This window comes from Chiloscyllium plagiosum, chromosome 35 (genome assembly GCF_004010195.1).
Source record: "Chiloscyllium plagiosum isolate BGI_BamShark_2017 chromosome 35, ASM401019v2, whole genome shotgun sequence".
NCBI classification, from domain to species: Eukaryota; Metazoa; Chordata; class Chondrichthyes; order Orectolobiformes; family Hemiscylliidae; genus Chiloscyllium; species Chiloscyllium plagiosum.
Genome location: NC_057744.1, coordinates 4,484,435 through 4,556,523, shown reverse-complemented (window position 1 = coordinate 4,556,523; position 72,089 = coordinate 4,484,435). Strand labels below are relative to the sequence as shown.

The 72,089-nt window shown below is 40.1% G+C and overlaps 2 protein-coding genes across 3 annotated transcripts in view; both read right to left on the bottom strand.

Moving 5' to 3' along the window:
- Positions 1-12,551, bottom strand: part of LOC122540597 (interleukin-20 receptor subunit alpha-like) — an 18,598-nt gene extending 6,047 nt beyond the window's left edge. Inside the window, exons 1-3 of one of the 2 annotated variants that reach the window (XM_043676512.1) lie at positions 11,710-12,551; positions 6,258-6,384; positions 414-595 (exon numbers count right to left, since the gene is read on the bottom strand). In XM_043676512.1, coding sequence (XP_043532447.1) covers positions 414-595; positions 6,258-6,384; positions 11,710-11,713 — 313 coding nt within the window. In that variant the 5' untranslated portion in view covers positions 11,714-12,551. Of the gene's footprint in view, positions 1-413; positions 596-6,257; positions 6,385-10,913; positions 11,376-11,709 lie in introns of those variants that run through there. The other variant, XM_043676511.1, reaches the window with a different exon arrangement.
- A 14,977-nt stretch (positions 12,552-27,528) lies between these two features.
- On the bottom strand, positions 27,529-52,146 carry LOC122540541 (marginal zone B- and B1-cell-specific protein-like). Its single transcript, XM_043676406.1, has 6 exons — positions 52,056-52,146; positions 51,872-51,947; positions 34,729-34,906; positions 32,912-33,033; positions 30,790-30,894; positions 27,529-29,283 (listed from the first exon to the last, which is right to left on the bottom strand). The coding sequence occupies exons 1-6, from the start codon at positions 52,144-52,146 to the stop codon at positions 29,118-29,120; spliced, it is 738 nt and encodes a 245-aa protein (XP_043532341.1). The 3' UTR covers positions 27,529-29,117.
- Positions 52,147-72,089: the final 19,943 nt, after the last annotated feature.

Here is a 72,089-nt window from a genome sequence, read left to right as displayed (position 1 = left end):
GGTGGAACAAGCATGAGGGGCTGAATGGCCTACTCCTGTTCCTATAATCTGCATTGATAACTTGGGCTAAAACTACCTCATGTACAAGTCAAGAAAAAAATGGGAGACAAGGTTCTTGCTTTGATCTCAAGTTTCAGGTGAGAAAACATTTGTCCTCAGCATCATCAGCCCAACACAAGCACCTTAAAAGGTCAAATATAACCAAAATGCTTTTGTTTTGGCAGGGGCTGTGCTCAGCTCAGTGGTGAACACATTCAGTTTTTGAAAACAATGTTTAGAAAATAAATCATACATATATATATAATATCCCCAAAGATCAAGCATTGCCATTGTGAATAGAAATCTGTTCCTTAACCATCCAGAACAATGGAACAAGTTGGCTTTATATTGTATCTTGTGCAAGCACTACTTACTGGAATCCCGGGGTTTAAAATTGTCTGACCGCTCCCATTCCGAAGTTATGTTGCCAATGAAGCTCCGAACCCAGGCGACAATCTGCACGTTAAAATCCCAGGTCTCCTGTGTGAGATCACAATGATGGTGGGGGATTCCTGAGCAGTGTTTCACTGGGATATATGTCTCATTCCAACCGTATCTGTGAGTTAATGAGGAGACAGTTCAGCTTTTGCATGTTATTAACAAGAGGCCAACATTCTCAGAAATGCCCAATTCCTTATTTCGGCTTTGTCACGCTGGTTGAACCATGTTCCAGGAGTTTTCATCAATGGTGACTCCCATAATGATGATAGTAGTGGGGCAATGGATTCTTACTGGAGTTGGTCAACCTCTGGCATCTGTGTGGCATGAACGGCACTTGCCACCTTTCAGCCCAAACTCGAATATTGTCCAGCTCCTACGGCATGTGGGCAGGGACTGCTTCACTGTGTGAAGAGTTTGAGATGGAACATATCTCCATATCTTCCTGGTAATACCTCATTGATCAGACAATATCATCAGCATGGACCATAAGAGGAGCTGCTTGTGGAAGGGGGTTTGCTGACCTGGATGAGGTGAGTCAGTATTGAACAAGAGCACTTTTCAAGTAGGATTAAACTGAGGCCCCATTGTCCCTCTCAAGTGGATATAAAAGACTCAACAATATTGAGGGGTCCAGTCACTAATGTATAACAAACAAAGTGTGGAATCAGATCCTTCAGTCCAACTCATCCATGCCCACCAGACATCCCAATCTGACCTATCCCATTTGCCTGCACTTTGCCCATATCTTTCTAAACCTTTCCTATTCATGGGCCTATCCAAATATCTTTTAAATATGGTAATTGTATGTGCATCTTCTGGTAGCACATTCCATACCCACACCACCCTGTGTGAAAAAGTTGCCCCTGAGGTCCCTTTTAAATCTTTCTCCTCTCATCTTAAACCTATGCTCTTTACTTTTGAACTCCCCTACTTTGGGGAAAAGACCTTTGCTATTCACCTTTTCTATGTCACTCATGACTATCAGCTTCAATATGGTTACTCTTCAACCCCCTACTCTCCAGTAAAGAAGTCCCAGCCTCTCCAGCTTCTCCCTATAACTCAAACCCTCCAACCTTGGTAATATCCTCTTAAATCTTCTCTGTACCCAGTCCAGTTTAATAATGGCTGCTGCCTGACCTGCTGTGCTTTTCCAGCACTACACTCTCGACTCCAATCTCCAGGATCTGCAGTCCTCATCTTTGCCCAGTTTAATAACATCCTTCCTATAGCAGGGTGATCAGATCTGTACAATGTACTCCCAAAGGTTGCCTCGCCAACATCCTGTACACAGTCAACACGACACTCCATGGGTGTTGGGTATCACTGGCTATTTATTGCCCATCCCTAACTGTCCAGGGAAAGGTGATTTTGGGGCACCCTCTTGAGATTATTGTGATGTGGATGCACATACAGTGCTTTGATAGTTAGGTAGACAATCCATAATGTGTATGTTAAATTCAAAGACAGACTCAGTGAGCATGTGAACATTTGGGTGAACATGAGTCGCTTTAAATAGGGACTAACCAATAACTCCCAGTCAAACCAACAGTAGTAAATTAAAACAGTGTGTTTTCCTGATGGACAGTCTACGTAAGAACTTTCTTCCCCAACATAGCACAGGCACAGCCCAGTATGTTGCAAATGAACAGGTGGTCATAGACTGGGTGGCACGGTGGCTCAGTGGTTAGCACTGCTGCCTCACAACGCCAGGGTCCCAGGTTTGATTCCACCCTCAGGCGTTTGCACTTTCTCCCTGTGTCTGTGTGGGTTTCCTCCAGGTGCTCTGGCTTCCTCCCACATTCCAAAGATGTGCAGGCCAGGTGAATTGGCCATGCTGAATTGCCCATAGTGTTAGGTGCATTAGTCAGAGGGGAGTGGGTTACTCTTCAGAGGGTCGTTGTGGACTTGCTGGGCCGAAGGGCCTGTTTCCACGCTGTAGGGAATCTAATCTAAACTATTTCCTGATATGAACAATCAATGAATGAAGCTATGAGTTTACAGAAAAAAATGAGATAGCTTAACTAATACTTCACATAGACATAATATTTCACTAATATTTCCAGTGGGTTGAACAGGTTTGCTCTTCTGGTTCAGGAATACCAACAGCCCCTTTGAACTTTCCTGATGTGGTTTTTGGTGCTGTGTAGGTTTAGGTGCCCTGTTGAAATCGTTTTCTACTAGCTACCTCCTTTTAGCTTTGCTAAGTCAATTGTTGGACAGTTGACACCGGAGCTGGTCATCACTATGGGCAGGCCTTAAAAGTTTCTACAGTTTGGGTTCACGTAACAGTCCCAAAATTGCAACATCTCTAATATGGAGCACAGTACCATTGAAAGCTGATATAAACAGAAAATAGTCATTCAGGAAGTGATATCTAACATACTGATATGGGAGAGTGACATTAAAACTATCACTTCTCTGATCTCACTTGGGACTGATCATTTTGTGATCTATATTATTAGTCCTGAGATAAAGAAATTGATGTTTCTCTCAGTTCAACAAAAGTTACACATCAATCTAATAGGGAGGTTGCAGATTGTCTATGTATCATCTATAGCTCCCACAATCCCCAGCATTCTGTTTGATGTATTAATTTATACAGGGTATAATTCCAATTTTTACAGATGACACAAAACATGGAAATCCTAGAATAATGCAGAACTGAAGGCCATCCATCTCATTGTGGCTCTACTGAAGTGCAGTAAACAGTGAAGTTGACAAGAACAAACTTCAGGTGGTCATTAACATGCTGGAAAATGGAAAACCATGTGGCAATGAAATTTAATGCTGTGAAATGATATATTTTGCTAGAAAGGATGAGAGGCAAAATAAACCAAATTCACAAGGGAGTACAAAAACAGAGAAATCTGGGGATGGACAAATATAAATGTTTGAATCTGTCAGGGCAAGAGTAACAGCTTGCATGTCTTCAATGTAGGAAAACATTCCAAAGTGTTCTAACACAACATTTGACACTGAATCACGTAAGGAAGTGCGAGGACAGCTGAGCAAATGGTTGGTCAATGAGGCCAATTTCAAACTGTGCTTTAACTGAGCAGGTTGTCTGTGCTATACCAACCATTCCAGTTCATAGCTAAGGTGAAGAGCTCCCACCAATCCTCTTTCCCTTACTGGATCTAAGGGCTTGTTAGGCTAATAGTGGTAGAGGATGAGAGCCATGAATCTTAACAAGAAAAATCAATTGTCCTAACTAGATATAATTTATTGCAATAGTTACAGGCTGCATTGCCTCATGAGGCATAACACCTAAGGCTATCAGGAAACAATGGTGGTCCATCTGGCTCCATTGGTAACTCAGCTCTTGATACCATTCTTTCCCAACCCAGACTGTTTGACATCTTCTGATTAGTTAGACCAAAATGCAGTTTCCAACATTAACCCTTTCAGAACCATCCACAACAGAGGAGACAAGTGTGAATAGGTGATGAATTTTGGAATTCCTGAGCTTATGATCTAGGAAGCTGATGGTATAGGCATAAAGATGGAATTATTTGAATTGGAAGGTCATTCAAGAGGCCAATAATGGAAAAGCACAGATAGCAAAGAGTGGAGAAGATCAGAGATAGTGAGTAATAAGGCCATAGAGGCAAAGATCAGAATGTTATAATCAAGGTGTTGCTTCAAGTAAGTACAGGGGTTGGGTAAACAGGATGTTATTTGTGTAAGGCAACGGGAAGCAAAGTTTTGGATGAATTCGAGGTTAGAGGTTGTTCAACATTTGAGGCCACTCAGGAGTGTGCTGACGTAGTCAAAAGGTAACTAAAGTATGGATGAGGCCTTCAGCAGCAGAAGAGCTGAGAGGGGGTGAAATAGAGTGAGATTACAGTGTGGAGATAGGTGGAAATGGTGATGGCATTCTAATGTGGTTACTAGTTCTACTTGGGGGACCTAATATAACAGTAGACAAGCATTCTAATTCAGTGCCATAAGTTCCCAGCGAAATGATTGAGTTGGTGATGAGGAAACATTCAGTTGAGGAGGTTGACAGCAGAGCAGATGAAGTCCTTGGCTTTATATATCCAAGAAGTAATACATAATCCAAGAATGTAATGCTAAAATATAAACAGAAAAACACTGGAAAAGCTCATCAGATAATGTCTTCTACATATTTCCAATAGTTTCTGTTTATCTTTTGGATTTACAGCATTCACTGTTGTATGCCTTTTGAAGTTCTGCTAGATCTTCTTACAACATTGGTTAGGCTCTAGTTGGAATATCATGATCAGGCTTTGCACCGTGCCTTTGGATAGATGTCAGGACCTTAGAGGGAATGCAAAGGAAATTCACTAGAATGGTGCCAGGGATGACCGACTTCAATTATATGGAGAAAGGCCAGAGTTATTCTTGGAGCAGAGAAGATTTGATAGGAAATGTTGAAAATTATGAAGTACTTTGAAACCTCAATCATCTAGAAGGAAGGGTGTTGTGAACCACATCAGTGCAGTTTGTTAAGAGTTTGCTGCACACAAATTAGCTGCTGTGCTTCCTACTTTACAACAGGGACTACCTTTCAAAAACATCATCTAGAAAGCAATTTTAGGCATTCTGAGGTGTGACAGGTGCTATATAAATTCAAGTTATTTTCTACTTTTAATTGGCACCCATCTCAAAAAAGAAACAACTGCTTCTGAATTCAAATTCAAATTCAGGATCTAGTTACAGTGGTTTTTGTTTTCAAATTACGGAACATGCAAAGCATATGACCAGAAATCTCTCAGTTTCTGTTTCTTCCTAAAAAAAATCCACATACTTTCCAGTTCTTAAACTAAGAAGGTCACATCAAGTACAGACAAGGAAATTGTTACAAGAGAGAGAAACAGATACTTTTAGGCAAAATCTCCAATAAAACCTTTTGTTCATTATGTCTCCTTTACTGGTGAAGTATTGTCTTGTGTAAAAGACACTGAATTCTCACGAGATGAACAGGTTCCATGGACGCCAGATAACCTCCAATACATGGCCACAATTAATTATTCTCCATCAATTAATCAATGAAGTAAATGGTTGCAGAACAAAGTTGAGAAATTCATCACGGACATTAAAATACTTTGAAGCCTGATTGCCATTTTAGTGCAGGAAACACCATACCTCCCACAAACAGAAAGGGCATAAGGATCATTGATTTTCCAGTGACATTGGTTGTAGGTAAACATTACTCAGGATATTGAGATGGACTTTGCTCCAAATATTCATGTGGAATGTTCTGTGCTCTCAGTTATCTGAAAGACAGCAGCTCCAACAGTGCAGCACCCCTTCTGCACTGAGTTGGAGAGTGAGGATAATGTTGCTTGGATATGTTTTTCTAATCAACCCATCCAGCAATGTTATTACACATGTCTGGAGCAGGTGCGACTTGAACCCAAGTACTCCCCTCCCACCCTGGTTTAGAGGTAGGGACACTACCACTGTGCCACAACAGCCCAATAAATGCTGTTTGGACCCAATTTCCTTGAGCTGTGTACGAACTCAGGACCTTCAGTTCAGGTGTGAGCCCACTTGCTTTCAAAGCTCACCTCCAAGTTGAATCGGATTTGCTTTGACCCACGCAGCCACAATCTAGTGGGGGTCAGGAGGATTCACTGAACATGGATCAAGAGGAAAATCTTCAGCTAATTTCAAACAATTCACCCCCCCTCCTCGAATAAACGCACAACACCAACCCCCCCACCACCACCCCCATCCTCCTCTGACAATGTCTACCTTAAATCTTCCGATTTACTCCTAAATTGTGACAAGGTAAACGGAAGCTTCCTTACCTACGGTACTGCACATCATAGCGAACAGCTTGTGAATAATTCACTGCTGGATTCCAATGCAAAATGTTTTCAGTATTCACAGATGTGAAACGAAGTTTTCGAGGAGGATGTAGGACAGCATCAGTTCCTGTAAAGAATATTTTAAAAAGTTGGATCACACAAGTTTCTAACAACATCTGCTCATTCGGAAAATAAAACACAGTTTAATCAGGGTATCTCAGATATCTACATATCGCTTAGAGTTATTTTCTATTGAAGACTGGAAGGAGAGCGCAACATCAATTGCATCTAAGACAAATGAACTAGGTTCCAAGTATCAGATTCCGATCGACTGACTCACGTCAGCTCTCAGAAAAACATGTTCTTCTGTGTATGACAAAACCATTCAGTGTAAGAACCACACCAAAATTCAAACCAGGATTAAATTTAAAACAATTTGACCCCAAATCGCACAGCGGAAGTTTATACACTACATGGCTACACTGACCAGAAAACAAAAGGTTTGACCCCTCTTTCTTGATCAAGTGGGAGTTGTGCTTAGTAAGAGAATTGCTATACACAAATGAAAGTTAATTCTATTATGGCTTAACTAGCAAGCTCAATATTTAAAACCTTGCATCGATCCCTGGTTAAAGGTGGCCTGACTTCAAGACAGGATGGTTCGTTTGGCATTGGATGCAAAGGGGATTGATTTCTCTCTATTCCAGTTTGTACCACTGAATCCAATGGGGGTTGCAGGATGAAGGGTGGTCCTTGTGTGGTAAAGTAGAACGTGAGACCCTACTGCTTAATGTGTCAGATTTGAAATTGAATAATTCAGAACTTATAGCCCAGAAACTGATTATTCTACAAAAACATCTCTGCCTGTGTTAATCCTCTTCTCAAGCCTCCTCCCACCTTACTTCATCGGACTCCATCACAATACCCTTCTATTCCTTTCTCCTTCACATACTGATCCTGTTTCCCATCAAATAGTTCGCTTCAACTACTCATGTGATTTCCACTGAATAAGTTTCATATTCTCACCAAACTCCGAGTAGACATGCCCTCCTGAATTCCTACTGGATTTATCAGTAACTATCATTTGTTAATGGCCCCTAGGTTTGGTCTGCCTCAAGTGGAAACATCCGCTCTGTATCTATCCTATCAAATCTGTTCAGAATGTTATAGATTTCAACCAAGTAACCTCTTAGCTTTATGGCTTTGAGAGTTCAAAACCCACTGTGGGCGTAAATAAATCTGAATTTAATAAATTTGCAAATTAGTGACTAATTAGTTGTAATAACCAAGTTCAACATGTTCACGGATATCCTGCCATCCTTTTTGGACCTGACTATGTTTGCATTAAAAGTGGCAACTAAGGGTGGGTGGTATCACCCTCATCCCAGGAACAATTAAGATAAAAAATCCATCCCCTACTGCAAACGTTTAATTAAGTGACTACTGTCCTCTCACTGGCTATGAATTGTATGGTCATCAAAAGTCCCAGGATCATGGGTAGAGAGTCCCAAACGATTTGAGAGTTATTGAGGTTTACTTTAGCTGACCTCTGTCCAAACAGCAACTGGGGAACGTCAATCCTTTTGAGGTGAAATTTGGGGTGAAGGGAGTCGGAGTTGGAGAGTGTTCCTCCTCCTCATTGCTATTCAGTAACATGTGTTAGAGATGTACATGGTTACCTGATGAGGATTACATTTGATCATGACATTTCCACAGTCTCATAAGTTGCTCCCCTCATTTATAAGAGTCACATAATGACCACTAGCATTAGGTGCTAGATGGAGTCCACATCAAATTATGAGTCAGAACAAACAAGAAAATGAACAACAATGATATGAACCATGTGAGTTATTAGGAATTGAATTAAAAGGAAAATACTCTGGATGCTGGAGATCTTGAAATAAAACAGAAAGTGCTGGAAAAATTCCACAGGTCTGGCAGCTTCTGTGGGAAAAAAAGGTTAAGTGTGAGTCCGATGTGATGCTTCTTCTGAACTCAGTTGTGAAGAGTCATATCAGACTTAAAGCATCAACTTTGTTCCTCTTTCTACAAGTAATATTGATCTGCTGAGTTTCACCAGCACTTTCTGTTTTTATATTGGGAATTGAAAATTGACAAAGCTAGGGGATGTACATCACCTCATTGGCAACTTCAGCTGAGTACCCAGATAAATTATTAAATATTTCAGTCATGGGCTTTAAAACAAACAAAAACAGGAATTGCTGACAAAGCTCAGCAGGTCTAGCTGAGAGGGAATGTTTCAAATCCAGCGACCCTTCTTCAGAACAGGACATGAGCTTTTACTGGTCAAGTGTTTACCAGTTTCATATCTAACCCGCTTGAATCCAGCTGAGGAGTAGCAGATGGAGTTTAATTCAGATAAACTGCATTTTGGGAAAGTAAATCTTAGCAGGACTTATACACTTAATGGTAAGGTCATAGAGAGTGTTGCTGAACAAAGAGACCTTGGAGTGCAGATTCAGAGCTCCTTAGAAGTGGAGTCGCAGGTAGATAGGATAGTGAAGAAGGCTTTTGGTATGCTTTCCTTTATTGGTCAGAGTATTGAGTACAGGAGTTGGGAGGTCATGTTGCGGCTGTACAGGACATTGGTTAGGCCACTGTTGGAATACTGCATTCAATTCTGGTCTCCTTCCTATCGGAAAGATGTTGTGAAACTTGAAAGGGTTCAGAAAAGATTTACCAGGATGTTGCCAGGGTTGGAGGATTTGAGCTATAGGGGAAGTTTGAATATGCTAACGCTGTTTTCCCTGGAGCATCAGAGGCGGAGGGGTGACCTAATAGAGGTCTATAAAATCATGAGGAGCATGGATAGGGTAAATAGACAAAGTCTCTTCCTTGGCATGGGGGAGTCCAGAATTAGAGGGCATAGGTTAAGGGTGAGGGGGAAAGATATAAAAGAGACCCAAGGGGCAACCTTTTGCACACAGAGGGTGGTATGGGTATGGAATGAGCTGCCAGAGGAAGTGGTTAGTTCGATGGCAACATTTAAAAGGCATTTGGATGGGTATATGAATAGAAGGGTTTGGAGGAATATGGGCCGGGTGCTGGCAGGTGGGACTAGATTGGGTTGGGATATCTGGTCAGCATGAACGAGTTGGACTGAAGGGTCTGTTTCCGTGCTGTACATCTCTAGGACTCTAAGTGGCTGAGAAATTGCTTGGTTCATGGGATACCATCAGGTACCAGGATGAACCCAGCATAACTGTAGGGGTCACTGAACTCAAAACATTAACTCTGCTTTCTCTCTACAGATGTTGCCAGACCTGCTGAGTTTCTCCAGTGCTTTCTGCTTTTGTTTCAGATCTTCAGCATCCGCAGTTTTGTTTTGTTTCATTATAAGCGGATCAAGTTGATAATAATGAAATCCAATCTTAAGTAACCAAGTCTAATACAACAAAACCAAATTTAACTATCATAACCAGATTCAAACCATCACAGGAAAGTTCAACTCAACACCAGAGTGCAAACAAAACAATAGCAATCAAAACATCTTGAAAATTATTCCTTATTTAACCCCAAGGGTCAACTGTGATCCCAGTTGAAATCAAATAACATTTCATCGAATGGTTGAAATCTGCAAGACTCTTTAGCACACTGAACACCTGGGGAAGTGAGGACTGCAGATGCTGGAGATAAGAGCTGAAAATGTGTTGCTGGAAAAGCGCAGCAGGTCAGGCAGCATCCAAGGAGCAGGAGAATGAGCCCTGAAGAAGGGCTCATGCCCAAAACGTTGATTCTCCTGCTCCTTGAATGCTGCCTGACCTGCTGCGCTTTTCCAGCAACACATTTTCAGCTCTGAACACCTGGGCAATCAGGAACATAGAATCAATAATCCGAGTTTCTAAATAGTCGATAACAGTAGATAACTCAATGCATTGTCTTTTATCCATTTGCTTCTAACAATGCAAGTGAATAGGTGCCATGAGAATAAACAGTTAGAATTACATTCAGAATGCCTTCACCTCAAATCCTCTCCCATCCGTTAACTGGAGCAGGCTTGAATTGAATTCATCGCAGTCACATAAACAGGAAAGTTGTTGCACAATTTTGTTCGGACTCGTTAATGTTGGACCTTATTGTCAATTATTCCTTTTTTTGGGGGAGGGGGGTGTGGAAGGGAGGTGGTGTGCCAAAAACACCAGACCATCAGCCTTGGTGGGGAGGGGGATCTTGTGGTGGTACTGCTGAAGTCCCATCTTTCCTGGAGGCCAGACAAACACATGTCACAATGGTGACGAGATAAAAATATCTCGACTAAAGTAACTGAAAAAAATACTAAATCAGTGACCATTGCCACTTTACAGTTTGTAGATGTGCGCAGACTATCTGCTATTCTTTCTGCACTACAACAGTGACTACACTTGAAAAGTCCCATTGTGTAAAGAAGCTTGGGACAGCCTGTAGCCACGAAAGGTGCTATACAAACGCAACTCTTTCCATTACAGGCCGAAACTCTAAAACCAATGCACCCAGAGAAACAGAGTTTCTGTCTACTGGACACATTCTATCTCAACATGCTTAACAAACACTGATCGCCAGGACTACACGGCTGTAACTATAAACAGAAAATGAAGAGATTAACTGTGTTTTGTTCACAGACCGTGCAGTAAATAAGGATCTGTTGTCCAGACCTACCGTACAGGCTGAGCATTAGCAACAAGAAATGTGTAGCACCCATTGCAGTTCACAGTGAGCAGTTACTCCACACTGTCTCCAGTTGCACTGTCAGTACTCAGCGCTCATTTGCAGCAGGTATAGGCGTAGGAGGGAATCGACAAACGTCAGCTTCCGCCTGTGAATTTCCTGCCTGAGACACAGCTCACGAGGGGGGAATTTCCTTCCAACTCTCCCTAGAACGAGCCCACGGCCAAAACATACGTGGAAACAGTGGGAGAAAATGTTCGCTTCTGCTTAATGACTGAAACTAAATATTTGACACCTCGTACAACAGAACCAAATTTTGAAAATGATCTTGCCTTTTCCCCATTGCTCATAGCTCACTGACCCTTTGATTGTAAGATATTTGTATCAGAACAGCAGAAATGTCAGCGTCCCTATTTTAACTGAGCTCCCGTTCCCCACTGTTAAACTGGCTTGTTGTGTTTAAGGATTCCTTTAGACTTACAGCAATATCGATCGTCCCCTTTTCTGCCGTCAGTCCATTATAGTCATTTCAAAAAGGCATGACAATTCAAATTTCAGATCCTTGCTCCTTTGCTAAACTGGCGAAGGAATTTAAAGATAAGCTGCGTCCCTTTAACGCCGGGGCTCCCCAGGGCAATTCACAGCCAATCAGTGTTGTTCTGACGTGCACTCAAACATGTAATGAAGGTATTGGTGCACAGCAAGATCCCAGGGACAGCCTTGGAATAAATGTCCAGGTAGTTTAGGGATGAATAATGTCCGGTGCGGCTTGAGAAGGATGACCTACCCATTTCTTCTTGGAAGTTATATCATTGGAATCTTCTACATCCTCCCGAGAAAGCTGACGGAGCCTCAGTTTTAGGCTTTATCTGAAAAATAGCACTTTCACTAATACAGGGGGTATTTGAGTCACGAACGTCTGACTCATGAACACTCGATACGTAGGAACGTATGCCATACATGGTTTTAATTTTTAAAGACCTGCCATGAATATTTCCAGGTAAAAACAATGACTGCAGATGCTGGAAACCAGATTGGATGCTGCCTGAACTGCTGAGCTCTTCCAGCACCACTAATCCAGAAAATGAATATTTCCAGTACTTACAAACAGCTCCTTTACAATGTATTTCGACAAATCGATTTGAGAACGGACTCCAGAAAGTAACCATTACCAACCGGGGACTGCCTCTGCTGCACTGGACTGTCAGTCCATGCTAGGTGCCAAGATTATAATCTATTGTGTGAAAGCATAATTAAAATTAATTAATAAATGTATTCTTAATAATTAAAATATAATGAAAAACATCTTTACTCAAGATCAAATGTTGTATCTAAAGAGAGTTTGTAGAATGAGAAAAACGTGATAAATGTATTCTAACTGAATTTATATAGTCGCCAGGGTGAAATTTATGTCAAACATTCAGTAACTGTGTTTGCTAAATATTTCAAACCATGACGCAATTTATTTGAAATCATCATTCCGCTTTCCAAACATTCCTACGTTGCTTGATAGTGATTCGCTGTCTTAAATTGTACATGTTATTTTCCTATTTCTATTTCATCATCTCCTCTTGAAAGTAACTTGTACTTTGTTTTAAACAAAAAATAGAAACTGCTGGAAAAACTGCAGCAAATATGGAGAGGAAACAGTGTTTCGAGTCTGGTGACTCCTAGTTTTATTGTAGCTAATAAAAAAATACAATTAAAATTTCAGATTCTTGCTGTATTGCTAAACCTTTGAAGGAATTTAGAAATGACCACTGTCCTTTAGTGTCGTCTGGTCCTCAGGACTCCCTAATTAAACATCAGTGATAAATACTGGTCTTGCTACGTTCCAAGAATGAACAAATGAAAGTAACATTTTCTAAAGCTTATACATTTTGAAGAAATGTACAATCATCTTGATACTATGCACAGGAGAAGGTTCTCGGCGGGATAGATTTGCAACAGATAGAAAGATCATGGAGGTGAGCATTAACTCTTTTTTGCAGAATGTTAGACGTGGGTCAAAGATGAAGGATTAGGATTTCAGTTTTGGACTTTACAGAAAATTAAGTGTTATGCACGGGGGGAAAATGTCTCTTTTTTCTGGTTACTCCTTTATAATTTTAAAGAGATGGTGAGATGGAGGGAAATACCCACTTTGTGTGAAATTACTGGATTCCCTCGAGACAAGAGGCAGCGCAATGATGGATAAAGAGGGAAGTTCTACCAGAATTGTTTGGTTTTAAACCCCCTCATTTTTCTAAAGGCTGACAATATTAAGGAGATCGCTGACAAAATTACTTTGTAAATTCTGAGCCAAAATTAGTAAAAGGCATCGCTATGTAATAGTGTTCAGATTCAGCCCAGCCTGTCCCCGGGTCATCAGTTTCCTCTTTTGGGGTAAGTTCAGTTAGCTCTGTAAAGCAAATTCAACTTGTTTCCGTGTCTGTTTTCATAGTTCAAACAAGTTGTTATTTTCACTTTTAAGTTCCCATTTGTGTTTTTTGAGGAAGGTTTTTAACTTAATGTCAGCACATCGATACTTCAGATACCAGAGCAGGGACTTTTCCGAGAAGGGATGAGGAACTATATGAAGAGCCTTAGCTTGCAATGGTAGACAATGGAATCACAGCCACAGTCTCCCGGGTGGTGTCCTCCTAATCGAACACTGACATCCTACATTGCAAGGGGCCGCTTAATATTGCTGATCCAATCAGTTCAGAAACCTCAGCCACCATGACAGCTGACCTTTGCTGAGCTAGACAAGCAGAATGCTGGAAGAACACAGCAAGCATCAGAGGTGGAGTAGTCAACATTTCGAGTGTAACCCTTCTTCAGGACCCGAAATGCCGACTTCTCCAGATGCTGCCTGGCTTGCTGTGTTCTTCCAGCCTCCTGCCTGTCTACCTTGTATCCCAGCATCTGCAGTTTTTCTTGTCTCAGATCTTTGCTGAGTGCCAGGAAAATAAGGGAGTCTGTTCATCTTCAGTGGCCCTTACAGAGGAGGATAACAATCAAGTTTGTTGCTTCCTACAGGGAGGAACTAAAGAGTTTCCCATAGCTCTCTCCTCAGGTTTTGGAGCCTCCACTCACCAGGGAGGCAACTTCCATGCAGCTAAGGCCTTCTCACGTGGAGAAGGTACGTGAGGGGGCAATTAAAATGGTTGGCAATTGGGCCTTTAATTGGATCTGGTCAGCAGACAGTGTGCTACTGTTTCTCCACCCACTACACTACATCCTGATATGGCTCATCAGCATTTTACCCCTCAGGTCCACCATTCACTATACTTGCCCTGGCTCCTGATCCACCAGCATCCCCATTTAAAACTTTTATTCTTGTGTTTCAAATTCTCCATGGCCTTGTCGCTTTCTAACTGCATAATTCCATCCAGCCCATCTTCAGTCCCCTGAATGAAAGCAGCTGGATCCATTAGGACCTCCACCATAGGAAGAACAAAAAGGTAAGAACCAAATCTCACCTGCCAGGGCTAATGTTAAAACACGGGGTAAACCCTCCTGCTTAATTTAAAACCAGCAACACAGAAAAGATTTATCCCATTGTTGTTTCCATTCCAACAGTTCCCATCAGATTCATAGGGCATGAAGGTGATGACCGTGCAGTAATCTGTAAAAATTTGAGTTGCCAAGAACTATGTAAAGTAAAAATTAACAACTTTATTTCTTAAAGTATAACCGAGAATAATTAAACTAACAACTATTTACATTTCCTTCCTCTAACCTATCTTTCGCTTTCCCTTCTATAGTACTATTCCGATAAAACTCCCAATTAAGATTTACAGAAAAATCCAAATTTTAAAACCAGCCAGCAGTCGAATCTTCTCCTTAACTTCATCGGTAGATTGGCTCTCCGGGTCAGTGTTGAACTTTTTCTCTGTGCAAACTTCTTATCTAGACAGGTACCTCTCAGAGAGTTCTGACTAGCAGTCTACAGCTGTTGGTCTGGTGGCAGTTCTCCTCCCAACTGTTCAATTTTCCCCAGTCTTAAACCCCCAAAGCATCGGATTGTGTCATTGGCTTTTACGATTATCAATATACTCAATTCAAACTTGATTGGAATTTGGTATTTTCCAGTGTACAATGTAAACTGATTCAAAGTTTGGGTGAAGATTTGTAGCTCGGGTGCTCATTGTTGTGGTTCTGTTCGCCGAGCTGGAAATTTTTGTTGCAAACATTTCGTCCCCTGTCTAGGTGACATCCTCAGTGCTCAGTAAACTGATTGGCCTAATTCGAATCTGTTTTGTCGTTTCAGACAAGTAGCTAGCCCAGTAGCTGGAGCACATGTTACATTGTGTCTTATTGAGAACACTTGAGTCACTGCTAGCTTTTACGATCTTCCTTCCATATCAGGCAACATCCTACGAAAAAAAAAAAGAAAAAAAAAAAGAAGATCGTATGAGGAAAGATTGAGACACTTGGGGCTGTTTTCATTAGAGAAAAGAAGGTTTGGGGTGACTTGATTGAGGTGTACAAGATGATTAGGGGGTTAGATAGGGTTGACAGTGTGAACCTTTTCCCGCGTATGGAGTCGGGTATTACAAGGGGGCATAGCTTTAAATTAAGGGGGGGTAGATATAGGACTGAAGTTAGGGGTAGGTTCTTCACTCAGCGAGTCGTAAGTTCATGGAATGCCCTGCCAGTAGCAGTGGTGGACTCTCCCTCTTTATGGGCATTTAAGCGGGCATTGGATAGGTATATGGAGGATAGTGGGTTAGTATAGGTTAGGTGGGCTTGGATCGGCGCAACATCGAGGGCCAAAGGGCCTGTACTGCGCTGTATTCTTCTATGTTCTATGTTCTAACTCTCTTAAAGGTATAGTACACCCACATCTTCATAACACTAGGATCAAATCTTTCAGTGTTGGTACCAATCTAATCTATACCACCCATCTAGCTAATTCAGCCAGTTGTTCTACCACTCCAAACCCCAGGATTTGGTTGCTGTAGCAACATGCACTTTTACCTGTATGTTATAGCTTGCAGCTATGGATGGTGATTTAGAGACACTAACTTACTTTCATAGCTAAGCAGGAACTTCTCCCATCCTACCATCTGCCATTGGCGTACGTTGAAAGGATTTACAAGTTAATACTTTCCTTGGCCACCAAATTCTGCAGTAGGACTCAAACTCAGAGTTTCTTACTCAGAGGCAGGGACTCTATGTAATGCAGCCCAAGATCTCTTCATCCAACCTTAAAGTGCTCCAAGATGTAATCTCAGTACTCTTCCAAATCTGGCCTCTTGCCCATCCCTGCCCAATGCCAGTATACAATAGTTAACTGCTCTTTCAGCTGCTTGGGTCCTGAGCTCTGGAATTGCTTCCCTAAACCTCTCTGCCTCTCTTGCATCCTTTAAGACCTAACTCTTTGACTAAGCTTTTGGTCCCTTGTCTGATCCCTTTATATGGATCAGTTTGTTTAATGACCGTACTGTGAAATGCCTTAGTGTTTTATTGTGTTCAATAGACTATGTGAAGGAGATAGAGAGATACTAAGGCAAAGAAAGGGTTGTATAATTGAGATGAAACAGAGGAAACACACTTCTGCGGCTGCACAGAGATAGAAATATGTACACAGATGTAGCGAGCTGCACATGTGGTGATGTCAGCCAGAGAGACAAGTTGGAGGTACAGTAATCAGCGTGATAAACCATTGGAAAAGCACCCAGTGGTCGAGCTAAAAATCACTGTGACTATTTACGAAACTGAATTCAGTTGTGAAAATGATCAAGTAAACAATTCAGTAATCATAAAACCCTTTTTGGTTTACCAATCTTTTAGTTTGGTTTCTGATGTTTTTTGAAGCTATTCAATAAACATTGCAGCTTTCTTTGGTCCTCAGAATTATTATACTTAATATTTAAGTGTTACCTACAGAAATTTCATGGTAGCCCTCAGTCCAATCTTCTCCATTGTCTCCCAAGCATGGATTCTAACCAAGGGCTTTATGAAATTAGGTTCTCCTCATTCATGGTATCTCTTACCTACTCCAAGAACAATGTCTGGTTTATCAAGTCTTCAAGTTGATAGGAGGATAAAACAGAAGGGAGATATTCTTATTAAATGAAGGGGAAAACCTCCACAAAATGATTTTAATGTGAGCAAATATGAAACCATTCACTTTGGAGTAGGGAAATTAAAAGGATTAACTTAAAAGGATAGGATAACTTTAAAGGACATCTTAAATGTTAAAGAAATGGCATCCAAAAAAATTCCAAACTCCAGAAACATCAGTCATTATAACGTTATGAAGAGGTACAGAAAAGACTGTAGGAATGCTACTCTTTATATTTAGAGGATGTGGAGACACTGGTGCTGGACTGGGGTGGACAAGGTCAAATGTCACATGACACTAGGTTACAGTTCAACAGGTTCATTTGAAATTACAAGCCTTTGGAACGCTATCTCTTTGTCTGTTGGACTAGAACCTGGTGTTGTGTGACTTTGTATTTAGCGGAATGTAACATAGGAGCTAAAAAGAGTGATTCAGTTTTACAAAACCCTTATCAGACCAGACCTGGAATCAATGGGAGCAATTCTAAGCACCACACCTTAGGGTGAATATGCTGACCTTGGAAGGAGTATAGAACAGATTTACCAAAAATGATACTTGTATTCCAAAGGTTACATTGTAACTCGACTAAGATTGTAATCCCTCAACTGAAAAGGTTAAGAGAAAAGTTAATGTATCTTTTTAAAGATATTAAAGGGAGCACATAGCACGGCGAGATAAACAATGTTTACTGGTTGGAAAGTCTCAGAGGCGTTATCTAAAAAATAGTGATTGATCCTACAGTAGTGAAACTAGGACATAACTCAAGAAGATTAGAACTCTCTTCCACAAACAGCAATCAATGTTTGATTGATTGTTGATAAGGAAACCACAATCGATAGATTAGAGACACGCCGCAGAAAAGATTTACAAGAATATTGCCAGGGTCGGAGAGTTTATGTTATAGGGAGAGCCTGAATAGGCTGGGGCTGTTTTTTTTTTCTGGAGCATCATAGGCTGAGTGGTGACCTTATAGAGGTTTATAAAATCATGAGGGACATGGATAAGGTAAACAGACAATGTCTTTTCCCTGAGTGGGGAAGTCCAGAATTAGAGGGCATAGGTTTAAGGTGAGAGGGAAAAGATTTAAAAGGGAGCTAAGGGGCAACTCCTTCATGCAGAGGGTAGTGCATGTATGGAATGATCTACCAGAGGAAGTGTTGGAGGCTGGTACAATTACAATTACAAAGGCATCTGGATGGGTATATGAACAGGAAGGGTTTAAAGGGATATTGGCCAAGTGTTGGCAAATAGGACTAGATTGGTTTTGGATATCTGGACGAGCTGGAGTGAAGGGTCTGTTGCTGCGCTGTCCATCTCCATCTATGACTGATTTAATATGTAAGCAAAGGTTGGCAATTAACATTAGTTTCCCCATGCCAACCAATTGGCGCTCTCCTCTCATGACGCAAAATGTTCATTTTCCCCTTGAATTGATCTCCTTGCAAATTGTCCTGATGAGTGCGAGATGAAAAATGGTGACAAAATATTTTTTTTTCAGCAATACCCATGATAATTTTTTTTTGTCAAATGTATTAAGAAAGATAGGACAAAGACAATGAGGCAGGCATGAATTGGGTCAGACATCAGTCAGGATTTCATTTAATGAGGATATAAGCTTAATGGAGTAAATGGCATGCAATTGTTCCTAGGCGTATAGCTGTATACAGAGTTATGCAGCACAGAAACAGACACTTTGGTCCAACCAATCCATGCTGAACATAATCCCAAACTCAGCTAGTCCCGTTGGCTTGCTCCTGGTCCATTTCCCTTCAAACCTTTCCTATTCATGTACCTATCCAAATGTCTTTTAAATGTTCTAATTGTACCCACATCCACAAGTTCCTCAGGAGTCATAGAATTATAATCGTAGAGTCATACAGCACAGAAACAGAACTTTTTTCAAACCAGTCCATGCTGAACATAATCCCAAACTAAACTGGTCCCACCTACCTGCTTCTGGCCCATATCCCTCCAAACATTTCCTATTCATGAATCTATCCAAATGTCTTTTAAATGTTGTGATTGTACCTGCATCCACCACTTTCTGTGTAAAAAAAATGCTTCATGTCTTTTTAAAATCTCTGTCCTTTTACCTTAAAAATGAGTCCCCAAGTCTTGAAAACCCCCATTCCAGAGAAAAGACAATTACCATTAACCCTATCTAAATCTCTCATGCCCCCTCCCCCACCAACCCAACCTCCCCTCCTGGCACCTTCCCCTGTCACCACAAGAAGTGCAATACCTGTGCCCACACCTCCCCCTTACTTTCATCCAAAAGATCCTTCCACATCTGACAGATTTACATGTATTTCCATGCATGTCATCTACTGCGTCTGTGCTCTTGATATGGTCTCCTCTACATTGGGGAGACAGGATGCCAACTTGCAGAATGTTTCAGAAAACATCTCTGGAACACAATAAACAACCCCACTGCCCCGTGGCCGAATGCTTTAACTCCCCCTCCCACTCTGCCAAGGACATGCAAGTCCTGGGCCTCCTCCACCACCAAACTCTAGCCACTCAAAGCCTGGAGGAAGAACAGCTTGGCACCCTCCAACCACACGGAATCAATGTGGACTTTACCAGTTTCCTCATTTCCCCTCCCCCCACCTTATCCCAGATCCAACCTTCCAACTCGGCACCACCCTCTTGAACTGTGCTCCCTGTTTGTCTTCCTTCCTCCTATCCACTCCACCCTCCTTTCAGATCTATCATCATCAGCCCCAACCTCCATCTACCTATTGCATTCCCAGCTACCTTCCTCCCAGCCACATTCCCCTTCCCATTTATCTCTCAGCCCCCTTGGGCCACTCCGTCATTCTTGATGAAGAGCTTATGCTCTAATCGTTGACTCTCCTTCTCCTCAGATACTGCCAAACCAAGAACAATCATGCCTTGAGTTGGTGTATGAGAGGGGTGATCACAAATGTTTGATGAAAGATACCACCTCAAATTTTAAACTTGGGAAAATTTTCAGGTAAGGGAGCAGCTTGATGTTTTACACAGCTTTGGATTTCAAAGAGTTCATTGCTGTTGAAAGAACAATTTAGCACAAAGTGTAAACTATTGAAGGCAGCCATTGATCAGATGGGATACTGAATTCAAGGTTCTTAATGCAAACACTAATATTTGAACTATTCCCTAACTCATGAAGATTGGAAAGTCAGTATTTGGACAGCATGGTGGCTCAGTGGTTAGCACTGCTGCCTCACAGCGCCAGGGATCCAGGTTTGATTCCAGACTTAGGCAAATGTCTGTGTGGAGTTTGCATATTCTCCCCGTGTCTGCACGGTTTTCCTCCGGGTGCTCCGGTTTCCACCCACAGTCCAAACATGTGCAGGTCAGGTGAATTGGCCATGTTAAATTGCCCATAGTGTTAGGTGCATTAGTCAGAGGGAAATGGATCTGGGTGGGTTACTCTTCATGAGGGTCGGTGTGGAGTTGTTGGGCCGAAGGGCCTGTTTCCACACTGTAGGAAATCTAATCTAATCATGATGTGCTTTACAGCTCCTATAAATATATAGGTTTTTTTAAAGCATCAGAAGCATATAATACGTATGGCTGTGTTAGTAATTTTCTTACCTTCAATGTGGAAGTTATAGTTTCAATTGAATCTGAGAGCACAGTCTATGCCAACCTTTCAATGCAGCCAAAAGGGACTGCCATATTGCTGAAGGGTCATTCATTCAATTGAGATATTAACCAGAGGCATTCAGTTAATCTAAAAATCAAACATTCTTCTTTAAAGAAGACTAGAGGAGGTCTCTATTTTTGTAAAAAAAAGGAGCCATAAAGATATTGGAATAAAAGTGTCTTTATAATTTTCACTAGTTAAACCAACAATTCCCAATTGACATTTAATGGCTCCAACATTCGTGCTTACATAAACATCTTTGCACTTACCATTCCCTCTAACCTATAGTTACCTCCAATGGTTTTGTTCATTCTAAACTGACCTTTCAATGATATCTTTGTACTTCATCAGTTTTTTATTTGTTGGGGGGATCCTTATGTGAAAATTGGTCACCATATTTGCCCATACAATCAATGATTATCCTTCAAACTTAACTAATTGGCTGAGAGAGGAACACCGCAGAATTCTAGATCAGTTAGCCTAAAAAATGTTTTTTGGCACTTATATTAGAGTCAATACAGCCCTTTATGTTGTTCGGTTGTTAATGGATTATGGGAGAGGCTCACAATTTTGTAATAGCTGCAAGGCTAATTGAAATTGTAAAATGTTAGTCATTATGGAAAGTACCCAACTGATCAAACAAAAAGGACTTTGCATTTGCTGTTGAGTTTATATTGGGTATGGAAATCTTATCTGAGTTTGTCTGGCAAAGTTAGTGAGGAGAGAGGTAGTTCAGGAATTTCTAGGTTCACTGCAGCTGTTATTGGGGAAAATCTGCATAGGCAGCTTTGCAAAACCTACATGAGGTCAGCAGCAAGCTAAGATGGGAGCAAGGATGGCAATGGACTCACAGTATCATTGGGAATTTAAATCCACCACAGACAGTTTTGTGCAGGTGAATGCAATTCTAGTCAAAATTGTCAATGCTGTTGGATAGCATGAGCAATTCCAGTACCAATCATCATGGTGACTTCTATCACTAAACTCTGGTATTAGTGACATTTGGATGTGTGGGGAAGCAGCAGTTTAAAAGCACAGATCTTTTTATCTTTTATCTAGCCCATGAATCATCCCAAAGCTCATGGTGGAAGAATTCAGATGTCTAGTCATCTGTTTTGCCTGTTCCTATAAGACTCAACCTGTCCTCATTATACATGCTTGAATGTGAGTCAGGATTCACAACTGCACTAGTTCAACTCGAGCTGTGCTGACAAGTGAAGTGAGTTGTTGAATATACTTAATTGATATTTCTTGTGCTTACAAGGTGTTATTCTTTCTATGTTCTTTTTAGTCAACATATCAATGTTTATTTCTACAACATTAAGAGGTGTTAAGACTTGATCAACAGCTTATGTAAATCTAAAATTATCACATTGGGCATTTGGCCATAGAAGCTCATTAGAAAATACTAGACTATCGATATTATGCCAGGAACAATCCATTGGGGAATGGAGAACCATCTATATAACTAAAACCAAGACAGAGTTCATCATGTTTAAATAAAAGTAAGGGTTCATGATTTCATGATTAAGGGTTCATGATTATCAGTTCAGGTGAAAACCATTGGCAGAGAAATAAGGTAACACTGAACTCCAAACTGGAGAATAATCTATCTGCTCTGAAGTAATACATTGCTATATTAAGTAGTCGAGTTTGAGAATAGTTACAATCTAGTTGTGAGTTTGTTGCTTCTATGTCTAAAGTAATTCCAGGGTAGTTCAAAGCTATAGTGACAACAGAAAAAAGGGCTGCAGAAATATACCTAAAATCTTGTAACCGCCAATAAAGAAAAACAAGTTAATGTCTTGTGTTGGAGATCCCGGCCAAAAATGGAACAAAAGTAGGTGAGCTCCTTTTTAGGTCTTACCAAACAAAGAAGGGAAAAGAGCAATTTTAAAACTGTAGTCAGATTGCACTGAGTCCATTTATACTTGTTTGGAGACTTGCAACAACTAAGCAAGGGAGTCACGGTTTACAAACGTCTCACGAATGAATGGTCAAACTTATGAACATGATCCCTTACAGGGGTAATTTTAAAGACCGGCGTACAAATATGAATGTCTGCTTTACATTGTCCTGCATTGCACTGCTGCCCCACAGTGCAAGGAACCCGGGTTCGATTCCAGCCTTGGGCGAATGCCTGTGTGGAGTTTGTACATTCTCCCCATGTCTGTCTGGGATTCTTCAGGGTGCTCCTGTTTCCTCCCATAATCCAAAGATGCACAGGTTAGGTGAATTGACCACGTTAAATTGTCCAGAGTGTTCAGGGATGTGTAGGTTAGGTGCATTAGTCAGGGGTAAATATAGGATGATATAGCAGGGGAATAGGTCTGAGTGGGTTACTCTTTGGAGGGTTGGTGTGGACTTGTTGGACTGAATGGCCTGTTTCCACACTGTAGGGATTCAATGATTCCATTTCTATGATTCGAAGCATTGTCTTCTCTCTTGAGTACAAATTGACTTGAAAGTAGACTCCAGAACAGAACCTGTTCACAATGCTGGAACTGCTTGTATGCTTTAAGATTTATTTCTATGTGTTAGAGGGGATAATTGCAATTAGCCAACAATACATGGGTCAGAATGGAGATAAAAAGATCAGTCTGTCCTGTCTTGATCCCTGCTGATTAGTTCTGACTTGCAGCTGCTAGGATAGGTCAGGCTGGGCACAAAGCCTTTGCCAGGCTGAATTCTTTATCCATACTTCTTAAAAAACATTCATTTCAGGGATGAGGTGCCACTGCCAATCCCAGAATTTGCTGCCAATTGCACGACTGCCCTTTATACAGTAATGGTGAGCAATCTCCTTGAAAACTGACTATATCACTCAGCCAGTTCAGAGGGCAATGAACAGTCATAGAGATGTATAGCATGGAAAGAGACCTTTTGGTCCAACTTCTCCATGTTAACCAGATATCCTAGATTAATCTAGTCCCATTTGCCAGCAATTGGCCCATATCCCTCTAACCCCTTCCTATTCATATATCCATCCAGATACCTTTTCAATGTTGTAATTGTACCAGCCTCCACAACTTCATCTGGACACTCACCACCCTCTGCATGAAAAAGCTGCCCGTTAGGTCGCTTTTAAACCTTTCCCCTCTCACCTTAAACCATTACCCTCTAGTTTTGGACTCCCCTACCCTGGGGAAAAGACCTTGGCTATTAACCCAGCCATGCCCCTCATAGTTTTATAAATTTCTATAAGGTCACCTCTCAGCCTTCAACACTCCAGGGAAAATAGCTCCAGCCTATTGAGCCTCTCCCTTCAGCTCAAACCCTCCAACCCTGGCAGCATCCTTGTAAATCTTTTCTGAACTCATTCAAGTTTCACAATATCCTTCCAATAGCAGGAAGACCAGAATTGAATGCAGTATTCCACAAGTGGCCTAACCAATGTTCTGTATTGTTGTAAATGACCTCCCAACATCTCTACTCAATGCACTAACCAACAAGGGCAAGCATACCAATCACCTTCTTCACGATTCTGTCTACCTGTGACTCCACTTTCAAGGATATTTGAACCTAAACTCCATAGTCTCTTTGTTCAGCAACACTCCCCAGGACATTACCATTAAGGTTTCTAAGTCCTGCCCTAATTTGCCTTTCCAAAATACAGCACCTCACATTTATCTAAATTAAACTCAATCTGCCACACAATCCCATTGCTATGGATAAGCTTTCACGTGTAGGCCAGACCAGGTAAGGGTAACAGACTTCCTTCTCTGAAGAATATTAGTGGACCAGATTTCTTTTTAACAAACCAATAGCTAGATGCTCCCCATTACACGCCAGTTGATATGTAAGGATTTCAACTTATATTTCAGTCCTAAGTGACATAACCACCATGCTGACATTTCATGACACTTAACCTAGACTCAGTCAAGAAGAATGTGCACTTGTGTAAGGTAAGGTATTTAGAACAGCTAGTACACATGAACAGTGCACCAGCTGCAAAGACTATATTCAACAAAGAGAAAATATAATTATCATAACTGACAAATTCAAGTCTCTAGCTAATTGAAAAATGGCTTTTCCAAGTAAATTGCTTCAGAATATCAATGTAAATGCCCCATGCAGCTGCTACTATTTAATCATAACTTATGGTGATGTGTTCAGTTAAACTGCAAAATCTGCAGTGTATTTTGTACAATAATTTTTTAAAAAAAAGGCTTCCAGCTACAAGGATCATGGTTTAAAACTTATTTTGCAAAATTGCAGAATGGCAATATTAATCCAGTACAAGGTTAAACATAGGAATATCATAAACAAGTTAGGCATTTTTGTGGTAATATTGTGAATATTAAAGAACGAGAATGTTTCCAGCTGCTGGTAGATAGGAAACAGTGTTTTAAAATAATTAACAAAAGAAACAGAGGGCTCAGGAAAAAAAACACATTTCTTATGATCTGGAATGCTCTACCAGAAAGGATAATTGAAGCAGATTCAAAAATAACTTCCAAAGGGGAATTGGTTAAATACTTCAAGGGAAATAAGGAAATTGTTGACTTATGGAGGAAGAGCAGGGGATGCACTAATTGGACAGACCATTTAAAGAGTTGGAACAGGCACAATGGGCTGAATGACTTCCTTTTGTGATGTATTATTCTATGATCCAACAGTAATTTCACATTTATGTGCAAAAGTCTAAAATGCGAAAATGCTTGTGTGAAATTTTCCATGAAAGGGTTCATGGATTTCTTTGCATTCCCACCTGCAGTTTTTACTGTACAAATTTATCCATTTACTTTAAATATATATGGCAAACCTTTTAAAATACTGCAAATCAGATTCAAGCTGAACAGAAGAAATTAAACACAAAAATTATTTTTCATAGAGAGGAAGGCAAATATTAAAAAGGGTGAGCAGGAATCTTTCGAACACTATAAACCAAGTGTATTTGAGGGAAAAGACTTATATATGAAAAAAAAACTTATACATCATTTTGTTGAGGTATGCTGGCAATTTGTTTAAACTAGGCCTTCCCAAAGTGGATGTTGCAAGCTACAATTTTGGGGTTGCAGGTTATCGGATACTAATGTCCAGTATGGAGCTCTGGCCATGTTACATCACGTGCTCCAATTCTAATTGGCCATCAGTGTCACTTCTAAGTGGGGTCATGGCAATTTTCAAACTTGAAATGAGGTTATAGTGGAACATTGTTTGGGGCACATTTTGATACCAGTTTTCCTAAGCTATGTCAGATCATCTCCTTTGAAATAAGGATCCCAGATCTTTCCAAGGACTGCAGAAGAGGGTCCCAGGACCTCCATGTCCTCAATACACAGCACAAACAACAACTTGCATTTATATGGTGTATTATCGTTAAATATCCCAAAGCACTCCACAGGAGCATTTAAAATTGCAGCACTTGCAATGGAGGAGATAAAGAAGCCAGCAACAGAGGACTTGAGAGGCTGAATACTGAACGTTTCCTCCTATGGGTGCCAACTAGAACTGGGGGACACATTTCCAGAATAAGAGGTCTCCCTTTTAAAATAGAAAGGAGGAGAATGCTTTTCTTTCAAAGGTGCACTAGTCTGTGGAATTTGCTTCTCCAAAAAGCAGTGAGGTTGGGTTGCTGAAGTTATTAAAGGCTGAACTAGATATGTGATAGACAAAGGAGATATGGGTGAAAGATGGGGTAGGGCAGGCTTGGCAGACTGAAGTTGTGACCACAACCTGATTAATCATGATTTTATTAAATGGCATAGCAGGTTGAGTTAAATGCCCTATTTCATCTCCTAATTCTTATGTTTCTATAAACAAATTTATTTTCCTTTTAGAAACACCAGAGGGATACTCAGCAGAAAAAAAATGTCTTTATGTCAGTGAGAGGGATATGATTCTTAAGCAGATAATTGGATAAGAATCCCCCACTGTGGAAACCCAGTGGATCATCTGTTTCTGTACTGCAATCTTAATTTGCAACATTTGGGCCGCTGTGGGTCCCTCAGGTCTGCTGTTGTACTGAAACCAGGTAGACATCCAATTACAAGTCTGTACCAAATCTTCACTAGATCACACTAAGAGCTGAACTCAAAATTCCAGGTGAATTCAGAGTGGGTGAATTATTAATATACTGTGCCCTACTGGCAGTTTAGTTTGAGAAGAAGAGAATACCGAGGCATTAATCAATAAAAAGAAATAGACTAAGGAAAATGCAGGTTAAAGCTAGACTGTCAGATGGATAGATATTAATTACAGCATCTTAACAGAACAGGAAGAAATGTATCTGAGATGCAAGCAATGTTGAGTAGATAAGAAGTGATGAGACATACAGGGGCACAGGGAAATCAATGAAAAGAATGGCAGGTATAGAAAATGAAAGAAGATGTCATACTGATAAAGAGTAAATACAATGTCCTTTACTTCAGAGAGTGAGGATAACACATTTTGTGAGTGCAAAACTGATGGATGTTTCTCAACACTTAAGCATGCTAATTTGATGGGGCAATGCAGAGAGACTTATTCCATCCATAATTCATGCCACATCTGTCAGTCATACCTTTGATAGGACAGAGCAGAGGGAACTTAACACTATGTATAATATAAGTTTTACAATCTCTGACAGTGTTTGACAGGGATAGTTTAAAGAAAACTTTAATCTGTATCTAACCCAGTGCTGTCCCTGCCCTTGGAGTGTTTGATGGGAGAGTATGGAGGGAGCTTTACTCTGTATCTAGCCCCATGTTATACTTGGCCTGAAGTATTTGAAGTTGATACTTAATGTCAAAGATAGAAAGGTATTTCTGATCATAGTGAGCTCCACAATCTGATGCCTCCAAAAGTGGAGATACATTTGCTCCATATAACGAATAATCTGTTAATTAAGCAAGTGATATTAAATATTTGTTTAAAATAGTAGCTGCAAATCTTTGAGGGAATTAAATATAAAAAAAACACATGCCTTAAAAATGCAAACTTTTTATTTTTCTCAAGATTAACACTAAACTTCAGAATGAATAGAATAAATGCCAAAAACATGCTTGCAGTACCTCTCTTGGGAATCCTTTCCACTTGTCTCATGGTATTTGAATCTAAATTGCAAATTTCAAATACACACAGAACAAACGTGATCACTGAATAATATCAGCTATATGTCAATAAAAGAATATTCAGTGAACTGTGGAAAGTCCAGTCTCAAACATGGTTTTAAACAGAACTTATAATAAATACCATTGTTATCTCCAGGTTATAAATTATCTGTACTTTTCCTCAATGGTTAAGTTAATGAAAGTGAAGGATAACCAGACAATGTCGACCAGAAAACCAGACAATGTAACCCAGACAATGTAACTGTTCTTCACTGATTCCAACCAAGGTGATTGTAAAGCTGTGCCAACTTGAAGTTCTTCATTTGTGATATTTGATTAAGGATGTACATATGGCTCACAGATGAAGATAATAGTGTATTTAGCTATAATGTTTCTATATTGTGCCCTCCTCCACCCCAGTCAGACATCCTCAATGTCACCAGGCCAGGAAAGATTTTCTGCTGATATTCACTGTCTTGGCGTGTCTGTGAAGAATGGCAACCCCAGCAAGAAATCAGACTAATAAATGGGTCACAGTATTCGAAAGTAGAGAAAAAGGAGAGAGAACTATTTTCAAAAAGATTAAAACCAATTTACACATATCTTAACCTATAAATGATTATGAATTCTGATTGTTCTCCAGACCTCCACTGACAACACATTTGCTTATATATAAATTCAGATCCAGTCCCTATTTAGAACACATACATTTTTGTGAATACAATCATCTTGATACATTCATATAACTGCAAGAGTATTGAATGAAAGTGTGGAATATCTATATTGGTGGTATGAATTACCCAAACATTACAATTCAGTCTCCCTAAATTCAAAAGCACTGCAGAAGTTATGTCAGTTGTAATTGTCCAGACATAGTTTCAGCTTTAATAATGCCTGTACACAGGGCCATTAGAAAAGATAACAATTTATCATAGGTGGCTTAGAGTTCACACAATCTGCAAGTTCACATCAATCATTACTTCATTTTCCAATAAAACATTGGCCTCAAGCTGTTTCTGCCTATATAATTGGAGCATTAAAAGAAACAAAATGGCAACTTTGAATTTAACACTAATGCAAATAATTAACAGCTTTTGCTTTTTGGTTAGTTTAAAGAGTTGACAGTTAAACGCAGACTTTTTAAGTAGTGGGGGCTATGTACTATTGGATTCCATTGGTTTCTGGGCCTCAATATTTATATGGAAGAATGTGTTGGAACATCAGCAAGATAATTTATGAGGATACAAAAGCATGGCTATCTATCAGCATTTTAAATAACATTTAGATGAATTAATTAATCTATTATATATTATTTTATGACGAGTGAATACCAGAAATTTGGGTATGGGCCTGAATTCGTTTGAATGAATTTTAAAAATCCGCTGATTCCCCTCCCCATCCCTAACACCTGCTCACACCATCACCCAAATTCCTCATGTGCACTTGTCATTTAAACAGCCAACACAAAAAGGTTATATTTCATCCTTAAATGCTGTTTGGAAACTTTTATGTTTGGTGCAAGCTCCATTTTTACCAAAACAGAGAAAATCTTCTAAATAGTCTCGATTTTTCCTGAATTCATTGTAAATGTCCTCTTCTGAAAACTCTCCAAGGTAAGCCTGGCACATTTTGAACAACCTATAGGAGTTAGACAGATGTGTTAATGATCCAAACAAGAGAAATACAATTAAAAATTGAAAAGTAGCAAGTAAATGGAGGAGAACTAAAAGAACAGATAATTTTTGGAAAGACACACAGTGAACCAGTCAGTATTTGAAAATGAAAATGCCAAATATTGCACTGTCTTTCAAATACTCATAGGTTGCTGCATGTTTCCAAATTAGTTTTGTGAACAGAAGAAACTTTAGGTTTCTAATGTCCAGCCTGCTGTTTCAATTCAATTTATACTGAAGAATTTGTGTTACTAGTTATCAATATAATTGTATTTTTTTTCCTAAATTACCTTTTGTGCATTCTTCTCTTTAATTATCCGAATATAACGATTATTTTTCAATCTGAATTACTGAGTAAACTGCCTGTCCAAAAGTCTGCCAATCCAGTTCTTTGACCAGAAAGACATTTACAGTGATTATTATTTGATCCTCCCTATCCTGGTTTCAACTCAGTTTATTGCACACTGGCCTAGTAATTCAACACATAGCTGTGTGTACAATCTTATCTGTTGTGCTTCAATTGATAGAATTCCAAACACTTCTGAATTAGAAAGTTGTGGCTTCAATTCCTAGTCAGTTATGTGATCATAAAATTTGACATTGACTCTCCATGCTGGACTAATAAGCTGTTGTGGCACAGTGATAATGTCCCTACATCTGAGCCAGGAGACCTAGGTTCATGTCCCATCCACTCCAGAGGTGTGCCACGACATCTCTGAACAGGTTAATTAGACAATACTATGGAGTACTGCAATTTTGGTTTTAGAGATACCGGCTTCTGGATGAGACATCAAACAGGCCCCACCTCGCCTTTCAGAGTGTCACAGTGTCCTGTGGTCCTACGAACGTAAATGATCCCATGGGATTATTTCAAACAAGAGCAGTTATCCTGGCAAGTTCCAGGTGATTATTTATCCCTTGATCTCTTGATTAACAGCCCATACACATGATAGATGAAAAGTACAATATAAATGCAAGATTTTCTTTCTTTGCTGTCCACAAAATGAAGTACATCAATACTGTACTTTTGATGTACGGTATTTATAAGCATTTTGAAACATTTCTGAGCAATGCATGAATGCAAGAGTTCCTCCACACATGATAGTATCACTGAGGCAATCTTCACTTTGAAGTTTGTGATGGTTTTAAGTGAGAAGACTGCAAGTCCATTAAGAATAGAAACCTGTGATTGTTTGAGTTAGCCATATCAAACTAGGTGACATCTTTAACAGAATTACTACCATGTCCTATTATTTCTGGAAATTCAGTGTCAAAACTACACAGAAACAATTGTTTAGTTGCGAGTCAATCCACCAAACATTCCCCTGTAACATTTCAACTTATCAACTACACTTATCAAAACATAAATATGTTATCCATCAAAATCTCTAAAGTGAAGAGATACATACAATGGAATATAATAGCTACTACACTTTAGTTATTCAAATTACTGTTTTTGTAATATGTTTACCGTCCTGGCCATGGTCCACTCATCATCATCACTCCTGTAAAATCTTCAGTCTCTAGTCCAGGGCCTGATAGACGTTTAATGCCATTCACCTCTATTACGCCATGCCTGCAAAGCATTAATGGAACAAAAATATAATTTGCACAGGGCTCTATGTCAAGTCACAATGAGGTATGCTCTTAATTATAGATTCAGTACCAGCAAAATCTAACAATGTGGTAGAAGTCTTTTGGAGAAACAAATCTTGACAAATGTGCTGAACCGAATGCCTGATTTAATAATACAGACACAACAGCACAAGACATATCATTAAATGCACACTTTGTTCCAAGATATATCTAAGTATTTAATATGTTTTCAACACACAACAGAACTTTTAAAATAAAAATTGCCTTTTTTGTTCTCCTCTTTTGAAATACCAACTTTTACAGAAGTTGGGTGTCATAGTGCCCTATGACACCTCAGTGAAATGATTATTCTTTATGTGTTAGGAAGAAGCTGGACTGTGACAAGCTTAATTGGAAGAAATAAGCACTGGATTAAGTGATGATAGATGAAATGTATAATGGAAAAGAAGAAGCTCATTTACTGAGTTACTAATCTGGGAATACAGTCTGGTCTTGATTTTGATCACAAATGTCTCTATTTTGCCATTGGAGAGTCAATAGAAAGTGTTATTTATTCTCAATGCTCTACAGTCATCAAATGTTGACACTGAACTATCCTTGCCAATTATCATAGTGTGCTTTGTGCTCTGTGAAATCAAACTCATACTGCTGACAACACTGTTTATTTTCAGTGTTCAATAATTACAACTTATATCAAAATTTGAAAATAACTATCATTATTCCATGCTGTAGGTAATTCTCAAAAAACTTTTCGGACATGGGGCAAGTAACCTTTATAGTAGTTAAAAAATAATTGTAATCTATTCATATAATTTCTTGGACTCCTTGAGGCCTGGAACACCCTGCAGAGATATTGCACAAGCCCTGAGGCTGTGCTTGAACCCCAATTTGAACAGAAGAAGAGCTCTTACTTAAGTATCTTTTTTATCTTTATTGTACCTCAAAATGGTGCTGTATTGTGGTGGCAAAATACTTCAAGATTTATGTGACAATAAATAAATCATTCATCAATTGCTCATTAAAATTATTTCTTGATAAAACATTAAAACCTGAATAAAGCCAATTCATACCTCTTATAAACAAATAATTTTCAGAAACAATCAAGTCATGTGATTACAGATTACATTACAGTGTGGAAACAGGCCCTTCGGCCCAACAAGTCCACACCGACCCGCCGAAGCGAACCCATCCATACCCCTACATTTACCCCTTACCTAACACTACGGGTAATTTAGTATGGCCAATTCACCTGACCCTGCACATCTTTGGACTGTGGGAGGAAACCGGAGCACCCGGAGGAAACCCACGCAGACACGGGGAGAACGTGCAAACTCCACACAGTCAGTCGCCACCTTGTTCTATCAAATGATGTTTTAAAATCTCCGATCTGAACCATAAGTAGTATCAGTTGAAATTTCAGTCAGATCTTTTTATATAATTGTTAATTATCATGATATCTATATTATCTTCACAAATCCCAAAACCTTCTAAGATCTCTGTATTCCTTCATCTCTAATATTTTGAACCTTCACTTGACTAGACCTTAAGCGCTGAAATTCCTTTCCTACACCTCACTAACTCTTTTTCACTCTTTAAAAACCTCCTTAAATTTCTTCAAACAAATGTGCAGCTTCTTATGTGATTTAGCATCAAAGTTTGCATTATAACACTCCTGGGATGTTTTATTGCATTAAAAGTGCTACATAAATAAAAGCTGTTGTTGAGCCATTAGTCCCTTTCTACATAGTCACTTAAATGTCTGCAATAACGCACTCGCAAGTAGCTGCATTTACATAAAAATACAGATTATTATTGAAGTATAAAAATAATTCTACTATGAAATCATTCATAATTGCTGAATTATGACACGTAATCTTGGTTCAAAAATATCTTTATACACGATTATTCATTTTTAAGCCATTCACAAAATTGTACAAGACAAGTAAGGAAGGGGACTTGTCTGGGATTGTGTAAAGGGTCAACTGACAGAAACTCACTTTTCCCAACTCTGGGAGCAGCATTTCTCCAAAGCATCGGTGTAATCAGATTCATTCAATACTGCTTTCCCTTCTTTCACTGCAGAGATTTTTGATTCCCACTTCGAAAGATATTCCTGCATCTTTACAGCACAGAGTGAATAACAATTGTCATTGTTTAAAACTGAAAGTAAAGTCTGTTCTTTTGATAACTACCATACTTTTCTTCTACAGCTGCACAATTTACCATATTGGAATAACAAACTCCCATTCTCAGCCTAAGGTTCTTCATCAAGAGAATTTCTTGCAGTTCCAAACTCCAGTGATACCCATCATATTATTCTCAACTTTGTGTGAGCTTATGGATTAAAATAACTGCCCTCAATGAGTTCAAACATTCTTCAATTCCCAGCAAGATAAAAAGAGGAAGGAATTTGTTATGTGTTGTTCTAATGTTCTTTACTGAAACAAAAAACACCTGGGAAAGATCTGGCTTCCTCTATCAGGACTACTTCTTAGAATGTATTCAAATATCATGCTAACAGGAATGTATTTGTTGTATAAATTAATTTAATAGCAACTAGCAATTAACAACTGATTATGTAGAAAGATGTGACCTACAGCAATTACAATACATGCTGACTGCAATGAGAATCTAACATTACTCATGAAATTTTTAATAATGAATTCAAAAATGTTGTGGGACAGCCCCACCTTATCTCTGCCACTGATTTATCCACAGCTCTTTATGCTGACTGGTAGAGCACTCAAAACAAATTTGCCAGTTTCATATTTAGAAATCTTTAAAACTTAGTGAGGCAACTGAGAACAAAATAAAATTTAACTGTTTGACAGATCTGATTGTCAAAACTCATTTTATATACAAAGAAATACTATTTCCTGGTCCACTCAACCAGTACAGATACTGGAGATATGACTACACTCTACACTTCTGCAAAGCTTACTAAAAATAATTTAAATTTACATAGTGCCTTTCAGAATGTCACAAAGTTACACATAGTCAAAGAAGCACTTAAAGTGTAGCCACCATTATATTGCAGGCATTTTGAATTTGCTTTTTAAAAGCATAAATATATATGTTACTAAAATTTTATTATTTTAAATTGTAGTCATATAGCACAGAAACAGACTCTCCAGTCCAACTCACCCATGCCGACCAAGTTTCCCAAACTAAACTAGTCATTTGTCTCCGTTTGGCCCATATCTCTCACTCCTATTCTCTCATTCCTCATTCCTATTCGTGTACCTGTCCAAATGTCTTTTAAAGGTTGTAACAGTACCCACATCTTCCATTTTCTCTAGCAATTCATTCCATATTCACACCACCCTCTGTGAAAAAGTTCCTCCTAGGTCCCTTTTAAAATTTCCCCTCTCACCTTAAAATTATGCCCTCTAGTTTTGAATTTTACTACCCTGGGGAAAAGACCTTTGCTATTCACCTTATCTATGCCCCTCATGATTTTATACATCTCTATAAAGTCACCCCCTAGCTCTCACTCTCCAGAGAAAAAAGTCCCAAGCCTCTCCCCAAAACTCAAACCTTCCAATCCTAGTAACATCCTTGAAAACCTTTTCTATGCTCTAATTTAATAAAAAATTTAATATTTGTACTGAAAACAATTTTTGAATTGACAGAAATAAACTGTACAGCTATTTTGTGAACCTGATTGAATTAAATGTTATGAAGAAAACGGTGATATGTAGTTACAGTTAAAAGGCTGAGTTTACAGAAAATAAAAGAAAACTGAGTAAGTCTCTAAGTAGGGGGGTACAAATTCCAAAGAGCAGTCAGTAATCGTATAGTGCATTCAACCTACCTGATATGAAATTGCTCTGCAGGAGTCACACTTCAAATAATCAGGCATATGGCCAGAGTGAAACTCCTCGTCATTCAGATTAGGTGATTTCATCTCAATTGTCCCCGATTCTTGAAATTGCCCCGAACTTTGAGAAGCATACTTTCTTTGCTTATCCTTCTGATCACCTGCACTGGTGCTGTTGCACAGACATATAGTTAGAACTGCCACAATAAGAAACCTCATAATGGCCGCTGTGATGATTATTGACACTATATTGCAATCGAGGTTATTGAATATACAGAAGCAAAGGCTGGCATTAAAGATTTCAAATGCTGACGTGGTACTCCTTGGTCTCCTTGTGCTGCACCAATCAGGAAATGAAAAGTAGCAGCTGTGTGATATTAAAACATACTGGAGGAAAGGAAGAAAAACAGACTTGTTATTGAAGTGCTTTCTGATTTTGGAAATCAAACCTAACCCAAATACTTTCTGCTATCTCTCAAACATTTCAGAATCAAAACACAAAATTCTGATTAAATAGTTATAGTTTCAAAAATTATTAGTCTCGAAGGACAGTTGACACTCTTGTCAACTGGAATCTTCTAGTCATCACAACACATGGACAATCTCAGGGTTGGGAAACAGCTGATACCTCTTGCCTTCATCAAACTTAATCTGATCTGGCCAACAGATAATATGGACTTTTCCATCATTTCTGTTCCCTCCAGGTGAGGAACACCTTGTCTGTATTCAGTGTGTAGCATGCGATTTGAATACATGGACAGCCAAAAGATCATGCAGCAAGGATTGTTTATTTCACTGGCACCAGATCACTGCAACTAAGAAAAGAAATTAAAATTAAACATAACAGTATTTAAATGTAATGGAGCCTACAGTTTACATTAGGTTGAGGAACACTTTGTCTCAGTGCTCCTTCCCCTGAATCCACCTTCACCCAAGAACAGTTTATTTTGCCAGAGAGGATCTATTCAACTGCTCCAGTTGCCATGCGACACTGTTGCCACTTGCTGCTAGAAGCCCTGGCACAACAGCTTAAGATTCCCTGCACCCTTCCTCACTGTCACCACCCATTGCCAGAGGTTCTGTTACAGGCATTCCTGCTTGAAACTTGCCATCTTGGCAACTAAACAAAGACTGTGTGCTAAGGAGCTGCATAATTAATAGATTCAATAGTGCCATGGCTAGGATGCTCAATTCTAGCAGTCTTCTTACATCCCAAATGGAAGCAAATTGTAAGGGTTGGGGATATAGCCATAATTTGTTCAAGATCTTTTCACTTCCTTACTTCCAAAGGATCTAAGCTTTGTGGCAAATAACCCACATAGGGGACCTTGGTCAGTCAGGTCTCCAGGAATCATTTAATCAACAGCACATGTTGCTCTAATTTCTTTCTCCCAAAAGGTCCTTCCTATGCTATTTTCCAGGGTAGGAGTAGGCCTCTCACAATGGATTCACCCTCTGGATTCATAAATGCAGGTCATTCCAGGATTTCACATCGCTATCTGACACCACTTCACACAAGCCATCACACACTGAACCCCAGGTTATGCTATAGCACTGAGTGGAATGCATGCTTCCATATCATGTACAAGGATTCTGGCCTGAAGCAACTTCCCTCTGTGAACTGTTTCCTGAGGCTGCCCTGAACCTATTGTAGCCACTCTGTATCAAAGTCCTACGAATACTGTATCTTATTCTGACTTCTGTTATTCCAATTTTGGAAGGTAGTGCAGAGAGTAGCCTATGGATAAATGTTGAGGGTTGGGGTGGGGGGTTAGGTGGTTGATATTATGAGTATAAACTAGCTTTGAAAGGTCCTCAGGCCACTTGTTTGTTCCCAGCAATCACGGTTCACAGATGGTCATGCAGGGTGTAGTTGAAGCTATTGCATTGCTCATTACCACTCTGCATACGGTGTGGTTCATGGTAATGCCATAGACCTTGCAAAGTTCCTTAGCATCTTGATCTTGAAGTTGTGTCCATGATCACTATCAATCTGACATGGTACAATGACACAATCACCCAGTAAAACTCAATTCTACAGTGGAGGCCTTTTGGTCATGGGTAGAAATGGCCTAAGGCTGGTGAACTTGGTGAAGACATTCCATGACTATGAGAACATTTCAACTGGGGACACGGACCATAACATACATTGTAAGGACCTCTAGAAGTCTCTTGGTGACCAGGAATCCCATGCTAGGATAAAAGTCATTTGCCTGCTTCAGCCAAAATTTATTTCTCACAATTTTGACAGCAGTCGCCAATATCAACAGCTGTCTGGTCAGGGCAGTAATTTTTTCTGTTCCTTGATATCCTCCTTGATTATGAACTGACATCAACAATTAATTTTGGAGACTTCATCTGTCTCTCTCTCTCTCTCCTTGTTATGAACCACACAATCACTCCATCCTCTTCCCTGATCCTCTTCTAGCCCGACAGTGTTTTCTGTGACTGTTTAGACTCTCTTTTCAGTTGGTGCTAGGTGGATGGATGGTGGGCCTTCCAGCAATGGTGCAGTCCACTAATGCCAGCAATTAGCTGAAACTGAGGTCCTATTTTAAGTTAGATGGCAAAATTAAATCCAAGCCTGGTTCTAACTGTCTGGACTCGATTTGGATATCACTCAAAAGTGCATTAGTGACAGATTCTTAATTCAAATTTCATAGGTAAATAGGTCACACTGTTGCCTTTGACTTGGGCATGGGAATGGTGTCAACCCATAGGTCCCTCTAGTCAGGCATGGAAAGTTTTCCAACAAAGTTTATGAGCATGTACATTAGTTGTCCACAATTTTGAATCGAAACTGAGAGTTCAGCATTCATTGGGTTTCTGTTGCTTGAAAATGCTGCATTGATCAAAATGTCTCTGAATTTCTAGGAAATAGCCCGTCTCAGGATAGCATTTCGAGTTTCATATTGGAATAATTCTCTAAATTCCTCTCATTTACCTTGACACTCAACCTGGATGAGCAATAACCACTCATTTCTGCCCTTGAACCTGTGGCAGAACACATCCAGATCCAGTGTCAATTTCCAGCACGAAAGGCAGTTGAAGATCTAGATAGCCATTACAAGTGATGAGACAAGCTTTTGTTTGAGGGTGCAAAAGGAGTCTTCACATGCTGGTGTCAAACTCCCAGTGATGCTCCATGAAGTATCCAACCTCACACATTGTTTCTCAACCACTCCCTCAGCATTCTCTGGTTTTCTCAGCAAATCAAGGAGTGGGGCAACCAGCCTTGCACAAATCTCCTATACTAACCAAATAGACCAATGAACCTATGCAGTTCCTCTTTGTTTTAGGCAAAGGCCATTCCTCTATCCGCTAAGATTTTCTCACCATCAGGAGTAATGTCCAACATTTGTCCTGAAAATTTAGCGGTTCTCTGGTTTAAAGTCGTTCAAGTTAAACTTTAGCAAATGGGCTAAGAGAATGTCTAGTCTTGCAAGAATCTCCTCAAATGTCAAACTGAAGGTGAGTATGTTGTTCAGATAGATAAGAAGGGATTGAAAATTAAGATTGCTAAAAGCTTTATCCAACATGCACAGAGGTGGCATGGGCCATGAGAGAGCCTAAAAGGCACACTCACATATTCATAAAGTCCGCCAGTACCTGTTCAGAATGCTGACTTATTCAGCGATATGTCACTGTTATAACTGTGGGTCAAACCAAGACTGCAGAAATAATTGGCACCTAGGAAAACTTGCAATGTTACCTCGATGTTAGGTAGAGGATAAGCATCCTTATAGTCTTTGTATTGACTGACTGATAATCAACATACATCCTCAAATTTCTGTCTTTCTTCCTGACCACAACTATGGGGGTAGATGTATGGACTTGACAACTGAGATGACATTTCACTCCAAAGACGTTTGCAGGTAGCTCTAGACTTCCTCCCAGCGAAGTAGTGGAATCTAGCGCCAAGGAATCTCCACTGGACAAACATCTTTAATTACAATCCTGTGGCTTACCATGTCACAATATCCAATGTCATCATTATCTTTACTAAATGTTTTCCTGTACTTATTAAGAGGAGAAACAAGCTACCTTCTCTAGTTCTCCTCCAAATTGCCAATGTGCAACTTTAAAATGAGGATAGAAATATTTCCCTCAGTCAGCCAATTGCTGATATCTCTGCCTGAAAACAGAGGTGGTTGTCATGTTAACAGTAGTCTCGATTGAATCTCAGCCCGATCACCATTCCAATATCTCGATGTAACAGTTCTTGGGTAGAATCATCCTTAAGGTTTATCACAGAGATAGGACAGCAAGGACCTGATTTGCACTTGCTGTGCAGCAATCTGTTCCAAATATCTCTTCAGCATCAGGGTATAACCCCATCCACACTGACAACAAACTTCCTTAATGGTAGCCTCTTTCCTGGATTTAGTTGTCCAATCATTCCTGTGATCTGGATGATGTGATCCCAAACTTCAGAGAAAGTTAATTGAGTTTTATCACTGTTAAGCCTCAACTTTATTTGGACATTCTCATGTCTATTTGTGCTCAATGGTCCATCAATAGCTTTTCCCTGATTTAATTTAAAAGAGGGATCCAGGAAGATGGGAGCAATTAAAAAGCTTCAGGAATATAAAAAACAGATCTTCTCCTTTGGCTTGCTTGTACTCATAAAAACTGTCCCCCAAAACCCTTATCAGTACCTCAAAGAGCTACTATGAACTTCTTTAAACAGCTGTACCTCTGCCAAGTATTTCCTGATGGCTTTCTCTATGCATTGCATCACAAATGCCAGATGCTGACTCACGTTGAGGCCCTTGTATGCCACAACCAGTTCGGCATAGTCAATCCAATTTTCAATTGCTGGATCATGAGGTGTTTCCAGTCTTCCCCCAAATCTGTCCAGCGCCTTATTCATTAACAAGTAGAATATCTAACCAAGTGTATCAATTCCTTCTTGCAGTGTTAAGAAAATGCACAGGGGGAGTCTCGCCCTGAATTTGGCCTAAAGGTCCAATTTCCTGAACTAACACTTGAACATCCAATGACAGACACTGTTACTTTCAATTCCTCTGCCATGATTTGATGCCCATGCCTGTGTTGTGGAATCCTGCCAACTATATCAGAAATGTAAAATGCAATTTGAACACATTGAACTGATGACCCAAAGATCATTAAGCAAGGATTTTTTATTCCTTTGGCATCAGGCCAATACAAACATGAAGGGAAATTAAGGTTAAACAAGCATGTACAGTATACACATAAGATGAAGCCTGCAGTTCACATTAGTTTGAGGAAATCTTTGTCCATCTGCTCCTTCTTTCCATGAGCCCCCCTTCCCCCAAACGCAATATTTTTCTTAAGAGGGTCCATTGAATGCTGCAGCTTTCTCCCTCACCATCCTTACCTGCTGGTGGAAATTCCATGACAAGTGATTTTCTCCAAATGAGATGGAAACCCTACATAGTAATCAAAGTCTGCAGCATTCCCCATTATGCTGTGCCTTGTGTTTGTCTTCTACTGCACTGCTCAATGTCAGTGAAAACTTATGAACTCTACAAATATTTCAGTTGGGTGTGGAAGCGACAGTGATGCAAAAGATGATTATATAAAGTAAAATGTATTCTGCAGAATTCTAAAAGACCATTATGAAGTTGAAATTGGATCAATCCACATCAACAAGTTCAACTGAATTTACGTCTCAAAATAAATGTACTTATTACAGTGTGCATACTAATCCAAACGGATGTCTAAAAGTCTAAACAGATGTTCCTTGGAACTGGAAAACTTGCACTGTATACAAACTGGTCCATCAGACAAAACTTGGTCAATTAGTCATCTGAAGGAAAATTCTGCATACGTTCTCTTCATTCCCGATGAAAGATATCTGCAAGCCCTTTGCCTCTGTATACTGCCTCAGTTAAATCAATGTTCCCATTAATATCAAACAGGAGACACTAATGGAGCTTTATGTTCTGAATTAAGGTTTATCGAACATTGTGCAGAGGCTCTTTCCAAACCAATATAATTTCAAACAGGAAAACCATTGGTTAAGAATTATCAATGCAAGCAATTATTATTCCTCTTTGGGCAAGTTTAAAGAGTCTTGCAGGCTGTTTGTGCATACTGAACAATATGATTCCTCTATCCAAAAGATAATTGTGAAGCTGTCTGTGAAATTATCATATTTGTGACACTTCAGCATTTTTACCCATCCCCATATTTTCATTAATTATTGCTAAACCTGCCCTAAACTCCAGTGACACAGATACTATTTAATCGCCTATAAAAGCAAAATACCGTAGAGACAGGTCTGAAAGCACTTAAGAACGATCATATTAGACTCGATATGTCAACTCTGTTCTCTCTCCACAGGTACTGCTCGACCTGAGTTTTTCCAGCACATTCCATTTTATTAACCATGTACCTTCTTTTGGGCAGCAGCATGTTCATTAACTCCAAACCCATTCAAAACACTAAGTTTATCCAGCTAACCACTGAAGCAATGAACCAGCAAAATATCCTATCCCTTCATAGGCATTCTATTTCATAATCCACACAACAATAATTCTTCAAGGTTTCAAGCTTTCAGAGGTTATCAAGCTTAAGATTACATAAACTTAATTTAAAGACACATTTTAAGTATACGTTGTCAACATCTATTTCCTGCTGCATTTAAATGGGGTTGTCACCTGATAGAAGATTGCTCAGCAATTCAAGGAGAGAATTTCAGAGACTATGGCCTTATTTTCAGTTTGCTTTCCAGCTTCACAGTATATCAGAGGCCTTAAAATAATAAAATTTACTACAGAGAAAATACATTTCTATCAGTTTCTTTGATATGAGATCTAAACCTTGCCTGTTTTTTGAAATCTTGAGCATGTGTATAGATGATTAGTATTCAATTTCCTTTCTGACTTTGCCTGCTGTCAGTTTCAGACAGGAGTTATTTTCAGTATCATGTCTATCTTTAATTTGTTTCTCTAATTTCTGCATGAACTTGTTGGCCAGGATTTTGACATGGGCACTGCTTTGAGGAATGAAATCTTTTGTACATCCTCCATTTGCTTGGTGGACATATTAGTAGGTAAATGAATAATAATTCATTCACAAGAAATTTTAAGTAATTAACAATAATTCTACCAAATCTTTTCCCTTTCTTGGTAACGGGCAGATATTGCTGCCCCCTTCTTAATCCTCCATATATTCCTTTCTCTAACCTTCATTTGTCTACTTCAATCAATTTGTTAAATAAGAATAAAAAACAAAAAGATTAGTCAATCTGAGTTGTATCACTTGTAGCACAAATCCTGCAGTCAAACATCCACATACATTATGAATATCCCATTGAATGTCTGTGCCCCAGGTAGATTTTTCTGAACATTTATCACATCTGCTTTTCAGTCACTTAACTCATGTTTTCTGGTTTCAACCACTCTGACTTTGGATGAATGTCCTGGGTCACCTTCGAATACTATGCAGCTCAAATATGAACATATGAATAAGGAAATTCAGTAGGCCAAATGAGAGTCTTTGATTTTTATCTATGATGTAAACTTTGAATTTAGAAACAATGAACAGTAGAAAAAAATAGCATAGACCATTGTGACCATTGTGTTTTGACAAGCATCTCCAATGCTTTTTGATGACCACTCCCTGAGCCAAATAAAAGCCTCAACCTCAGCCAAAAAAATGTAGTAATGGCACAACTTTAAAAAAGCTCTAGCAAAGGAGGCATTGATTACACAGTATAAAAAGAAAACACCCTGAAGTACAAGAGTATATCTCTATGACTCTTTGACTCTAAAAGAGTTCACAAGAAAAAGAAGCATTTGGTCTACATAGCTTGTCCACTATTCAATATAATCATGGCTGATTTCTGGCTTCAAACCCATTCTCTCCCACTCCCCGTATGTCTTGAAGTCCTGGGAGACAAAAAAAATGTCTATCTCAGGCTTAAAATATTCAATAATGGAGCATTGACAACTCTCATGGACAGAGAATTTCAAAGATTCACAATCCTTTTAGTGAAATAATTTCTTCCCATCTCAATAGAGAATAGACAATAGGTGCAGGAGTAGGCCATTCTGCCCTTCAAGCCTGCACCACCATTCAATAAGATCATGGCTGATCATCCTTAATCAGTATCCTGTTCCTGCCTTATCTCCATAACCCTTGATTCCACAATCCTTGAGAGCGCTATCCAACTCTTTCTTAAATGAATCCAGAGACTAGGCCTCCACTGCCCTCTGGGACAGAGCATTCCACACAGCCACCACTCTCTGGGTGAAGAAGTTTCTCCTCATCTCTGTCCTAAATGGTCTACCCCGTATTTTTAAGCTGTGTCCTCTGGTTCGGCATTCACTCATCAGCAGAAACATGTTTCCTACCTCCAGAGTGTCCATTCCTTTAATAATCTTATATGTCTCAATCAGATCCCCTCTCAGTCTTCTAAACTCAAGGGTATACAAGCCCAGTCACTGCAGCCTTTCAGCGTAAGGTAGTCCCGCTATTCTAGGAATTGACCTCGTGAACCTACGCTGCATTCCCTCAATAGCCAGAATGTCTCTCCTCAAATTTGGAGACCAGAACTGCACACAGTACTCCAGGTGTGGTCTCACCAGGGCCCTGTACAGCTGCAGAAGGACCTCTTTGCTTCTATACTCAATCCCTCTTGTTATGAAGGCCAGCATGCTATTAGCCTTCTTCACTACCTGCTGTACCTGCATGCTTACCTTCATTGAGTGGTGTACAAGAACCCCCAGATCTCTCTGTACTGCCCCTTTACCTAAAGTGATTCCATTTAGGTAGTAATCTGCCTTCCTGTTCTTGCCACCAAAGTGGATAAGGATCCATTTATCCACGTGAAAGTGCATCTGCCATGCATCTGAGCACTCACCTAACTTGTCCAGGTCACCCTGTAATCTCCTAACATCCTCATCACATTTCACCCTGCCACCCAGCTGATGAAATTTGCGAATGTTATTGCGAATACCATCTTGTATATCCTGAAGATAGATTGTAAAAAGCTGCGGTCCCAGTACTGATCCGTGCGGTACCCCACTGGTCAGTGCCTGGCATTCCGAAATGGAGGGGTGGAGGAGTGTGGAAGGATGAGAGAATGCAGGCTGCAGCCCTATGAAGCAGGGGGAGGGCTTGCAGTTGGCCTGTGTGGGGATGTGGGAGACTACAGGAGCCTGGTGGGCAAGGGCTGGCCTGAAAGGCAGCTGGAGGGACGGAGGGAGGGAAGCACGCACGGAGGAGGAAGAGCAAAGAGAAAAGAGAAAAAAAAGCCAAAGGGGATAAAGAGAAAGAGCAAGAAAGAAAATGTGGCTGGCCAGCACGCCTTGAAGTAGGGAGAAAAGGCAGGGGCCAGCGCCTACGGCCATACTAGTCTGAAAACCATCCACGATTTCTCGAGCCACCTCCTTCAGTAGCCTGGGATGTAGACCATCAGGCCCCGGGGACTTACCAACCTTCAAACCTAACAGTCTCTCCAACACCAATTCCTGGCAAATATAAATTCCCTTCAGTTCAGGTCCTTCAGCCACTGGTACCTCAGGGAGATTGCTTGTGTCTTCCCCAGTGAACACAGATCTGAAGTATCAATTCAATTCTTCTGCCATTTCTTTGTTCCCCGTAATATATTCCCCTGTTTCTGTCTACAAGGGCCCAATTTTAGTCTTAACCATTTTTTTGCCTTTCACATACCTAAAAAAACTTTTACTATCCTCCTTTATATTATTGGTCAGTTTACCTTTGTACCTCATTTTTTTCTCTGCATATTTCCTTCTTAGTAATCCTCTGTTGTTTTTTAAAAGCTTCCCAGTCCTTCGTTTTCCCACTTATCTTTGCTGTTATCCTTTTTCTCTTTTAATCTCAATCCTAAATGATCAGCCCCTTACCATGAGACTGTGCTCATGTTCGAGAATCCCTGACCAGCAGAAACAATCTCTCCGCATCTACCCTGTCAAGTCCCACAAATTCTTCTAAACTCCAGACAGTACACATGCAACATATTCAGCATCTCATCATAAAAAGGCTACTGTTATTTGAGGTAAATGAGATAAGTCATGTTTTGCTTTGAGGAGGGAGATAGCCAGTATTTGGACCATTTTCATCACATGGACAATTGATATAAATTAAGATATCATATTTTGTGCCCTATTTGTGATAAAGAAATGTGCCTCCCAAGAAGAGAGTGAGCTATACTAGTCAGGAAGGGCTTTAAGTTCTATCACCAGTCCTGAGTCAAACTTGTTGGGTGCTGGCAAGGGCATTATCATCAACAAGAAAGAAAAAAATCCAATGTTCAGTCTTTGGATCCCTAATATGAATCTCCTGCAGGAAAGGTGCGGCTATGAATATAAGAACACAGTCAAAGAGTTATTCAGAACAGAAACAGACCCTTCAATCCAACCTGTCCATGCTGATCAGATATCCTAAATTAATCTAGTCCCATTTGCCAGCATTTGGCCCATATCCTCTGAAACCCTTCCTATTCATATACTCATTCAGATGCCTTTTAAATGTTGTAATTGTACCAGCCTCACCACTTCCGCCGATAGGTCATTCCATACACACACCACCCTCTACATGAAAACATTGTCCATTAGGTCCCTTTTAAATCTTTCATCTCTCACCTTGGACCTCTGCCTTCTAGTTTTGGACTCCCATTCACTGGGGAAAATACCTTGGCTATTTACCCTATTCATGGCCATTTATAAACCTCTCTCAGGTCACCCTTCAGCTTCAAACTCTCCAGGGAAAATAGCTCCAGCCTATTGAGCCTCTCCCGAAAGCTCAAACCCTCCGACCCTGGCAATATCCTTGTAACTTTTTCCTGAACCCTTTCAAGTTTCACAATGTCCTTCCTAGAGCAGCGAGACCAAAATTGCACACAGTATTCCAAAAGTGGCCTAACCAATGTCCTGCACAGCTTCAACATGACCTCCCAACTCCAATACTCTATGCACTTACCAATAAAGGCAAGCATATCAGACACTTTCTTCACTATCCTATTTACCTGTAACTCCACTTTCAAGGAACTATCAACTTGCACTCCAAAGGTCTCTTTGCTTAGCAACACTCCCAGGACTTTACCATTAGGTGTACAAGTCCTGTCCTGATTTGTCTTTCCAAACTGCGGCATCTCACATTTACCTAAATTAAACACCATCTGCCACTCCTGGGATTGGCCCATCTGATCAAAATCCCATCGTACTCCGAGGTAACCTTCTCCACTGTCCACTACACCTCCAATTTTGATGTCACCTGCAAACTTACTGACCATACCTCCTATGATCTCATCCAAATCATTTATATGCTTGATGAAAAGCAGTGGACCCAGTACCAATCCTTGTGGCTCACTGCTGGTCACAGGTCTCCAATCTGAAAAGGAACCCTCCATCATCATCATCCTGTCTTCTACATTCAGGTCAGTTCAGTGTCTTCCTGTATTCCATGTGATCTAACCTTGCTAACTAGTTCACTATGAGGAATCTTGTTGAAGCCTTTCTGAAGTCCATATAGATCATGTCCACCACTCATCAATCCTCTTCTAGTCTACTCAACATGAGTAGACTCAAAGTTTGGGAGAAGATTTGTAGCTTTGGTGCTCGTTGTTGTGGTTCTGTTCACCGAGCTGGGAATTTGTGTTGCAGACATTTCGTCCACTGTCTAGATAACATCCTCAGTGCTTGGGATCTTCCTGTGAAGCGCTTCTGTGATGTTTCCTCCGGCATTTATAGTGATTTATATCTGCCGCTTCCGGTTGTCAGTTCCAGCTGTCTGCTGCAGTGGCCGGTATATTGGGTCCAGGTCGAAGTGCTTATTGATTGAATCTGTGGATGAGTGCCATGCCTCTAGGAATTCCCTGGCTGTTCTCTGTTTGGCTTGTCATATAATAGTAGCGTTGTCCCAGTCGAACTCATGTTGCTTGTTATCTGAGTGTGTGGCTACTAAGGATAGCTGGTCATGTCGTTTTGTGGCTAATTGGTGCTCATGGATGCGGATCGTTAGCTGTCTTCCTGTTTGTCCTACGTAGTGTTTTGTGCAGTCCTTGCACTGGATTTTGTACACTACAGTAGTGTACTGAGTAGACTAAAACACCACTTATCAAAAATCCTGCCACTCAGTATTTGGCCTTGAAGATGGTGCCTTGAAGTATGAGTGGATAACAAACATTTATGCATCACAACAACAAGAGGCAGTATAAGCACAGAAAGAAACTTCAAGAAAATCAAAAACTTTTAACCATCTAATGTCCGAGTGCCTGTGGAAGTCCTAGAAAAGCAAACATGCTTATTTAGATAGCATCTGTCACAACCCCAGAACTTTCTAGAATACCCTGTAGCAATTTTTGAAATACCAATACACTGATCGCTGTAAAGTTAGAAATGTAGCAGACACTTTGTGTGCAGCCAGCTCCCATATTGGCAACAATTACCAGTTAAGCTGTTTTGCAGAGGGATAAACATTCGTCAAGATCCTGGAAGTAACTCCTGAACTTCTCCAAGAAATGGTAAAACATCCTAAAACATTTCACACGTGCGAATCTCAAATAAATTTAGATTCAGATTGGAATGTATTAGTATAGATGATCAAAAGCTTTATCAAAAAAATTTCATGGAATGACGTAAAGGAGGTAAAGTTGATAGAGTGATTGAGAAGTTTAGGGAAGAACTTCCATAGTTCTGAGCTGCCAATGGTAAAATGATTAAAATAGAAGATGAACAAAAAGCCATAATTGGACAAGTGAAGTGATACTGGAGGAATATATGGCTGGAAGAAATTATAAAGATAGGAAAAAACAAGGCCATGGATAGTTAGTGGCAAAATCATGGCACTGGTGTCATGGGAATTTCACTTGTTTCATAATCCAGAGATCTAGGCTAATAGCCTAGGTTCACAGGTTCAAATCTCACACAACAGCTTACTTGAATTTGAATTAATGAAAAAAATGAATTAAAGCTAATATCAAGTATTGGTAATCATCACTGATTGCAGTGAAAAACCACATGGCTCACTAAAGTTCTTTAGAGAGAAAAGTCTCTTCTTACCCAGTCAGACTTACATGTGACGCCAGATCCACAGAAATGTGGTTGACTCTCAACTACGCTTAAGGATAATTAGGGATAGGCAACAATTGAGGACATCACCAGCATCACTCACATCCCACAAAAGAATTAATCAAAATCCCAGCAACATGTACATTCAGATATGGTGGCCAGTTTCCATTTGGTGGTTACACAGTGGCCATGAGATACATGACTGCAACCATCCCAAATTGAGCCAGCCTCTTCTTTACACAATCACACAATTGTTATAGGAGGCCATTCAGTTCATCCTGTCTGTGCGGCCTTTCTTAATTAGCATTCTTATTCTTGCCATTATTTGCCTTCTCCCTGTAATCTTATGCATTGTCATTTTTCAAGTACAGTCGGTTCTGCTATAACATGCATTTCCTTAATGCGAATTGGGTTTAACACGATTGAAGAATTTAGACCATTATTTGTAGAATGCAAACATTCCTTATCTGTACTGGCTATAATGCAATTCCAGTCACATTGGTTTTCTTATAACGTGGGATCACACGGGAACCGAACATTATATCAGAACAGACTGTAACAATCTAACTTCCTTTAGAATAGAGCTTTTTCACCTGCCTCTATACACTCGTATACAATGTATTCCAGACCCTAACTATTCACTGTGAGAAAAAAGCTTTTCTCATGTCACTTTTGTTTCTTCTGCCACTCATTTTAAATCTGCGTTCCTTGATCTTTTCACAAGTGGGAGGAATCTCTCTCTATCCACTTTTTTCAGATTCCCCATGATTTTGAATACCTTCTCCTCTAAGTCTTCCATTGTCCAAAGAAAACAGTCCTACCTTCCAATCTACTTTCATTACTGAAAATCTTTACCCTGAAATCACTGTCATCAACCTGTTCTGCACATTCTCCAGTGCTTTCACATTCATCCTAAAGTGCAATGCCCAGAACTGTAAGAAAGCCCTAGTCAAGGCTGAACTAATGTTTAGGGTGTAGGTTTGCTTGCTGAGCTGTAGGTTTGATATCCAGACGTTTCATTACCTGGCTAGGTGACATCATCAGTGACGACCTCCAAGTGAAGCAAAGCTGTTGTCTCCTGCTTTCTATTGGCTAGGTGACCAAACAGGTGGATGAGGGTAAGGCGTTTGATGTGGTGTATATGGATTTCAATAAGGCATTTGATAAGGTTTCCCACGATAGGCTATTGCACAAGATGACTGAGGGTAGTGATTGATGGGAAATGTTCATCCTGGAATTCAGTTACTAGTGGTGTATCTGTTTTAGAGTTTTGCGTGCAGTTCTGGTCACCGCATTATAGGAAAGATGTGGAAAGGGTTCGGAGGCGATTTACTTGGATGTTGCCTAGTATGGAGAGAAGATCTTATGAGGAAACGCTGAGGGACTTGAAGCTGTTTTGTTAGAGAGAAAAAGTTTCAGAGGTGAATTAATTGAGACATATAAAATAATCAGAGGGTTAGATAGGGTGGATAGTGAGAGCATTTTTCCTCGTATGTTGTTAGCTAGCACGAGGGGACATAGCTTTAAATTGAGGGCTGTAGATATAGGGCAGATGTCAGTGGTAGTTTCTTTACTCAGAGAGTAGTAGGGGTGTGGGACACCAAGCCCGCAAAAGAAGTATACTCGCCAACTTTAAGGGCATTTAAATGCTCACTGGACAAAAATGGAATAGTGTAGGATAGATAGGCTTCAGATTGGTTCCACAGGTCAGCACAACATTGAGGGGCAAAGGGCCTGTACTGTGTTGTTATGTTCTAGCACCCAGGAACTAGAAGAAGCCAAGGAAACAGACTTATACCCCATATTCAGGAACAATGGATACTTGATAAGTGCAGTCCTCTGATTCCTACACAACAGACCTAAACAAAACACAACACTCCCACAGACTCTAGCTACCCTGCCATACGTTAAAGATATCTCGGAGATGACGACCAGACTACTCCAGCCCCATGCATTATGGTAGCCCACAAACCTACCACCACACTGAAACAGCTCCTGATGAATTTAAAGGACCCCGTACCAACAACCAGCAGAACGAATGTCACAATTCAAAATACTCTGCAAGGACTGCAACAAACGTTATATTGGACAAGCGGTCAGAACACTAGCCACCAGGATACATAACCATCAAAAAGTCACCAAAAGACATGACCAACTATCACTAGTATCCAACTATCACTAGGATTCCTGAAGAAGGGCTTATGCCCGAAACGTCGATTCTCCTGTTCCCTGGATGCTGCCTGACCAGCTGCGCTTTTCCAGCAACACATTTTCAGCTATCACTAGTATTCATACACACAGACAAAGAGGGACACCAGTTCGACTGGAACAATACATCCATCCTGGGACAGGCTTAACAAAAGCACACACGGTAATTCCTAGAAGCCTGGCATTCAAACCGGAACTACATGAACAAATATATGATTTGGACCCCATTTACCATCCTTTTAAAAAAAGAACCGTAAGTGATAACACCCACCACAACAGACCAAGACAAATAAATAGCAAGTGGGACAGAACACCAGCACTTCATTGGAGGCTCACTAATGATGTTACATTGTATGGTGACAAAACGTCTAAGAATAAATCTACCATCTCAGTGACCAAACTTACAACCCAAAAAATTCCAAGCCTATCTTTATAATTTTAACCCTCTAGACCTGGCGACATCCTCATAAGTCTTTTCTGAACCCTCTCCAATTTAATAATATCCTTCCTATAGCAGGGCCACCATAACCATGCACAGTACACCAAGTGGCCTCACCAACATCTGGTACAACCTGGGTCCCCACTCCTATACTCAGTGGTTTAAAGCACTTTCTTAATCACCTTGCCTTCCTGTGAATTCAAAGAATTATGACCCTGAACCCCTAGTTCTCTCTGTTCAACAACACTACAGATTCTTGAGGTGAACGTTAGTTACCTCAGTTGACCAAAGAATTCAGGTGTGGTGCAGAATAAAATCAAAAGCACAGGTTTAATCCCCATACTGACTTTGGCAATTCAGGCAGGCCCTGTAATCTCACCTTGCCCCATGCTTTCTGCAGGGGCTATTCAAGCTATTGGTAACCAATTCTCTCTCTCTCTCTCATTGAGAGTTATAGTCTTTTGTGGGCCATGACTCTCTACATTGGCAAGGAGTCTATCTTATGCGTGGTGCCTGTCTTCCACCTGATTACTTTCCTGAAGAAGGGCTCATGCCCGAAATGTCGATTCTCCTGCTCCTTGGATGCTGCCTGACCTGCTGTGCTTTTCCAGCAACACATTTTCAGCTTCCACCTGATTACGGCAAAATGGAACCTGCCTCGGCACCTGGAAGGTCAATGTCCTCTCACACACCCACCCTTACCTAGCAAGTGAATGAATGCATCCATGGCTCAAGCTATAAAGTGAAGCTCCTGTACATAACTCATAGGTCACTTGGCGTAGAAGCTCAGAGCCTCATACTCTATAGTGTGCTGCGTTCAAATCCCAATTTTAGCAACTGACAAAATTTGAAATCAATATGAAAGATCGAATGACAGGCATGGAAATATGGACACTGCAAATTTCCATTAAAACCCATCTGGGTCGCTAAATGCCTGTGAGGGAGAGGAATCTGCCGTATTTTCCTGTCTGACCTCTGTGGTTCCAGACCAACAATAATGTGGATGACGTTTAACTGCCCTCTGGACAATTCTAGATACATAATATATATATAAAACCTGCATTTACAAAGAGAGCAAGGGAATAAAAACAAAGAATTGGAGAAAACAAAGCGCGGTTCTGGCAGCATCTGTGGGATGAATAGACCACTTCGGGGCTGCACTTTAAAGAGAATGTTGTTTTCCTTTATGTACTTATTTCTTCCGATTTGTCATGTTGAGCGCAGGGTGGAAACCTTTGACAGGTTGTGTCTGTTCAGCAATATTCAAATTCTGTATTAACAAACCAGTTATTGTGCCAAATACGACAATCCCAAAAATAGCTCGTAAACTCAGCTTTAAGTACGTTTCTGACTGCGGGATTTTGCATATAACGTCTACGAACAACCCTTCCCTCTTCCAAGTGGGATTACTAACATAAATTTTAAAAGACGATATTTAAATACGACCAGTCTGAATCAAACCCACTTCCGCTCGAACTCTCGCCGCTCTCCGTTTTCCCGCTCAAGCTGACAGAACCCGCCCTCTTCCCCACCTCCATTTCCTATTGGTTGGAATAATCACTATAGACCTTCATTGAGAAGGCGCTGCACAGCCTTCCCCGCCCCTAAACACCAGCTCTGCCAATAGTAGCATGGAACCTCCCCCATACCGGAAGATGATTGGTTTAAAGCATGAGGGCGGAGACGATTGACATCAGAGATGACCAGTGAACGATAGATCTCTAATGATTGACGGCCCATATGCCGAATAAGAGCGAGACGCACATTGCTTAACATCCTGTCTGGCCACGCGCTGAGGCCGTCATTCCCTAACGGCTAGTGCACGTGGGTGTAGTGCTGGACACGTGTGCAGTTCAAACATGGTTTCTGGTGGAATTATGGGCAATGGGCTTGACATAGTCAAGTGAGAGTATTGGATGCAGGCAAAATGTCATGCTGTGGAGGAACTGGGGGGTTACACACATTTTGTTTGTATATATAACTTCAGTGAAATTCTATTCTGAAGCTTTCATGCCATAATATTGACATTCACCCTTGCTGGCTGAGGTTAACATAAAGATCCAGCATTCTGAAACTTCTCACTTGTCTCAAGATCTCAGATTAAATTTAGTTCCGGTCATCTCTTTCTATAATGAGAGAGCAATCCCTAGGTCTGCTGGGACTATGACAACTTTTATCTTTGAGAGTGGTGCTGGACAAGCACAGCAGGTCAGGTGGCATCTGAGAGCAGGAAAATTGACATTTCAAGCAAAAGTCCTTCATCATTCCTGACTCTAATCTCCAGCATCTGCAGTACCCGCCTTCGCCAACTTTTATCTTTACCATTCCCGATTTCATAATTATCTGAACCACAACTGAGGTTGTACATGCAAGAAGTTTGATTTTCTGATGTCCAGTCCAACGTTAGTTTGGGTTAAAGGTATCCAAGGAGGTTTTACCATTCTGTATCCAGCTGCTGCCAAGCACCAACTCCCTCCCCACTGGCCTCCTAACCACAATCTTTCCGACAGTGTTTCCCAACCTTTGATGACATCCAGTTGTATGACATTTTGATCTCTTACTATAAATTCTCTATCCTATGATCCTACTCCACTAGCTACCTGATGAAGGATCAGTGCTCCGAAAGTTTGTACTTCCAAATAAACCTGTTGGACTATAACCTGCTATTGTTTGATTTTTTTTAACTTTGTCCACCCCAGTCCAACACTGGCAACTCCACACCATGAATTGAGAGGAGTGACCATTTACTTGGATATAAACTGTTGCATTATACTCAAGTTTACAGTATCTGCTTTTGATAACAAATTATATAACTGAAATGTTAACAGTGTTTTTCTCCATCCCTAGATATCTTCTTGACCTGCTGAGCATTTCCAGCATTTTCTGTTTATATTGCAGATTTTAAGCATCTGTAGTATGACAAAGTACCCACGAGACAGCTGTCTTTCCATGATATCCCAGTGTGAATTTCTGAGTTCGTTTGAAAAGTACTGAGTATAATAGTTCAGATCCAGCTGAAATTTTGTGTTCATTTCTGGGCATCACATTTATGGAATCATAGAGTTGTACAGCATGGAAACAGAACCTTCTGTCCAACTCATTCATGCCGATCAGATATCCTAAATGTAGTCCCATTTGGCCAATATCCCTCTAAACCCTTCCAATTCATAAACCCATCCAGAAGCTTTTCAAATACTGTGATTGTACTGGCCTCCACCACTTCCTTTGGCAGCTCATTCCATACACGTACCACCCTCTGTGTGAAAAAAATTACTTCTAACGTCCCTTTTATATCTTTCTCCTCTTACCTTAAACCTATGACCTCTAGCTCTGGACTTCCAGCCCAGGAAAAAGACCTTGTCTATTCACCCTATCCATGCCTCTCATGATTTTATAAACCTGTGGAAGAATGTGAAGGTTTTGGAGAAGGTATGCTAAAGATTTACTTTAGTGGATTGCGTCAGTTGTTTGTTTAAGTGCATGGGCTCTTTGAATTTTTTTGCAGGGCCCCACATGCATGGTATTTTAAAGGGGACAATCACAGTTGTTTGGTGATTTGGGGTTGTCAGACAACAATATATTGCTTCCAGGGATTAGGGATTACAGTTGTGTGGAAAGACTGGGAAATTTGGGGTTGGTTTCCATTAAGCAGAGAAAATTAGGAAGAGATTTGATAGTGTTGTCTAAAATCATGAAAGTTTTAAATGGAATAACTAAACTGTTTTCAATGGCTAGAGGGGGTCAAAAACCAAAGGGTATAGATTTAAGTGATTGGCAGAGGTGACAATAGACAATAGGTGCAGGAGTAGGCCATTCTGCCCTTCGAGCCTGCACCACCATTCAATATGATCATGGCTGATCATCCTTAATCAGTATCCTGTTCCTGCCTTATCTCCATAACCCTTGATTCCACTATCCTTGAGAGCTCTATCCAACTCTTTCTTAAATGAATCCAGAGACTGGGCCTCCACTGCCCTCTGGGACAGAGCATTCCACACAGCCACCACTCTCTGGGTGAAGAAGTTTCTCCTCATCTCTGTCCTAAATGGTCTACCCCGTATTTTTAAGCTGTGTCCTCTGGTTCGGCACTCACCCATCAGCGGAAATATGTTTCCTGCCTCCAGAGTGTCGAATCCTTTAATAATCTTATATGTCTCAATCAGATCCCCATGTCTGTGACAATGAGGGAAACATTATATAAGGAATAATTAGGATTTAAGTTGCAAGGCAGTGAATGCAGTCACCTTAAAAGAAAATTGTTTAAATAGTTCAGGGAAAAGGAGTGAAATGTGTGTTAAATTAACAGGTTTGGTCTTCAAAAGAGACATCACATTGTTGATGGGCCAAATGGCTTCTCTCTGCTCTATATCAATCTATGATTCTATGAAAGATCACATTATGGAATTCAAAATTCACTTCCAGGAAGCCCCTTCAGCTAATTCCACCATTCAATCCTACTCATGCTACGAATGAGATTGATTTACCCTCAGTGCCCCATGTGAACATGAGTTTGTTTTCCTAATAGGCTGAATCTACATTGGGTTTTACAAGAGAAACCTTATCCAATCGCTTTGAATAAACTTGAGAACGATTAAACACATAGTTACAATCAATACTTTTACACATTTTAACAGACATACAACTGTAAGATTACTAATATTAACAATTACTCACATGAAGAAACATTCAGAAAGATTTGCCGTATGTTACTCTAATCAGTTTATACTGGTTACCAGATCAGGTCAAACACCATTGAGTTGCTGTGTTTTGTACCTTTTATATTCACGTCCTGCAAATGTGATAAGAACTTGTCAACATGTTGTGGTCATTTTAATCAGTATGAAATACAATGATATATTAAGTCTTACTATAGAATTGTCTTAAATGAGTATGTGCAATATTATCATTGTTCTTTGCATAATTTGTACCTATAATCATTTCTGGTAACTTTTCTATGAGCCATTTGCGTTTAGCCAGTCTCTTGATTATCTGGCCCAGTGCCTAGAACATACCATGTCTGTCAATACGGATTATTCATCCATTAACATTTGTTCATCGAGTTCTGATCTTGACCTGAATATGGCCCTTAGGACCTGCTTATATTGCAGATTCTTCATTTTAAAATATGAAATGTGTGAAGTTTGTTCTGTCATGGACTGCAGCAGTTCAAGAGTCAGGTCACCACTACTTTCTCATTAGGCTATTAGGTATGTCAATAAATGCTGAACAAATACAAAAACAAGATAGTGCTATAATAACAGGAAAAGATAAAAAGGACAACTCACTGTTTAGTCATTCCAGCGTTTATGCTATTTTCTTATTTCAGCCAGGAAAAACAGTAGCTGCTCTAATTATTAATCTACATCATTATTAGCAAGGAGTTAAACTGCAAGTCATTAAAACTACAGATATGATTTTGTTTTACAGTGGGAAAGCTCATACTATGACTAAACTAAACAGAACATTGTCTACTTTTCTCGGGAAATACATAAAATTTAGTTATTTTGAACTCCAGGAAAGCCACAAATGTGATGGTTGGTAACTTTTTTATATATAGTGGAGCAGTTATGATATGAATACAACTTGAGTAGTTTTGAAGGTAGCAGAAATGAAACTGTGGGTAAAAACATCTACCAGCTTCAGCCAGCAGGACCTTTGGTGTAGTCATTTCTTTTTATTCACTTGTGGGATGTGGGTGTCACTGGCTGGGCCAGCATTTCTTGCCTACCCCTAGTTATCCTTGAGTAGGTGGTAGTGAGCTGCCTTCTTGAACTGCTGCAGGCCATCTGCTGTTCAAGTTCTATGACTCATCAATATCCTAAAGGATAGCTGGACACCAAAGTTTAAATTATAAGGGAGATACATAAACTGTGTTTGTATTGCTTTGAAATTAGAAGCCCAAAAGCTGATTTGATCAGTGTTCTCAAATAGAATAGAATGCCCTCTACTGTCACGTGCACTCAATGAGTGCAGTCAAAAGTTTGTAATGCTGCCTCTTGCACAATCTTAAGTACAGAGTATTTAGGCACAAATACTTTAAGTTTTGTTACAGTGTAAAAAAAATGGTTAGCATGGGAACCTAGTTTTGCAAGTTCTAGTCCTTTTCCAACATGGGTCCGCACCCGGTAGCCCCAGAACAGGAGCAATGCCACCTCCACGTGGGGGAATTGATTAGATCAATACAGAGAAATGATTTCATCTGGTTGGGTAGTCTAGGACTAAGGGATAGAAAGTAAATTGAGAACCAAGCCATTTAGGAGCAAAATTAGAATATATTTCTACAAGCATAAGATGGTAGAAGTTTGGAATTCATTTATGTAATCTGCAATTAATGTTAGACCAATTGTTAAAGTTGGAGATCGATAGATTTTCATTTAGGGATATGGGGTAAAGGTTAGTATTTTGAAGTTAGGTTGCCAATCTCTCATTGAATGGCAGAACAAGCTTGTTCCTATGTTTTCTATGCTCTGCTGAACTGAATGTAGATCTTTGAAACTCTGCTGGCCATCTAACAGACATTGTGACCTGGAATGGTTTGGGCTAGTTCAATACAGCACCCAATACCTGGGATTCCACAGCTTTGAGATAATAGCAAAATAATCTGAGGTCTTGAGCCTCTATTAGGCCCCATTGTGCCACTCCAGGACCCAGATAGACTCCCAGCTGGTAACATCATGAAACAGCTGTGAAGTGAGGGTGAGTGGGTGGTGTGTTGGAGAAGGAGAAAGTTTCAACTCAAGGTCTCCATGTGCCTGATGAATTTAATGGAATATATGAACAAAGAATAAGGGTAAGATCACTTGGCTCTTCAAACCTGTTCTGCCATTCAACAAGATCACGGCTGATCTGAGTTTAACATCAATTCTACATTGATGCATATCTCTGATAATAGTTCATACCCTGGGTCATCAAGATTCTATCCAACTCTGCCTTAAAAATAGTTAAAGATTCTGTATCCATTGCCTTTTATGGAAGGGAAGTCCAAAGACCCACAACCCTTTGAGAAAGAAAAAAAAAATCCTCTTCTCTGTTTTAAAGGGGGACCACACTGTACCCCAACCCTCATTGTCTGTTTGCACATATTTGTTCAATTTATTTTATTTCACTCTGTATACTTTGCTCCACACTTTTTACAGCTTAGAAGCCTAAAAGATAGTTTTCTTTCTCTAGATGGAATGCATTAAACTCTCATTTGTTGATGTCATTGTGTGGGGAAATTGCCCACACCAATTCACTGAGTCACTCACCTTAGCATTTCCTGTTGACCACGAGTTTAAGTGCTTTTTTAAACAGTTGAGCAATCATTCACAAGCTGGATATCAAAGGAGGAGTTGAAGATTTCTGTCAGTATTTGTTCAGTGTCTTCCTTTTAATGCTGTTTAAGACAGTTCCTATTGATTCTCTTTCATTTTTTTTGTTAGATTTCTTTTCCAACACTCTTATCAACCCAACTGAACAATGTTCTTGTTTATTTGCATGTTCATTTCAAAATGTGAGTGTCAATAGCATATATGTCAATGCATTACCTGGTCCTGGATGAGGTTTCAACTGATCCTAACCCCGACCATACACACCAGTGATTTGTGTGATAGCATACACGAACACAGTCAACCTTAGCTGAACACTCTAACCTCAGAAAATGATGAGTTCAAATCCCACTCCAAAGAATTGCAATGGATCATTTATGTTGTAGGTGTGTGGGTGTTAGCAGGTGGACAATTTTCCCTACATAGTTACATGCTTTTATGACTAATTTTAAAATTGGAAGCTACTATTGGTAACGGCTACCATGAAAGCATTGTCAATTATCATAAAAACACATCCTGTTCACTAATGTCTTTTCAGGATGAAAATCTACCATTCTTACCCAATATGGCTTACATGTAATTTCAGACCTACAGCAACGTGGTTGACCTCAAGTGCCCTCTAAAATACCAGCCACTCAGTTTGAGGGCAATTAGGGATGGGCAATAAATGTTGGCCTTGTCAGTGATGTCTACGTCCCAGAAAGAATGAGGGAAAAATAAAACAGCTGTCACATTTCCTACATCACAGCAGTGCCTTTACTTCAGAAGTCCTTCATTTGGTTCTAAAGTACTCTGGAATTTCCTGAGGCCAGGAAAGGTGCTGTAGAAATGTAAGTTTTTCTTTCTAGAAGGAACAATCAAGACCAGAAATTCCTCTGACTAATCCTGTGGGCAGAACCATATTACAGCTATGTAACTGTCTGAGGTCAGCAGACCTCAGAGGATGAAACGGAAACTTTTATTTTCTGCAATCGTGTCAAATGTTAAACATAAATAACCTACTTCCTGAAGATTTAGACCATATGGCCATAAGGCCATGAGACGTATGTGCAGAAATCAGGCCATTCAGCCCATTGAGTCTGCCCTGCCATTCAATCACGGCTGATAAGTTTTTCCATGCATTTTCCCACTTTCTCCCCGTAACCTTTGATCCCCTTGGCAGTCAAGAACTTATCTACCTCTGTTTTAAATATACTCAATGACCTGGCCTCCACAGCCTTCTGTGGCAATGGATTCCACAGATTCACCATTCTCTGGCTGAAGAAGTTTCTCCTTATCGCCCTTTACCCTAAGGCTGTGCCCTCAGGTCCTCATCTCTCCTGCAAATGAGAGCATCTTCCCAACATCTACCCTATCCAGGCTGTTCAGTATTCTGTAAGTTTCAATCAGATCCCCCCTCATCCTTCTAAACTCCATTGAATATCATCCCAAAGTCCTCAAACATTCCTTATATGTTAAGCGTCTCGTTCCTGGGATCAGTCTCGTGAATCTCCTCTGGACCCATTCCATGGCCAATACATCCTTCCTGAGGTATGTGACTAAATATTGCTCACAATACTCTAAATGGGGTCTGCCCAAAACTGTATAAAGCCTCAGAAGTACATTCCTGCTTTTATGGTCTCGTCCTCTTGATATGAATGACAACATTGTATTACCTTCCTAACTACCAACTGAACCTGCAAATTTACCTTCAGTGAAACCTGGACAAGAACTCTCAAGTTCCTTTCCACTTCAGATTTATTAATTTTCTCCCTATTTAGAAAATAGTCCACACCTCTATTCTTCCTATCAAAGTTCATGACCTCATACTTCTCCACGTTGTATTTCATCTGCCCACTCTCCTAACCTGTCTAAGTCTTTCTGCAGCCTTTCCTCCTCCTCAGCACTACCTACCCCTCCACCTATCTTTCTATCATCTGTAAATTTAGTCAGAATGCCCTCTGTTCTTTCATCCATATCATTAATGTGTAGAGTGAAAGGTTGTGGTCCCAGCGTTGACTCTTGTGGAACATCTCTAGTCACCGGCTTCCATCTAGAGAAGGACCCTTTTATCCTCACGCTCTGCCTCCTGCCAGACAGCCGATCTTCTATCCATGCTAGTACCTTGCCTCTAATATCATGGACCCTTATCTTACTCAGTTGACTTCTGTGCGGCAACTTATCAAAGACCTCTGGAAGTCTAGATATATAACATCCATTGGCTCTCTTTGGTCTAATCTACCTGTTATTTCACCAAAGAATTCTAGCAGATTTGTCAGGCATGACCTCCCATTGATGATACCATGCTGACTTTGCTCTATTTTACTATACACTTCCAAGCATTCAGAGATCTTACAGGATAGTGAAGAAGGCGTTTGGTATGCTTTCCTTTATTGCTCAGAGCATTGAGTGTAGGAGTTGTGAGGTCATGTTGCAGCTGTACAGCTCATTGGTTAGGCCACTTTTGGAATATTGCATGCAATTCTGGTCACCTTCCTATCAGAAAAATGTGAAACTTGAAAGGGTTCAGAAAAGATTTACAAGGATATTACCAGGTTTGGAGGATTTGAGCTATAGCAAGAGGTTGAATAGGCTAGGGCTGTTTTCCCTGGACCATCGGAGGCTGAGGGGTGCCCTTATAGAGGTCCATAAAATCATGAAGGGCATGGATAGGATAAATAGACAAGGTCTTTTCCCTGGGATGGGGGCGTCCAGAACTAGAGGGCTTAGGTTTAGGATGAGTCTGGTCTCCTTCCTATCGGAAAAATGTGAAACTTGAAAGGGTTCAGAAAAGATTTACAAGGATATTTCCAGGTTTGGAGGATTTGAGCTATAGCAAGAGGTTGAATAGGCTAGCGCTGTTTTCCCTGGACCATCGGAGGCTGAGGTGCCCTTATAGAGGTCCATAAAATCATGAAGGGCATGGATAGGATAAATAGACAAGGTCTTTTCCCTGGGATGAGGGTGTCCAGAACTAGAGGGCTTAGGTTTAGGATGAGAAGGGAAAATTTTAAAAGGGACGTAAGGGGCAACTTTTTCACACAGAGGGTGGTGTGTGTATGGAATGAGCTGCCAGAGGAAGTGGTGGAGGCTGGTACAATTACAAAATTTAAAAGGCATCTGGATGGGTCTACGAATAGGGAGGATTTAGAGAGATATGAGCCAAGTGCTGGCAAATGGGATTAGGTCAGATGAGGATATCTGGTCGGCATGGATGAGTTGGACCGAAGGGTCTGTTTCCGTGCTGTACATCTCTATGACTCTATGACTCTATCTCATCCTTCACAACAGATTTCAAAATCTTACCAATGACTGAGGTCAGGCTCCTTAGCCTATAATTTCTCGTCTTTTTCTTTACTCCTTTCTTAAATGGGGGTTATATTACTGAACTCTCAGCACTCTGAGACCCTCCTGACTCCAGTGACTTCTGAAAGATCACTACTAAAACCTCTAATATCTCTTCAGCTATCTTCTTCAGATCTCTGGACGGAGCCCATCTGGTCCAGGTGATTTATCCACTTTCAGACATTTTAATTTTTCTAGCACCTTCTCCTTAGTGATGGCCACCATACTCATTGCTGTACCTCAACTCTCTTGAGGTCTTGGGATATTATTCCTGTCTTCTACCTGGAAGACTGACGCAAAGTACTTATTCAGTTCCTCAGCCATTTCCTTGTTCTCCATTACTACTTCTCTAGTGTAATTTTCCAGCAGCCCAATGTCCATTTTTGCCTCTTTTTTGTCCTTTATATATCTAAAGAAACTCTTGCAATCTTTTTTAATATTACTGAGTACCTTACCCTCATTTTTAATCTTCTCCCTCCTTATTTCTTTCTTTGCAGTCCATCTGTTGGTCTTTGTAAGTTTCCCAATCCTCTGGCTTCCCACTGCCCTTTGCTATATTATATGCTTTTGCTTTTATCCTATCCTTGACTTCCCTGGTCAGCTATAGTTGTCTCATCCTCCCTTTAGTTTGTTTCTTTTTCTTCAGAATGAAGTTTCGATGTGTTTCCCAGATTACTCCCAGAAACTTCTGCCATTGCTGTTCCACTGTCTTTCCTGCTAGGCTTTTTCCCCAGTTCATTCTGGTCAGCTCCTCTCTCACGCCTCTGTAGTTGCGTTTATTCAACTGTAATACCATTATATCTGATTCCACCTTCTATCTCTAAAGTTGCAGCATGGTATTACACTATATTAGGTCATCCACATCCTTGCTGAGTCTTGGATGAAATGTTAAAACTGAAGTGACATCTGCCCACTCAAATGACTGTAAAAGATCCCACTTCACTATTCGAGGAAGAGAAAGGAATTTTGAAGTCCAGATAAACATTCTTTTCATATACAGTCAGTTCTGCCATAACATGTCTCATTAACATGAATTGCCTGTAACTTGATTGGTAAATTGGGTACACTGTTTCTAAAACGTGATCATGTATTGTCTATAACACGATTAAATCGCCAACACTTTAAGGGTTCTGGATGTAGGTTTGCTCACTGAGCTGGAAGGTTCATTTTTAGACATTTCGTCATCATACTAGGTGACATCTTCCGTGAGCCTCCGGACGAAATGTCTGAAAATGAACCTTCCAGCTCAGCGAGTAAACCTACATTTCAAACCTCAACCTGAGCTACAAATCTTCTCAAAACTCACTAACTTTAAGGGTTATTTGTATTGCATGATTTTTGTATAGCACGGGGCACCACAAGACCGGAACTGTCATGTTACAGAAGAAATGACAGTACAGCGATTCCTGTTATAAATCCCATGAATCTGAGAAGCATTCAGTTCTAAGTGAAAATGTTATGATTTCAAGTCTGACTCTAGCCATTTAAGTGTATAATCCAGGTTGATAATATCAATATAATACTGAGGGAGTGCAGCAATGTCTCAGCCCAATGTGTAAAATCTGTTTTGAAAAGGAAGGCATCTTCTCTAGTGTCTTGGCTAATATTTATCACTCATTTAACACCAATACTAAGAAAGCAGATGAGCTAGTTATTTATCTCATTATGTGATCTTGCTGTGCATAAACTGGCCACCATGTTTCTAATTCTAACATTGCAGCAGTGAATTCCATTCATTGAAAAAGACTTCGGAGTTTCCTGCATTTGTGAGTAATCCTACACAACCACAGGTCTCCTATCTTGACTCGATTCTTTTTCCCTTTGTCCAGTCCTTCCCTGCTTACATTGACAATTCTTCTGACTCTTTATATCAGTTTCAGAAGTTTCAGTTCAGAAGTAGCAGCTGTCTCCTCTTCATCATAGGACATGCAATCCCTTTACATGCTGTATAACCCTATAAACATGCCCATTTCCCATCAGGATGGTCTCAAGGCCCTCCACACCTTCCTGAATCGTCCCCATCCGCCATCACTCTCCTGTACCTGGCTGAGCTTGTCTTCACTTTGAACAACTTCTCCTTTAACGTTTCTCACTTTCCTAAGATCAAAGCTGTGGCCATGGGTGCACACATGAGTCCCAGTTATGTCTGTGTCTTTGTGAGGTATGTCAGGTATGTTCCAGTCCTACTCAGGTGCCTCCCCACACTTCTTTCTCTGGTACTTCATTGACATATTGGTGCTGCTTCCCTCTCTCAGCCAGAATTGGAAACTTTATCAATTTCGCTTCTGATTTCCACCCTCTCACCTTAACTTGATCTAACTCTGACTCCCCCCTTCCTTGACATCTTTGTTTCCATTTTTGGAGGTATTCTAGCCACCAATATACACTTCAAATCCATTGACTGCCACAGTTACCTTGATGATACATCTTCATGCCCTGCTTGCCGTAAAGACTTTATTTCATTCTCCCAGTTCCTCTGTCTCCATCAGATCTGTTCTGATGATGCCACCATCTGCAGAGGGGGGGCCTTTTTCCTCAACCAAGGATTCCCCATGATGGTGGTCAAAAGAACCCTTAGCTATGTCTGACCTATTTCCCACACCTTTGCTCTCATCCCTTCTCTTCCCTCCCACAAAAATGACAGGGTGCCTCTGGGTCCTCACATTTCATTCCACCAATCTCCGCATCCAAAGGATCATAAGCTGTCACTTCCACCACCTCCAGTGGGATGCCATGCCAAGACACATATTCCTGTTGTCTCCCTTGTCAGCCTTCCACAGGATCTATTCCTATTGGGACACCTTGGTCCAATCCTCCTCCATCCCAACATCTCCTCTCACACCTATGGCAACTTCCCATGTGACCACAGAAGGTGTCTTGGATGGAGATTGGGTCCATTTCTGACAGCCTCAGTTTAGGACAGATGTCAAGTTTCGGGACAAAGGTAGAAAGATCTACTCAAATCAGGGTAAAGGTTGAGGGACTTGAGCATGTTGAGAGATTGGTAAAGCTGGGATTGTTCTCCTTCGAGTAGAGAAAGTTAAGAGGAGGTTCAAAACTCTTCAAGATTTTAATAGAGTAGTTGGTGAGAACAGTTTGATAGAATAGTTATGATTCCTCTGACATTGGTGATTAGGTCGTCATCCATTCAGTCTATCTGTAGGAATGATTTTGACCTTCCTGTTGTTTGCCATTTCAGAAAAACCACCTTGCTCTCAAGATAATATTTCTGACCCGGGCCTGTTACAATGTTTCAATAAAGCACAATGCAAGCTTGAGGAGCAAAGCCTTATTGTTCACTTTGGCGCATACAAACTCTAGGACGTAGTAATGAGTTCCACAACTTCAATGCATGATATCTGTCCTCTATTTGTCTCCCCTTCCACCTCCTAGCCATGTATTGTTTACTTGCTCTCAGGAGAGAGGTTCCATTACATTGAAAACTGATATGGTTATGGAGGGTTTACCTCCTGAAGAAAGGGTGGACAAACTTGGCCTGTATCATTGAAGTTCAGAGAATAAGAGGCAATCTTATTGACACATACAAGATCCTGAGGGATTTGATAAGGGTGGATTCTGAGAGGCTGTTTCACCTTGTGGGAGAGACTAGAACTGGACAGCACAGTTTAAAAATAAAAGATATTCCATTAAAGACAAAGATGAGGAGAAAGTGATATTTTCAGAGGGCCGTGAGTCTTTGGAATTCTTCTCCTCAGCTGGCAATAGTGTATCATTTGATTATTTTAAAGGCAGAATGCGGATAGATTCTTGATGAACAAAGGAGTCAAAGGTAAACAGCAGTTGGCAGAAATGTGGATGTGAGGCTACAATCAGACTTTTCAATGTTTTTATTGAATGGTACAGCAGGCTTAAGGGGCTGAATGGTCGAGCACCTGCTCCTAGTCTGTATGTTCAAACAACAAAACACTGCTTGCAAGGGTGGCTGAAGCAGATTTAAGTGTCACTTTCAATGGGAGATATATTTAAAAAGGACATATTTTCAGGAAAAGAGCAGGGAGACTAACTGCTTTCAAAGAGCTGGCAAAAACCTGATGGACTGAATAGTCTCCACCTGTGTTATATGATCCTTTGATCTTTTGCTTGATGAACCGGAAGATGCAACAGAATACTTGCCTCTAATTCCCCTCTAATCTCACAGGATCTGACTCAAGGCAGAGGTATTTAATTGCAAATCATTGAGCACTTCCATATACAGACTGTACTTTCAATTGGGCTAAACTTAGCTTCATGGATTTCTGTACAGCAGAAAACTGGCTACATTTTCTAAACACAAATTGAACTTTACAAAATGCATTCAATCGAGTTTGACAGACCACCAACAAATCCTAACCAATAATTTAAATCAGATGCATTTGATAATAATCCAGTTTATGGGCACTCTGTTTCCTGCTATTAACATACAGACTGCCAGAACAGGGATAAAAATCAATAATATAAAATGGAAAACATGCAAGTAGAACAATACAAAATAAAAACTAAAGCACTGAACTACCAGAGGGCAACTCTATTCATTATTTGTGAAGAGAAAATATATTGTGATGAGTACGCATAAACCAATTAAGTGTACAAAGTCCTGATAAAGGGTATGCACATCCTAATGAAGGCAATATGAGACAATATCCTGATGAATCGTACCCACAATGTAATGAACTATCCACATCCTAATGAAGAATATAAATACTTAATGAAGAGTATACGCACTGATAAAGCATGCACACATTGTGATGAAATACACACAGCCTAAAGAAGAATATACACACCCTAATGAGGACTACACACACCCTGATGAAGTGTTCCTGCACCCTGATGAAGAATATACACATCCTTATGAAAAGTACACAGACTCTGATGAAGAATATACATACGATGGTGAAGAGTACACACACAGAGATAGAGAATATGAACACTCTTTATCAAAGAATACAGCAAGTGACATAGAATCTTTCTAACACCAATTTTACATTTTGGCAATCCATTGGAATTCTGAGCCTGTAACCTTTGTTTAGAGCTTTGATGCTTAATGTAATCCCAGTGTAATAACATAGATTCAGTTCTGTCCTCCAACACCCTTTGATATTTTGATAGTCCATTCTACTGCTTCCAAATTGTTATAGAGTCAATAGACAATAAACAATAGGCCATTCGGCCCTTCAAGCCAGCACCACCATTCATTATGATCATGACTGATCATCCACAATCAGTATCCTGTTCCTGCCTTATCCGCATTACCCTTGATTCCACTATCTTTAAGAGCTCTATCCACCTCTTTCTTGGAAGTATCCAGAGACTTGGCCTCTACTGCCTTCTGGGGCAGAGCATTCCATCTATCCACCACTCTCTGGGTGAAGAAGTTTCTCCTCAACTCTGTTCTAAATAGCCTACCACTTATTGTTAAGCTGTGTCCTCTGGAGTCATAGAACCATACAGCATGGAAATAGACCATTCAGTTCAACCAGTCCATGCCAAATTTAATCCCAAACTAAAGGAGTCCTACCTGCTCCTGGCCCATATTCCTCCCAAGCTTTCCTATTCATATACCTATCCAAATGTCTTTTCAACATTGTAATTGTACCCTGTTGTCCTACAATCTGTGACTATTGCCACACATTGATAAATAATGACAGGGAAAGAAAGAATTGAATTGTTATAACACTTTTCATTATCTCAGGATAATGCTTCACAGCTAGTGCTTTACAGCAATGAAGTACTATAGATGGAATGTCATGACCTTGGAGGTGCCAGTATTGGACTGGGTGAATAAAGTTAATGCCAGACAACACCAGGTTATAGTCCAACAAGTTTATTTGGAAGCACTACCTTTTGGAGCGCCGCTCCTTCATCAGGTGATATTGATGTAGTTGTAATACAGGTAACACAATAGGAAATTTGCTTAAAGCAAGCTTCCATGGACATTGTGAAGTATTGGTCAGATAATCTATTCTGACACTATTAGGTGAGACATGACAGAGAACCACCCCACTCATCTTTGAAACAGTGACCTGAATCTTTTATCTGAAAGGGGAAACAAGACCTCCTTTAAACATTAAAAAAAGCACCTCCAAATATCTCTCAGGACTGCACTGGAAATGTCATTGATGATTTGTTCCTGAATGCTTTAAAGTGGACTTGAACCCACAACCTTCTGATCAGAGGTGGGTGTGACCCAGTCAGACATAACTGACCATATGATGAGAAGTGTATAAACACTGGCATGGTCACATTGGTCTGATTGGCCAGTTGCTACACTGCAAATTGCTCAGCAATGCAACTCCGTGCAAATCATTCTTTTAAAATTACCCTGGCAATAAAACCTGAGAAGCAAACATGAGGCTTGGATCTGAGCCAATACTATTGAATATCAAACTGTACATGAAGACTATAAGATATTTCATTGAGGCGTAAAACCAATTGAAGCAACGATTCAATTTAATATAAAAACAGTTGCGTTATTGGTGTTAATTAAACTAATGATAATTCAGATTTCTTATATCGGAGAAGCTTTCATTTTTCTTCAATCATGCATGCAGCTAGAATTCAGTCAGAGACTTTATGTGTGTGACCTTTACTATTTATATCTCCATATTCCCCACCACGGTTTCTGTCCAAGTGTTGCTTGGCAATCTCCACTTCATTGTTTCATCTTTGACTGATACAGTAACCTTTCCTATGCCGGCTAGATTTCAATGCTCTAGACAGTAAATCTCTGAAACAGCTGGCAAAGTGATGGAGCAGAAAACCAGCAACACAGAAACAGCTCTGCACTGATTTATGGGGATGATGCCAGTTCTTATATAGTGGGGCGCTTTAACATAGTGATTATGTCACTGAACTAGTAATCCAGAGGTGCGGACAAAATGCTCAGGAAACTTGGGCTCAAATCCTGGCAGCTGGGATTAAACTAATCTGAAACTAAATCTATACTATCAGTAATATTATGAAGCTACTAATATGTCATAAAAACAACTGTACCCCTGTTCGCGAGGTTCAATTACAGAAAAAAAATTGTTCTTCTTGCCTTATTTGGCCTATGTGTAACTTAAGATCCAAAGTAGTGATATAATGTAGTTGTGCAATATAACATACACAATATAATTAACACTGAAATAGGCTGACAAGTTATCAAACCTCAAAAGAAACCTCCCACTTGTATTGTAGTGTTTCAAGGAGGTGGTTTACCACCACCTTCCCAAAGGCAATTACCGATGGGGCAGAAACACACCCTTACACACAAACACATGGAAATAAACACTTTAGGTAAGACTACGGCTAAAACTCTGTTCTCTCTGGTGGGTGAACTGATAAAACTCTTTTAAAGAATCATGGAATCCCTGCATCTTGGCAGCAGGCCATTCGGCCCATTGAGTCAATCAACCCTTCAAAAAGCATTTCTCCCCAGACCCACACCCCTATCCTCTCCCCGTAACCCTGTATGTGGTGTTGTCATCATCTGGCATGCTGACCTCTACTGTCAGAAGCAAAGCACCAACTCTCAGCCACTTCCTCCTATCTCCCCTGCATCACAATCCCATCACTGAACATCAAGCTGTAGTTTCCAGGACTGTCACTGACCTCATTTCCTCTGGAGGCCTTCAATCTGCAGCTTCCCATATTATTGCATGCACCCCCACCCCCAAACCATGTACAGACTGTTTGTATCTCTCCCACAAAATCCAAAACCAGTCCAGCCCTGGTTGAACAATAATTTAAGTCTGCTCCAGCCCCACTGAACTTATTTTTGCTGATATTGACTTTAACCACCAGCACCCTACCCTTGTGCAATCTCTTGTGATGCAGGGGAGATAGGACAAAGTGGCTGAGAGTTGGTGCTCTGCTTCTGTCAATTAGAGGCCAGCATGCCAGATGATGACAACACCAGTTTTTTAACAGCAGATTTGATAAAAAGGTCCGGGTTAGACCTGAGTGAATAGAATTCTGTAGGTTCAGAGGAAGACAGGTTAAAGTGGGTAAATGGAACAGAGAAGTTAAGGTGGCCGATGTCAAGTTGGCAGTTCTTGATGAAGAGATCAAACACAGGTATTTATGATTCTTCTAATGCTTTATGTTTGCTCCACAATTTCACCTCCTTATCATGAACATGCAATCCTTCCATATATCTATTCCGCACCAAGATGATCTGAAGGTCCTCTACTTTTTCCTTAAAAAGAACCCCACACACAGTCTCAATCCACAACTCTTCTTCGTCCACATGAGCTCATTCTCAGTTTGAAAACCTCTTCTTTTTATCACATTTTCACTGTCAAATGTGCCATTATGGGTAGCTGCATGGGTTCCAGCTATGTTGTCTCTGTATGAAATATGCGGAACATTCCTTAATCCATTCAGAACCCCACCTACAATTCTCTCTTTGATACATCATTGCTATCTTCAAGCCTGCTTTCTACCAGAATTGGAAAAAAAAACTGTCAGTCTTGCTTCCATTTTCCATCTTTCTCTCACTTTCACTTGGTCAATCTCTGACTTCTCTTCTCTTCCTTGATTTCACTGCTTCCATTTGTGAGGATCTCCACCAATATCAACTACAAACTCACCAACTCTCAGTGACCTCGACTACACCTCCTCCCATCCCTGAATCTGCAAGGATTCTACTCCATTCTCCAGTTTCTCTGTTTCTGTTGCATCTGTTCTCATGATTCTTCCAACCGCCGGAAAGCATCTGGCATGACCTCTTTTTTTCCTTAACCAAGGTTGAAGCAGTCATTTACTTGCACTACCGTTGGCCTAGTCTACTATATTTTTTGGATGGTGAAGAATTTGTCAAATGTGTTAAGGGAAATTTTCTTTATCAATATGTGGATGTTCCTATTGGGGAAGGAGCAAAACTAAACCTTCTTTTGGGCAATATAGCAGGGCAGGTGATTGAAGTAAATGTGGGGGAACACTTTGGGTCTAGCGATCATAAATCTATTATTTTCAAAATCGTAATGGAAAAGGATAAGCCTTCTACATAAGTTAAAGTTTTTAATTGGAGTAAGGCAAATTTTAATGGTATGAGACAAGAACTTTCAAAAGTTGATTGGATTGTTCGCAGGTCAAAGGATTTCTGACAAGTGGGAGTGTGATGACAAGATTTCAGAGGCATTATGTTCATGTTAGAGTGAAGGGTAAGGTTGGTAAGATTAAGGAACAATGGATGAATAAAGATATTGAGGTTCTAGCTAAGAATAAACAGAATCTTATTTTAGACATAGACAACTTGGTTGAATTAAATCTCTTAATTTTATATAAAGAGTGTAGGGGCATTTGAAAGTTAGAAATCAGGAAGGCACAGGGGGATATAAGATAACATTGGCAGATAAGATTAAGGATACATAGGAGCAAGAGGATAACTAGAGAGAGGGTAGGGCCTTTTAAAGCGCAAAGAGGTCATCTTTGTGTTGAATTCTAGCAGATGGGAGAGATACTAAATGAATATTGTGTCAGTTTTTACTATGGAGAAAGAAATGGAGACTAGAGAATGCAGAAATATAAACTTGGAAGTTTTAGTTCACACTAAAGAAGAGGAAGTTTGGGAGATCTTGGAGAATACAAAGGTAGATAAATCCCTGGGACCTGGTTTAATATATGCCAGAATGTTGAGGGAAGTAATGGTGGAAATTACAAGACGGCTTCCAGAAATATTTGCATCATCTATAGCTATGAGTGAAGTGCTTGATGACTGGAAGTTGGCTAATGTTGTACCTAAAGGTTGTAAGGAGAAACTGGAGAACAATAGACCTGTAAGTTTGACTTTGGTTGTGGGTAAATTGTTGGAGGTGATTATAAAAGACAGGATTTATGGACATTTAGAGAGGCAAAAATAGATTAAGGATTGTCAGCGTGGTTTTGGGTGAGGAAAATCGTATCTCACAAACTTTTTTGTATTTTATGGAGAAACTACCAAAATGATCGATGGTGGCCGAGCAGTCAATGTTGGTTATTTGGATTTTAGTAAAGCCTTTGACAAGGTAGACTAATTAATAAAGGTCACATGGGATTCAGGGTGAGCTTGTCAATTGGATACATAACTGGCTTAATGGCAAGACACAAAGAGTAATGGTGAAGTGTTGTTTTTCAGACTGAGGACCTGTGATCAGCGTTGTTCCACAGGGATCAGTTCTGGGTCCTCTTTTGTTTATCATTTATATAATTGATTTGGATGAGAATAGAGAAGGTATGGTTAGTAAGTTTGCAGGTGACACCACAAAGGGATGAAATTGATTAAAGTAATTTCCTAAGTGTGTACGTGCTGATTACATACATCTGAAATGAAAAGTTTCTCAGGAGATGTTTATTTGTTATTCAACATAAGATGCATCCATTTTTGTACAAGACAAACCTGTGAAATATCATATTATTGATACATTATCAGATACAAAATAGTGCCACTACTTAGCACAAAAGCATGGCTAGAAATAGTGTCTTCAACTTCCAGAAAACACGAGTTCAACATCAATGAGTAGTATGATTCAATGTAAATATACATGTCTCCACAATTCATTTACTAAAGTCACTACTGAACACACTGTACCTGGCATGGTTTCAAGAAATAAGAAGAACTTGCATTAAGCAGCATCTTTCACAAACTACAATGTCCCCAAAGGCACTGTACAGTCTAGAAAATCCTCCTAAAGCACAGTCACTGTGCACTGTAGGAAGCACCATGGTTATTTCTGCACTGCAAGCTTTCATAAACACCTTGGAAATAAATGACCAGAATATCTGTTTTTGGTGATGCCTGCAGGATCCATTTCAGGCAGAACCCTGGCTTCCTTTGAAATAGTTCTCCATTGGAATTTTTAACTCGATTTAGGAGAGCAGGCAGGGCATTGGTCTAACACCTTTTCCAAAAAGAAGAACCTCCTAGCTCTACACTGAAGTACCAGCGTAAACCTTGTTCTGAAGTGTCTTAATTGGAACTTAAACCTATAACCTTGTGACTGAGAGGCAAGAGTGATACCATTGAGGCATGGAGAGGATAAAGGTACCAGTATCAACTCTGAATTTTACATTTTTTACGGTTAACTTTAGGTT

Coding starts and splice junctions, on each gene's coding strand:
- LOC122540541 (XM_043676406.1), bottom strand. CDS start 52,146: ATGGGCCGTCAATCATTAGAGATCTATCGTTCACTGGTCATCTCTGAT. Junction 51,948..52,055: donor TTTAAACCAATCATCTTCCG/GTATGGGGGAGG, acceptor TCCAACCAATAG/GAAATGGAGGTGGGGAAGAG. Junction 33,034..34,728: donor GCAGAGCAATTTCATATCAG/GTAGGTTGAATG, acceptor TGTGCTGTAAAG/ATGCAGGAATATCTTTCGAA.